At 33.9% G+C, this 57,080-nt stretch overlaps 2 protein-coding genes across 2 annotated transcripts; one reads left to right on the forward strand and one right to left on the reverse strand.

The window, feature by feature from the left end:
* The first annotated feature begins 9,332 nt into the window (after positions 1-9,332).
* On the forward strand, positions 9,333-16,466 carry LOC129001186 (uncharacterized). Its single transcript, XM_054428401.1, has 7 exons — positions 9,333-9,438; positions 10,572-10,751; positions 11,796-11,975; positions 12,886-13,074; positions 13,294-13,352; positions 13,840-13,948; positions 16,177-16,466. The coding sequence occupies exons 1-7, from the start codon at positions 9,360-9,362 to the stop codon at positions 16,413-16,415; spliced, it is 1,035 nt and encodes a 344-aa protein (XP_054284376.1). The 5' UTR covers positions 9,333-9,359; the 3' UTR covers positions 16,416-16,466.
* Positions 16,467-23,213: 6,747 nt separating this feature from the next.
* LOC129001227 (transmembrane 9 superfamily member 2-like) lies at positions 23,214-50,110 on the reverse strand. The gene is made up of 15 exons (XM_054428452.1): positions 49,735-50,110; positions 48,818-48,885; positions 48,388-48,481; positions 42,623-42,758; positions 41,722-41,843; positions 39,597-39,720; positions 39,230-39,381; positions 38,177-38,353; positions 33,952-34,096; positions 33,350-33,527; positions 32,250-32,409; positions 27,485-27,636; positions 26,748-26,859; positions 25,841-26,012; positions 23,214-24,345 (listed from the first exon to the last, which is right to left on the reverse strand). The coding sequence occupies exons 1-15, from the start codon at positions 49,864-49,866 to the stop codon at positions 24,278-24,280; spliced, it is 1,992 nt and encodes a 663-aa protein (XP_054284427.1). The 5' UTR covers positions 49,867-50,110; the 3' UTR covers positions 23,214-24,277.
* Positions 50,111-57,080: the final 6,970 nt, after the last annotated feature.

The following is a 57,080-nucleotide window of genomic DNA, read 5'->3' on the forward strand; positions in this document are numbered from 1 at the left end:
CAACACCCCGACACCTCCAAGAGGTGGCGGAGGCAGCCCCCCGAATACTTTCCTCACTACCCAGCCTACAGCAATCCCTAAACCCACACCTACCACCACCTTACGAATGCGACTCATGGTTAACTAATTGACAAAAAAAGGAGACGTACTAAGATAATTGTTGGTGCTGTTGATTGTTTGAGATTTTTCAACAAAGTGATTTAATGTTTCTATGGAAACATTTATAAAAAAAAAAAAACATACAAATATATTGCATTTAAAGCCACTTTAAAATTTTTACTCAAGTTTTAGTGATGTTAAGCATTATTTTAATTTTTTCTCTGGTGAGGATAAATAACCCCACCGCAGTAAACCTGCAGACAAAGCGAATTTAAATTTGCCTGATTAGATTTACTCGAAAATGTCTCCTTAATAATTTATTTTTGTAAAAAAATACAACCGACTTCAAACGCTCTAAAAAGAATGAAATAATTTCAATAAAGTAAACTTTTGTATTAGGCAAGCTCACGTATTTTAAGTCGGCGCGGCTCTATGATGATTTTTGATACAAAATTGATATTGCAGGTGACTATCTATAACTAAAGGTGTTAACCTGCATGTCTTTTTCATAGTTATGCGTTAAGTGTTATTTTATTACCGTAATCAGAGATCGGCATTATAGTGGTATTAACGAGTATCTTTAAAAAGATTATAACGCATTTAAATGTTTCTAACTTGGAAAAGTAACGTTTTAATACTAAACTAGCTTCTTTTCCCTATCATAATATCAAACTAAATTATTTTCCTATTCATATAGAACATTTGTGTGTGTTATTTTCATAATGCATTTACTCTGAATTAAACATAAAATACAAGAAAATATTTCCTTTAATATTTAAACAAAACAGTTCAGTATGTTTTTTATATATTTATGTTATCCAGCTACTATTTATTGATTTTCAAAATACACACACAATATTTAATTTCAATCATATTTACAGTTTGAGCCGCGCCGACTTGAAATACGTGAGCTTGCCTAATACAAAAGTTTACTTTAATGAAATTATTTCATTCTTTTTAGAGCGTTTGAAGTCGGTTGTATTTTTTTACAAAAATAAATTATTTAACGATTTTTAGTGACTGTATAATTTTTATGTATTAATTACTTGAGGTTTTTTGATAAGCAAAACTGTTCGAAACAATCAAACGTTCCACAGGACAATCATTATTTTAAAACTGCTTGAGTCACCTGTTCAGGTTACATAATCAATGGGTATGAAAATAAACATTTTTAGAAATTCCTTAAGAAAGAAAGAGTTGTCCATTACATTAGGCCTAATGAAAAACTAATTGTCTTTTCTAGATACATTGAAATGTCAGACATCATCGTTTCCTGCAATCGGTGTACTTCTACATTATAAAAAGAAATACAGTAACGTCTCAAGCCTTTTTGAACAATATGAAAGTTATTCCTCAGCCACCAGCACTAAAAAATCTCCCAAAAGTGGAAAATTGGTCGTTAACACGTATAGTACCTTTGGAAAATATTATATGAAAGATTGGTTCAGCTAAAAGTGGTGTAAGTCATGTAGGGGGTTTTGTTTGCTCAAGATATAGCCTAGTCGAAATTGCAAATCATCTTCCTCTAGGACTTTCCGAAGCAGGCATAATAGTATTGATATGTTATAGTAACTGGGTACAGAATATTAATAAACATTCCACATCTGCAAATGAAATATGTATATGAAAGATTGGTTCAGCTAAAAGTGGTGCAAGCCATGTAGGTGGTTTTGTTTGATCAAGATATAGCCTAGTCGAAATTGCAAATCATCTTCCTCTAGGATTTTCCGAAGCAGGCATAATAGTATTGATATGATTTAGTAACTGGGTAGAGAATATCAATAAACATTCCACATCTGCAAATGGATGTTTAGTAATTAAAATATTTAACACTTTTAAGGCAATTGACGATTATACACTGTCACACTTCTTAGGTCGTGTAAGGAATAATTGCATTTAATTTATATTTAGACCTGTTTTACGAATGCTTTGGTTTCCACAATACACCTTTATTTGTCAATATCATACAGCTATTCACTGAAACATATATGTTTTTGTAAGTCAGAATATTCAATACTAAAAACAGAATTACTGTATACACAAATCAGGTCAAACGTTAAAATACATTTTTTATAGTAACCAAAACAAAATGCATTTTTCTCAATGTAATTCATTTAGGCTCCATGGCAAGAAATATTTTATTGATCAATATGAAGCAACTGTTTCATGAAGAATTGTCTGTAGCTCCATTTAAATGGTTTCAACTAACAGCTGTAGGAATGTTATTATTATTTATTGCCTTCTCTGTACAAATGTAAACAATCTGCACAAATGTAAACAAAATAAATGTTGAATATTTAAGGTTTTCAGAATTTTTCACCGAAACAAATATTATACTTAAACATAATATATAAGGTACCAAATAGAAACTCTCCTGGTTATTTTGGCGGTGGAACCACACTGATCGGTAAAAGAATCACAGAGAAATTGGTGAACATACATAGAAAAAAAAAACATCGCCACAAACAAATTGAGAACCTCCTCCTTTTGTTGGTAGTGGGGAAGTCGGTTAAAAATGTCACATTTATTCCCTATTTAAATAGCATTAGTTTAAAGGATAAGGTGTTACCCACGCGCTTCAACCCGTTTATAAAACTTCTAGCTGAGTACCCGTCCTTCGTACGGGGTTGGTATACAATGCTTATTGTAGTTAAATACTCGTGCTTTGCATTTGCAATGAGAGAGGACACGTTTTGAGAAAATTTGGTTTACTATAATCTACGGTACTATAGTATATAGAATATCTACCATAGCCATAATGTTCTACCACTTCACCTAAATAATGGAAAGAAGTAAAGTTCTCACACTCAGGTTTTTGTTGCTGCTTGGTTCAAATTAGCTGTTGTCATAAATGTATAAAGAACTAATGGTGCTGCACCCTGTTGGTAAACCGTATAACCTTTTAATGCTATTGAATATCATAGAAACAAATTGAGTAGTTGAAACAGCTGGCAAAATTATTTAATTCCTTTTAAATATGAATACTCATAAGGTTAACATGGGAAACTCTAGAGCCGCTGGGGCGGAGCCCGAAAGGATTTTTGAGGTAAGAATATGTCTATATGTTAATCGGGAATGTGAGCTATCATCATACCAAATTTCAACACAATCCGACCAGTAGTTAATGCGTGATTGAACTTCAAACAAACAAACAAACACACAAACTTTCACATTTATAATATTAGTATGATTTATTGTTAAAGTTAAGCTGAAATTAACAAAACAGATTACAGTAATACAAACAAAAATAATAACGCCTGCTTTTAATAAGATAATAAATAATTTAAATAATAACAAACAAATAAGTACAGCTCAGGTATTTTTAACATTAGGTACATGGAGAGTTCCCTTTAGAAAGGAATTACGACCTTAAAGGGCAGTTTATGAAATAATGGAAAGTTTTGCACAAGATTTCTCGTCAAGACGAACATTTTAAGCATATAGATTATGGGGGTGTGCCTTTTAGTTTTTTTTTTTTCAAAAGCTCTTGGACACTTTGGGATTTATATATGGATACTAAACTAATTGAAAGTAAAAATATAATTACATCAACACATCTAACAGATCCAACAACTCAGATGAAGTGTTTGGTGGCTTTAACAATTAATGAAGTAAATTCCAATACTCCACTTCCAGTAAGGAACTGTCGATTGATATCAAGTCAATGTGCTCAATGCGATTTTGAATATACACACAGAACTATTTTTGTATCACCAATGTTATACAATACGAGGTAACTGTCATAATATAAAAGCCCATGGGTCAGATATCCATGGCCATGGGGTAGATGAATCATATTTGAATTGTTTATTCAATTAAATTGTGTAAGTGAATTTCCATAACACCTAAATAGCTAATAGAGTAAAACGTAAAATAGAGAAGAACATCACAGTTATTTCAGTTGTTTCTGAAATTTTGTGCTGAGTGTATGACAACATAAAACATAGCCTATGTGGTACCTTTGACTAAAAATAGGCAATGGTGGTACGTAAGGTACCATTAAAGACCAGATGTGTTTTTTTACAATAAATACATGAAACAAATAACTGAGTCTTTAAATAGTCGCCACTTTAGAGAATGGCCTTAAAAATTACAATCCTAAAATTGTTTTGTAACATCCAGCTAGCAGAATTAACAACACAACCAATTCTTGGTTTGCAATTGATTGTTTGTCAGTTTATATAATTTACGTTATTATTGTCAACATTTTCCACCACGGTAAAAAAACTTTGGGTAAAAACTTAGTTTTTCACATGATGGAAGAAGTCCTAAATAATACCTTAAATAAGTAAATAACTACCATTTCCATGGCAAGTATTTAAAGTAACTTATATTTCGGTCAAGGAAGATACAACTTTTCCCCGCAATGTAACACGATTCACCGTTCTTGACTTTTTGAGTGACGAGACATCTCAGGTATCAAGTAACGCCATTGGCCTAGAAACCGACCTCCGACCTTGACATAGGCTTTTCCAACCCCCTCCCCTCCAGCCCGTTAGCCCTCAGTCAAAGTATATTGTAAAAACTGTTATTGTAGATTGCATATAGTAAATACCTTTAACAGTAGTTGAATAACTTGATAGCTATTTTCTCAGATTTGCTACAACAATGTATGAAGTAAGCTCTCATCGTAAAATTACTTTGAGTCATTAAATTCATTAAATACCCCCGTTTCAGTAAACCTGCACACTAATCGAATTCCAATTTGCTTGATTGGATTCAAACAAGCAAGATTTATTCTCTATTCAAATAACACAGTAGATTTAACAAGTACATAGGTTTGCTGCTAGAGGGAAGGAAAAAGTGTTTGGCCAAATGTGAATAGCATAGTGTAAAATAAAAATTGCCAAATGTTATTGAAATATCATAAACAAGCATACTACATATGCCTACGTTTTCCTTTTCTCCACACAAATAATGTGATAATTTTAAATTACAGTTTTTTTTCTTTCTTATATTCTCCTTAGAAATCAATTATAATCGTACAAAAACGCATCAATATATTATAAAAACTTTTTTTGAGCTCCACTCTATAGCTGTAATACAAATTTAACATTTTAAAAAATTTAAAAAATAGTATATTTCATTACTAGGACCGAAAGTGGCATTTTCCGTCGCGCGCTCAAGTTTTTGTGTGAGGCGAAGCCGAACACAGGGAACATCAATTTCACGTGCGAGGCGAAGCCGAGTATGTGAGAGCTATTTTCACGTACGAGGCGAAGCCGAGGACGGGAATAATGGAGCAAGTGCCGGATAATAACTTTCGGTACGAGTTATGAACGATATTTTTCATCACGACGCAAAAATACAGAAACACAGAATAGCAGACCTCAGTAATATTACAACTATTTTATTTCTCAATTAATTTGATTGAACATCAAAATCAAATAAAATAAAATTTTCTAAAAGGAAACCTACGTATATTTCTCAATACATTTTGTTTAAATGTCAAAATAAAAGAATAAAACAACTTTTAACAATACATACAGCTGATTCAAATCATTAAATTAAACCATGACAAAACACTAGCGCGCGTAGTGAATAAATGGAGAACTAATTGAGAGCGAGGGAAAGTAAATTTAGAGCGAGGGAAAATCAGCTGATCGATTTTCCCTCGCCCTAAATTAGAGCTTGGGAAACGACTACTTTCATTGATGTCAGCTGTTATCGAAAATAGTTACTTTCGTTACGGAGTGATGAAAACCTAATTTTGTAAAAACTTTAAGCCCTACCCTGTTCCCATCACCCGATATTTTTGGTTCGCGATCTCGATCAGGTGTATGCATTCCCTTACACATTCATACCAAATTCTATTTAATTCTGACCTAAATTACTAGAGTTATTATAAAAAAGATATTTAAAAATATTTAAAACTCGTAATACTTTAATTCTCCTATTAAGTATGGTACAATTTTCAAATTAAAATGTTCAATCAATAAATGAAAAAAATATTTGGACCTTTATAAGGTCGTAGACAGTCTCAAATGTTTTTAATATTTAAAGAGCCACAAATGCCCCTACTAACCCTCTCAATTATAAGTACGTGCAGTAAGGGTACTTAATTTCATTTCAAATTAGTAAGTGCTACTTTTTAACAAAACTCCCTTTTTTCTTGAAAATTTGTATAATGCTTGCAATATCATACAAACTCTGTTAAACACGTCTTTCTGTTTTAAATGAAAAATTATTTCTGGGAGATTTGTGTTGTCACAATTTTTCAAAATTACTTTCTTCCTAGACTGTCAAAAGATATCTCTGTCACATAAATAAGAAATTTAAATGTATAATAGTTTCAACCAATTGGACTTTTCATGTGTATTAAGTTGGACTTTTAACAAAATGATTGTCATTTTCCATTTGAAAAACTGTAGTAATAAAGTTAATGGAAGAGCAAAAGCTGCTGGTTTCACTTAAACAGTTACTTAGAAGCAATTCTAAAAATGTGGGTCACCCTTAAAGGCTGCCCCAGAAAACAAGAGATCCCGAGTGTATTGGCTACCTCACGATAGGGAATATGTTGGCTATATACAGCTACTTTATACATGTACTATATACAGCTACTTTATACATGTACTATATACGGCTTATGTAATACACTGTACCAAAACCTGGGGTGTTTTAGGGGTTATTGTACTAGAATAAGAGTATGCTGTATGATTTTAGCAGCTGTTTTGAACTTTAATAGGATTAAAAATATGACTAATTCATATAGAGTAGAAAACATCCCAGTACAATTAAAACGGTATAAATTTCCATTAAACAAATACCCTCCCAAATCAAAATATCCTATATCTTTCGATTGATTTCTTTAATTTTGATTTTGTAAGATTAAGTCTTAATTATTTTTGGGAAATTGTTTGGGTAAGTAAGTAAATTATCGTAGTCATAAAAAAATATTGGAATTTATTGGTTATGAAAAGTCTCAAATGGTGACTGTAAAATTTACAAGTATACGAAAAATATTTTTTGGAAAATTTAACTCAAAAACCAATACGTCAAATCTTTAGGAAAACATAGAATGATCTTGTACTTTTTTATTTTTAAACCGTAGGAACAATACAATATTGCACTATCATTCAATACATGGGGTTTTGTATTAGTTTTCCGCAGTTAACGTTTTAACGTTTACCTAGTTTTATATTTTTTTTATTGTGCCAGCCCAATCAATTCTTGACTACTGCGTTCAAACTCAAATATTGCTCAAAAATGTCATCATAATACAAGTAATACTGTTTGTCAAGATTTTCTTATTTTTAATTGCTAAGAAATCCATAATTTTTACTACACATCTTAATAAATGTATAACTATTTTCTCTTAATAGATTAGGTAACCTATTTTCTGTCACTGTTTCACAAGCTATCACCTTATTACAACTGTGTATTAGTTTTTCGTATCTACATAAAATCTGTTTACATAAAGTGAAGGATTTGTTTTGTAGACCTACATAAGATAAACAGTAACAGTTTTTCATCCTACAGAATGTATCTTGTGGTCAATTAAATTGACGAATGTGAACAATGGCACACATTGTGGATGTATCTGTCCTTGACACAATAGAATTTTGTACATTTATTTTTATTGTCACTTGGAAACTTATTGCTATAAAACCTAAAAGAATGCTTATTATAATTTGTACACAGCATTGTGTTTTAAACAGCAATAATTTGTGTGTTGGGTTTTTGTATTGGAACTCACTCTAAATTACGATTTTATTATTAATGAGATATTTTTTATCTGCAATAGTTATTTTCTAATTGTATTGTTTAATTTTTTTTATACAGCTGTCCTGGATCAAGGGGGTTTAATGAAATGGTCCTGGATAAATTAAACAGCTGATATTAACTCATTTTACCATATACTAAAAGAATATGATTATACACTCGGTATTTACTCATATTTGGGTTAAAATACCTGGCGTCCCCATCAAAATTGGTACTGATACTGTCACAATCAGCTGTCTTTGCTACAATGCAAATTACAAATACACATTTACGATTTTCTACAATTACAAAAACTAGTTCATCTTTGCCTATAACCATTGACTATTGGATACAGAAGCAAAACTATAACGTTGTATCCTTATTGTTAATACTAAACTTCTCTATACAGCTAGCTCTGTACAGTTTAATAAACTTATAAATTTACTAAAATTCCTACATAAAAATCATATTATTTGTCAGTGCAGTTTTGAAAGGGTTTTTTGTTATATACCTATCTTTGTCTCTAAAAATCATTCTCTTAAAACCAATATTTTATTTTCAAGTTAAAATCTAAGATATCAGTTAATGGGTATTCATACCCTGGAATTTCCTCAAATAAACATTATAAAAATACATAAAATTCATTTTAAATTTATTTGTAAAAGTAGATTGTTCCGTGTATTTTTAAACATTGTTATCATGAAGCAGCGACCTTTAATACGTTATATCTGGATAAAGATAGTGAGAATGCAGTATTTTGTGAATTGAGTAAACAATTCAGAACCAGCCTTTGTAAACAGACTTGGGAACACAGCGTGATGTTGAGGTAGGTTAGGGTTTTTGTCGGGTTATATTTGAAATGTAATCACAAAAGGACAGTAGCCTGATTCTCGAGTCGATGTACCCTCAATTTCACCAACTGTAAATGTTTTCAGAGATTTGTTAAAGAATTGTTAAACTTTTTCAATACTGCCAAAATAAGTTTCTTACTCATCGTAAAAATTATTATCACAATAGAGAAACAGCATTTGCTCAAACATAATTTTTTTTATTTGTACGTTTTAAGGTCACTATTATTTACGTTTTCTGAAAGGAAAAGGCCCGGCTTTGAGAGAATAAAAATTGCAAAACAATTTTTTTACGATACCTATTATATATTTTCCTTGTGATATGTGTTTCGGATAGCAAAATTATTGCTGTTGGACCAACAAACAACTAAATTGGTTTTTATGAATACAAAAAACTGATAACATTAAAAACCCCTTATGTTCTTGTCAAATATGGAGCATCGGCTAGAAAATTATCAGTGATTACCAAATCATTTCTCGCAATGCAAATCCACTTAGCAATGAATTAAACGACTTTTTCTTGAGATTGCACACACTTTTAAGGTAGGTACTTATACTTGTCTTGGTTTGACGAAGCGAATTAGTTAAGTGATTATTTGATTGACATTTTACTTATATTGATTATCAAATATAAATTTCAAGGAAGTGAAACAATATAAATAAAAGCTTATAAACTCTCTCAACTTACCTTAACATCCATTAACCTCTACGATGGAGCAGGCGTACATCTGGTTATGTGTGTTGTTATGCATAGGCAGTGCAACGGCTCACCCTTTGAACAACAGTACAGGTAATTGATTATGATGACTAAGAAATTATTAATGTTGAAAATATGTTTTAAGGCTATATATTTATTATATTGACTAGCGTAAGTTATTTGTTTTAGCATACGTTCAAGTTTTCTTAATCAAAAAACACGGGTTTTTAATCAAATACTCGACAAGCCTCGTGCGTCAAAAATTGCTCTCTTCGTTTAAGGAAATGTACCTAATTGCTTACTAGTTGCACAAATAACAATATTCCATGAACAATTATGATTTTGTTTGTAAAAGATTTTACCTCTTTTTCATCTTCTAGTGTTGTATTATAGTGTTATATTCCATATTATTAAGTGGAGCAAAGCGAAGCTCTTTGGGATCAACTCCAATGCAATCTTTATAACAATTAATCTCAATAACAGCTGAACATATTTTAGCAAAACTTACCAAGGGTTTTTGTCAAATGTTTGGATGGTTTGGACGTAACCAATTTCAATATTTGATAATGCCTATATAATTTAAAATAACTCAAAGTCTTTAAATTTTAACATTAGTCTTATGAGTTGCCATGATTGTTTCAAAATAACCACGTAAATGTAAACAAAACAAAGAATCATTGCATATGTTAAAATCAAGCCACGACCTAAATACAGTACGAAGGAAGAAAATTCGGATGATGACAACTAAACAAATGCCACAGAGAAAGTCTTAAGTTTACATTTAAGTCCCAATTTGGAAACAACCACTGATCGAATAGACTAAAAAAATACACAAAAGTCATAGATAAAACCACAGATAAATAAAACATACTTTCTTAGGTACAGTATTTAACAGATTTTATTTACGTAGCTAAACAAGGTTATAACAAATAACATTTTATCTTAAACGATTCGTCAGTGAATCACATTCATGGATCCATCTCATAAATTGCAAAATTAAACAGGTCTACGTAGGAAATGGTGAAGGAAGTAGTAAAGGTGAGCAGTCTGGAGTGTGGGAACCGTCTGTAGTATAGGATTAAACAATTTGCCAAATTTTATCAAAACTATATCCATAAACAAGCAAACTACAACAGGTTACTAATTCTTAGTAGAGTACAGTAATACTAACTCAACTTATTAGCTGAGTGTATGAATGAATGTTCTGAAGCCATTTTTGTCCACAGGCAACTGCACCTACGACAACGACTGTTCCTCAGGCCTGATATGTGTGGGCTCTCAGTGTGTGGACCCTTGCAACGGCGTGTGTGGCCTTAACACTGAGTGTGTGGTGGATGAAGACGACACTCCGCTGTGCTACTGCAAGCCAGGTCATCAGGGAGATCCTTTCACGGAGTGTACAGCAGGTATCGTCTCACCGTCAGGAAACTGATAGAGTAATACTTAATATAAGTTTAAAACACCAGTCACCTTCAAGTGGTTCCATTTTTCATCGCAAAAGGCTCCTTTACTTACAGAGGATTTCAAGTGTTTAAGTAAAGTGTTAAGTACACTTCAACATATCAACGTCAATCACTCAATCAGTTAACTTTCAATTACTATTTGAGATAAATTGCAATCAGCACATTAATTTAGTTTATCAATATAAGCTACCTATTTATTTAAGGAAGAAATTCCCACGTCCTATTGAAGCTAAACAGACTTGTTGTTTGACTTGGCGGTTATTTAACTCTCAAATATTTTTTTTTTCATTAATTAACCACACAAAATTATGTATGGGAAAATTATCAACAGCACCAGTAATACCAGAATCTTCAGTTGTGTATAAATGACATGATTATGTTATACACTTATAGGATATACGTTGAATGTCCGGTAAAACTAAAAGGACTTAATCACGGTTAAGGGTACAGCTCAATAGATTAATCTTCAGCCATAATAGACGTGTTCTTCATAAAGTTTCTTAAAAAGTCTCATTTAATTAAAGCTGGGTGTTTGTGTTTGGAAATAAAATGTCTTCTGGGAAATTTAATTTTAACTTAACAATATTATTTGTTTACCTCTAAACAAAACAACCAGATGCAGTGAATTCTTCACTATGTCCAAGAGTATATTAAATTCCCGGACTCTCTAGAACGTAAGAAAAACTTCACCGTCTATTGTTGTGGTGTTTACATAGAAAATAAGTACATAATCTCAAGGTTAAATATTTAGTTTTCCAGAAGACATACGTTGTATAGTTCGGCCGCTTAGAAAGCGACCTACTCCACCATTGGTTTAGCATTAGCGCGCAGGTCGTTTTCTAAGCGGCCGAACTATAGTATAAGAAAACCTCTATTAAATAGAATAACATAATATCACACGTGGTATATTCAGTGGGAAAAGTAACTTCTTTACAACAAAAACGCACTTAATTTTTTGAGATTCATTTTTTTTCATGTTCAATGCAGGAGAGTGTACGAAGAACTCTGACTGCAGCTCTGACCGGATGTGTTTGAGCAACAGATGTGAAGACCCTTGCCAAGATGGCTGCGGCCTCAACACAGCATGCAGGGTGGTCAACCATCGTCCCCTGTGTGCTTGCCTTCCGGGGTTTGTCTTCACCATGGATGAAGGCTGCACAACGTCTTGTGAGTGAAACTGTCAGTGCTGTTGATATTTTTAACCATAGATTAACTATTTAGTTTATACAAGTTTCTACGACCAGCCGTTCTCTCAAATTAGTGGGGACAAAGTTTCCAATTAAATATTTAAATTCCTCCATGTTAATCTTATGGGAGAAAACCCAACTTTGATGGCCTGTGGGGCAAAGCCCGAGGATTTTTATTACACGAATTGGTGAAAGGGGGCGTCTACACAAAAAATACTTTATTTTGACACGTCGTTTGTAAAAATCCGTCCATTATTAACGGAGGAGTAGTGTTTCGTAGATCGCCTTCACGTATTATATATAAGGATAATTTACGTCTATGCCTGTTGCATATGGATTTTGGAAGCAAATAGAAGATACTGCACAAACGATTTAAGGGAAAGTGGTGCAAACGCATTTAATGTTTGGTTGATTTGCTGGGAATTGAACCCGTCCTGACACCGAAGTCTGAAACGCTATTTCAACAGAGAGTTTGCTAAATTAAAATTATAATCTGAGTTTAACTTAACACGTTCGAAGAAATACGAACACTCAAAGTGATATCATAATACCACATGATCAATGTTTTCTAAAAGATGGACACTCTTCACATTGAGAAATCAACTGAACACTGGAAGGTTTGGTAGTAACGTTCTCATGCAAAAGATTCAAGTAGGTAAATATGATATAATCATTTGACCCAATGAGAAGCTGTTGAAATATGCAGTTTACTTTAATGAAATGAACATTGGAGTAATCTAAGTAAACTGCCTCACACACTGTGGTTTAAAGCACTATAACCACTTGGCTACCCAGAAAATCTAGGGTCTCAAAGACCAAATTGTCGAATGAACAAGAAAATTAAGGTGGTTTTCTGTGTGGTTTTCATGTAATGTTTTCTCATACCACAGCCATGCCGGAGTGCCAGTCTAACTCCCACTGCCCCGACGATCGTTCATGTCGTCTGCAGAAGTGTGTTGATCCTTGTGAAGACAGAGTTTGCGGCAACAACACTGACTGCTATGTCAAGAATCACTACCCCGTCTGCTCTTGCCAGGTCGGGTTCATCGGGGACGCCTACAACGGGTGTGTGCCTTACTGTAAGTGCTAATCCAGTGGTGAGTAGATATTTCTAGGACAATATGCTCTAGCCGGGAATCATGCTGCGCATTGCTTACGTCATGGTATAGTATCAGTATGTATGATAATTTTGTCTATGGTAAAAACCAAACAAATTAAAAGAACAATTTTTTCTTAAAAGAAAAGTTCCAAATAATGGTAAAATATTTTGTTCTTACAAGAAGAATGATTGTTCACAGGTCCCTCTGGTGGTTCATCTAAAACGGGCAACAAGACTTACCACTTTAGCAATACAACGGTTGGTATAAGTATATATTCTAAATTTAATAATTCATTGCATAATTCACTAGCAACATATTTGTTCTTTGCAGGGATATGGGATATAATTAACTATTTTATAAAAATGATAGGTTTAATATCCACCCTCAACTTGAAGTATGTTTTTTAAGTGTCAAAATATTTGTTTTAACAGTTTTAAGATATTTCAAAAGACAAAAATTATTTGAAAACACCTTTTGGTGAGGTTGATAAACAATATGTTTATAAGGTCCATAAACAATATTTTTAACAATATATAAACGGCAACGATAAAAAAGAATCTAATTTCAAAATAATATAGCATTGCAAAACTATTAAACACTCAATCACATAAAGTAACTCTAAATAAAAATTTAGAGTGGAATTTTATTTTATATTGTGGAAAATGTGGGTAAGATTTTTGTTCACTGGTAGAAGAGTGGGTATTATGGGGAAGTTGAGAAGTACTAACGTACATTTTTTTATAGAAATCTTGGTTCGATGCTCTCGACGACTGCTATAGCCAGGGAATGAAATTGGCAACAGTCAACAATGAAGATGAATGGACCAGCCTGACTGCGGCTTACAATTCCACCAGTGAGTTTTTTTTTTCTTTACAAGGCATTTTTTCATATACAGCTCTAGGCAATAGTTGTTATTTGTGTTGTGGGCGAAGTGGTACTTTGCTTCAGCAAAGGCATTTTGCAATCGCGTTACACATTATATTTTTCCTACAGTTACTATCAATCATATAATTAATAAGTCTTTCAAACACTGTACAACACGTTTTTGGGTTAGGTTGAATACAAACATTGGACGAAATGGGAAACGCTGCACCAGCTGTAGTCGTAATCAACAATATACAACACTCCAAGAAGGAGTGTTTTATATCGTTGGTCGTAATATCTTTAAGTGTTGCCAACTTATTTTCAAGCGTACATGTATTACGTGCCTTAAAACACGCTGTTTTGTGTTTGGAATACTGGTGTATGGCAAAAAAACCTGAGTGCAACAGTAAAAAGTGTGAGTCAAAAGCAACTTTCTGTGCTATAATCAGACAAAGAAAGCCACATTGTCAGGTGACTGTAGGAAATTACATTTTTTTTACAAATTTCACATAAATATAGTATTGATTATCAGTATGAGACTTAAGTACAAACCAATGTACAATTTTGCAGGATCTATGGCTTTTTAGGGAGTTTTACGATTATTAAACTTCCCTCTTCGAACCCTGTTCGGTTTATTATTATTACTCAAACAGTTCCATTCACAATACTCGGCAATGGAATGTTCTAATTGCAATCAGCTTAATAAATATTACAAATCAATTATATGTATTTTATTTACGGTTTATATATAGAGTGAAAAACTTAACTGTGCCCCCATTGGTATCTCAGACACTGTTAGGCTTGCAAAAAACTAAGCTCTTAAGTGTAAGTTTAGGAGAGGAAGAGCAAGAATAAATATAAATCTTAAAATGGATTTTAAATAGATAACAAAATATAATGGATTTTGTTAAACAATATATAATATTATAAATCTATCTATACTATTATAAAAAAGAGGTGGTTGCTGTATGTGTGTATGTGTGTATGGGAAAAGTAAACTCGAAAAATACTGGTCGGATTGGGCTGAAATTTGGCATGATAATAGCTCACATTCCCGATTAACATATAGGCATATTCTTATTTCAAAAATCCTTTCGGGCTCCGCCCCAGTGGCTCTGGAGTTTCCCATGTTAACCTTATGAGAAATGGAATTATTGAATCTTAACAGCTGTTTCAATTAAACAAGTTGGTTCTGTTCTATGATGTTCAATAGCATTAAAGTTACAAGGATTACCAACAGGGTGCAGCACTATTATTTCTTTTACATTTATGACAACAGCTAATTTGCAACCAAAAGGTGAGTGAGCGTAGCGAACGAACTTCAACCTGGAGGCGAGTTAGCGTAGCGAACGAGCTAACCTGAAGGCAAGTGAGCGCAGCGAACGAGCTCCAACCTAAAGGTGAGTGAGCGTAGCGAACGAGCTCCAACCTAAAGGTGAGTGAGCGTAGCGAACAAACTTCAACCAGGACGTGATTGAGCCATGCGAACGAGATAATCTTGAAAATTAAGAAGTTAAACGGGGCAAAGCCCGCGGGTTACAGCTAGTATTATCTATATATATAAAAGGCAAAGCCCTCACTGACTGACTGACTCACTCACTCATCACTAATTCTCCCACTTCCGATTTACCTAGGAGGCTGAAATTTGGTACACTGATTCTTTAGGCATTAAATAGGAAAACTAAGTTGTTTTTATTCTGATCGGACTCTCGGGCTCCGCCCCAGTGGCTCTGGAGTTTCCCATGTTAACATTATGAGTACTCATATTTAAATGGAATTTATGAATCTTAACAGCTGTTTCAATTAAACAAGTTGGTTCTGTTCTATGATGTTCAATACCATTAAAGTTACAAGGATTACCAACAGGGTGCAGCACTATTATTTTATTAAATTTATGACAACAGCTAATTTGCAATCGAAAGGTGAGTGAGCGTAGCGAACGAACTTCAACCTGGTGGCGAGTTAGCGTAGCGAACGAGCTAACAGGCAAGTGAGCGCAGCGAACGAGCTCCAACCTAAAGGTGAGTGAGCGTAGCGAACGAACTTCAACCAGGACGTAATTGAGCCATGCGAACGAGCTCACTAATGAAGTAAAACGGGGCAAAGCCCGCGGGTACAGCTAGTATATATATATATATATAATATTAATATAATTATAATACATATAATATTATTGTGGATTTTGTTATAATATATATAACAAACTTTTTCTTTCAGTTACAGGTAATAGTTTTTGGCTTGGAGGCAATGACTTAGAGAGATATCAAGAATTCCGCTGGGTGACGGATGGAAATTTCCTTAATTTCACTAACTGGAGAAATGGAGAGCCGAATGGAACTCCGTACCATTGTCTGCAAGTTTTGACTGATTTAACATGGCAGTCCATAACATGTACTAATACATATTACTACGTCTGCCAGTCAACTGAAACCCCAACTTCAACCCACACCATTTAAGCTGTTGTTTTTGTTAATTTTTGTTTTCGACTATTATAGTATTGAGATATATGTTGGTGTTTATTACTTCAATGATCAATCATCCTAAAAATGCCATTGTATTTCCTGATGGGTGTGTGGATGTGCTGACAAAGTGTTAATTTTATTATTTACCAAATAATAACACGTGGCTAGAGTTGAGATTAAAAACCTAATGAGAGTCTAAATTAACAATAATAAATCTAAAAATTGCTTGTGTTTTGGCGAATTTTTAGTAATTTTTGTCCGATTGTAATAAAGTTTGGTTTGAAGATGTAAGGCCGGGATAAACTTGGATGAGTTCGCGAACCAGCATGATAGGACCATGGGAACGGGGTTTTACGGGGAATTTTTGTGGGGTAAAAATTGGTTTTCTAGTTTTTGACCATAAAAACACAAAATTACCCAATTTCTCCCTAAACCTTTTAAAAGAGCTTAAAAAAACAAATAATTTAATATATATATAAGTGTTTTTGTGCGGTTATTAGTTAGAGAGAAAAAAATTTTATTGTAAAATTGCCATGTCATTCTTATGACGAATATTGTAAAATGTTGTAGTTAGCTTTTTTATGTATATATTTTTATCAAACTTGGCAAATTAATTTATTTTATACTAAGCTATTAATGTTTTACTAAAAACCACAAGTAATTAGTTTCCCTGTTGCAGCAAACCTAGGTACTCGTAAAACCTAATGTTATTTAAATAGATTTAATTGAAAATCAATTCAGAAAAATGGAAATTTGCTTGGACGGCAGGTTTGCTGCGGCGGGGGCATTTATACATTTAACATGAGTTTTCCTTTTCCCACAAACACTATATCTAGGTAATATTCTTCTATCTTTATTCTGTAATATATTATTGTAATAAAGAAAAAAAGCTATTAAAATAACTTAGGAAATGACAAAACTTTAATATTGACTAATATATAAATATAGGTTTGATTACCTTAAGAAGTAAATGCTTGAGAATAAATTATTTTTAGCGTATTAGATAATCTTACTAGTATTATATTTTTTTAAGTTTACGAGATGTTTGTGAGAATGAGATAAGGACTGTTATAGAATTCCCCAATTTACTTCACTTGCTTTTGTTTTACCATTTCCACTTATTTACTATCAGTTTCCTGCTTCTTAAGATGAAAGCAAATTTGGAGATAAACTGTTACACCACAGTTTTCTTATGTATAAGAATTTCACCGTCAGTTCAATCAAATGTTTAAGTTACTAATTTTAAATAATAACTTCGCCAATATTTCTGAATTTTTTTAATTTTTATGAGGCCTTTCGCCAGCTATGCTGGCATCATCAGACACATCACAAAACTGAAGGTTATGTTTATGTTTACAATTATAAATTTTAAAGAATGTAACATATGGGTAGTTAAAAATAAAAACTATTCTGTTAAGTACATTTAGCTAAAGTTACAAAAATAAATCATCTATATAAATAAAATTAGAGTTTTGTCTGTACATTGCTTAGAATAATGAACTTTTTGGTTATTTTTACATTTCATAGGTCAGAGAAACCGAATCAAACCTTATCTCAATTTCTGTCTGTCTGTCTGTCTGTCTGTCTGTCTGTCTGTCTGTCTATCTGTCATTCTCTTGGTAACGCTAAAATACGCACTTTATTACAACTACTCCTCAATAACTATAGCACTGTCCCGCCTGAAACTTATTTTCCAAATACTATACATATATGAGATGGTTTTAGACGTATTTCATCGAATATGAGACAGTTAGATATTTAACAGTAAACCCTTGAAAATCAAGTTTTTGTCGATTTTTGACGTGGAATTTCTGGAAGCCCATGTTAACCTTATGAGAAATGAAATTATTGAATCTTAACAGCTGTTTCAATTAAACAAGTTGGTTCTGTTCTGTGATGTTCAATAGCATTAAAGTTACAAGGATTACCAACAGGGTGCAGCACTAGCACTATTATTTCTTTTACATTTATGACAACAGCTAATTTGCAACCTGGAGGCGAGTGAGCGTAGCGAACGAGCTAACCTGAAGGCAAGTGAGCGTAGCGAACGAGCTAACCTGAAGGAAAGGGAGCGCAGCGAACGAGCTCCAACATACAGGTGAGTGAGCGTAGCGAACGAACTTCAACCAGGACGTGATTGAGCCATGCAAACGAGATCAGATAGTAAAAATAAAAGTAAGCCTACCGTTATAGGATCGACCGGCAGACACAGAGGTAATTTAACCTTTTATTGATTGTCATACCGATCCGGAACAACAAAAAACAACATAAAATGAAGCTATGTATAATAGTTTGGCCAGCATATCTTAAAATATGCAAACCAACTGCTGTTCGTTATATAAGAAGGTTTCAACTGAATATTATAAGATCCCCGTGCGTAGAACGGGTACACAGCTAGTATATGTATAAAAATGAAATATCAAGTAGAATTAACTTATAACTTTGTAAATTTAGAATTTAGTAATGTAACATTTTGAATTGGACCGTTATCATTATTTACCAAATTGTCCATTTTATTTATAAATAATGATTCCCATGCATGTTCATTGGATTTTGTTATATTTTTTAGTAATTTAGTATTATTGATTGAAATTGTGTGGTCCGTTTCTAAGCAATGTTTTGCTATTGCTGATTTTTCAGGTCTGTTGTGTGTTATGTGAGAAGTGTGTTCTTTGAATCTAGTTTTAATATTTCTTTTTGTTTGTCCAATATACTTCATCTCACAACTGTCACACTGAATTTGATAAATGCCAGATTTTGATGTATTTTCTAATTTACTTTTCGGATTTCCAAGAATGTTTTTAATTTTGTTTTTCGCTTTAAATGAAACCATTAATTCAGCATTCTTCTGAAGCGTTTTCTTGACGTCTTTATATTGCTTAGTATAGGTAGCGCTTACCCATTTCTTCTTTACTTTGATTGGTTCCAGTTTAGTTCTTTTCTTTTTCTCATTTCTTTTTAAAGCTTTTGTCAACATATTGTCTACAATTTTGGTTTCGTATCCATTAAACATTTTAATGTTTAAGTGTTTTGAAAAAAGCTGATTAAACTTAAGACAAATAACAAAATTATTTCAGAAGGCCTAGTCAAAGAAATATGGAATTAAAGACTTAATGTAAATACAAACTATGCTTATCAAAGTTAAGCATTATTATTTATGTATTTGATACAATCTCAGTACAAAAGTAAATAAAAATAACACAATTATTCTCTTATAAACCAACACAATCTAAAACTATAAACATTTTGAACAGGTAAAATTCACTATATTGATTTAGCAAAAGGACGATACACAGTAACTTTCAAAAATAGTTTGACATATTCAAATGATATATTGTAAAGTGATAAAAACAGTCCATTTATTAAGAAAGTAGGCTACTCTCTAACAGAAGTCGTGCACCATTAGGGTAACAAGACATTTGATAAGGGATCGAGTGTGACCCATATTCTTGTGCCCTTTCAGTAAAGGATTTTTACTTTGTACTGAAAATATCACTATCTAGGGCTTTGACACATTTAAACATTAGCTTACCTTTGTAAGCTCAACTTCGCATCACCGTTTTTTGCACTTGTTAGGGAAAATATTTTATTTTGAAATTCTTTTACTAATAACAACGATGACTTTCATAACTTGTGATGGTTGGAATGCCATTTTTTATAGAGTATAAATTAAATGTCTCAATAACATTGTTTGGTTAACAATCAATGGTATTATGTTTTTTGCGCTGCTGTCAAATTTCTCTTTGCAGTACATGAATTTAAGTGCTAAAGAGCAAAAGTTCTTTTTTGCTCCAAGTAATAAAAGTGAACAGCTGATGTCATTGACATTACTGATCAGCTGTTTAGCCATGCCATCGATTTTTGTAAATAAATGTGGTAGAATTATAAATCTATATACAGTATTTAATACAGCAAAAGTTTTCTCTACAGTCACAGTCTACAACAACCCTTTTTCTCACTTAACCGATTTTTAAGATTTAGGTGTCATTTAAAATCTTATGAAGTAGGGGAGGGGGGAGTGGTAACAGGATAATTTATTTCAGTGATCCTAACATTCTCAACAACAGGTTTAAATGCGAGTGAGTTTAAATGTAACGAATATTTCATTCTTTCTGTGTATTCTTAAAATAAGCTTTGTGGGAGAAATAATACAACCAAAATTAATTGTGAGTAGGTGTTACCGAGTCAGCTGCTTGTGAGGGCCAATGTGTGATACACGTGAGGCTGTGGGCTCATCTACAATGTATGTAACTTACACAGTGTTTAAATGTTTAAAATAAATGTCGATGAATTCTAATATGATTTAAAGCTGTGATTTCTCAAACCTAATCTACTCCAATAAATGTAAAAAAATCCTACAGTCACCTGACAAAGTGGCCTTCCTTTCACTGATTAAAGCACAGAAAGTTGCTAATTGCTGAATCTACTTACTTTTGCTGGACAGTTTTTTTTAGCGGCACACCAGTATTCCAACCAAATAACACAAAACAGCATGACTTTATTAGGCACGTAATACATATACGCTTTAAATAAGTTAGCAACACTTAAAGATATTACGATTATTGGATTTAACCTAACCTAAAAACACGTTTTTCAGTGTTTGAAAGACTAATAAGCAGTTTTTATATGCTTTATATAGTAATACTCGCCTACGGCTCGTGAGTAAACATTTCTCTCCCTGCAGCAAAATGCCACTTCACCCACTAGTTACACAAATAACTTTTAAAGACATTGGGACAAAAATTATGTTTTTTAACATTGAAATGTTAAGCATTTTAAAAATTATCATTATCGATTGTGATGGGGACGCTACCTAGGTGCATATTTTTACCCTAATATGAGAGAAGAATGGGGTGAGAAGCCTTGTCTAGCTTTGTTACAAAGACCAGCTGTTTCATTACTCGTACTCAATTAAAATAAAAACAACACATACGGGTACGACAGAACAACCCTTTAAAACAGTATACTCTGACAAAATAAAATATCCCCACCACAGCAAACCTGCAGACTAAGCGAATTACCTGATTGGATTTTCAGTTAAATCTATTTAAATAACATTAGGTTTAACGAGTACCAAGGTTTGATCACTACATTATGGAGGGTAATTAAGTGTTTTTTGGTAAAATATTAATAGCTTAGTATAAAATAGATTTGCCAAGCTTGATCAAAATATATCCATAAACAAGCAAACGACAACATTTTACTTATTCTCAATAAGAATAACACAGGAATTTTAAATTTACAATTTTTTTAATTTCTCTGTAGGCCTAACCAAAAAACCGGTACAAGAACACTTCAAAAGTACTAAATAATTTGATTTTTAAGCTCTAAAAAATGGTTTGAAGAGAAATTGGGTTATTTAATGTTATGTTTTGAGTGTCAAAAATGTAAAAACCAATTTTATCTTATAAAACCCTGTCCTTAGTTTAATCATACTGGTTTGCAAAATCCTTGGAATAAACTTTGCAGCAGATTTCATAAAAATCCAATGATTTTTTTTACTTAAGTTATAGGGCTAATGGACAAATATTAAAAATGAATTTGAATGGGTATTGTATTCATTTTGGCATCCAGGGACATCAAAACAAAAACGTAATTGCTTTCTGGTCCAGGTATTACCATGGGACCTACAATAAAATTCCCTATATGGGAAATTTGCTAAAATACAAGACTGACTGAAAACATTTTGAAATTCTAAACTAGTAATAACTGTTCACATCGCATACCACATCAGTATTCAAGCACTGATTGTTAACACTAAAACTGTTATTTGCATTTTCTAGTCTGAGATTGTGTCTCTTACAACATACTTGGCAGCACAGCTGTACACATTGTAGTTTGTTTGCATTCATGCACGGGTTCTGAGCTTGGGTTCATACTTGTGTTTACATTTAGCATCAGGTCCTCACCACGTCGTAAATCCAACGAGACAGAACTCTGATTTACGATCTACAAGTCCCAGTTTCTCACAACAAATATGCAACTCAATTATTTTAGGGAGTCGGGAATATCGTGAAGGAGGTAAAAACTGATTTAGTTCCTTAAACTTGTAAAAAAGTGGTTTTGTGATAATCCAAGAAGACAATTTTATAAGATAATATGCTAATTTGTGAATCAAGGGAGGAAAATAACTAGCTTTTTTGCTGAAGGGATTTTTAACTGAGGGAACTTTTGGGCTGAAATGATTAGGTATTGCTTCCAAACAGAATTTGCCTCTGTGTATGGACTACAGTCAAAGTAACATGAAAAAAAATTTTTGTTAAAGGTAGGCAATGTGAAAAATAATTCGTTTTTAGTTGATTTTTGTTGTTAAAATCATAAATGTAGTGGATATTTTCCTGTTACAAACCAGATTGGTGTTCCTTCATGAAATTTTAAGGGTAGTTTTTAAGAATTGACAGGACGATAAATTTATTTTACTTTGTTACTGATATTTTATATTTTTTGATATTTTATAAATTTTTTTTATCATAATAAAACTAATTAAAAACCAAATTCTAAAATATCAGTATTAAAGTAAAATAAATTTATCGTCCTGTAAATTCTTAAAAACTACCCTTAAAATTTCATGAAGGAACACCAATCTGGTAACTCATCTTGACGAATCTCCTTTACATCTAGATGTTACTTCGATGTAATCAAGAATCTTTTAGCTAATCAAGAATTTGAGTTTGAATTAAACTAACTAAAATGTTAGCCACTTTAGGAGATTTAACAAACTGTTCGTCGTGAGAATGAGGCTTAATCAACTTATGATCAGCTCACAGATTGGGGTAAAATAAAATGTGTTGGTACTGTAAAATGTATATTGTTTAGTTTTTACAAAATCAACCACGGCTACATGATAATTATCACACATATGCTTGATACATCTCAAAACATAACTATAATGATTAGATTGTAAGAAATTGCATTTACAACTGTAGAATAATGGTTAGAAAACCATGATCAAAATGGCCTAGCTTTAAAAGGAATGATGGATGAATAAACCTAAAAAGATAAATAAGACATTCTACTTTAGCAAAAATTAATACGTTATTTTATAACTTAAAAAGATAAATTATATTAGAGACCAGTTACTGACGCTTATGACATGAAATAAAATAGAGAAATTTTGTGCTAAAACCCAAGCTTTGTCCTGTTTGGGTTAAAAATTAAACACAACAATTAATTTTAATCAATCAATCACTCTTTTAAATGGAATAATTTTTTTTATAATCATTTTGTTACGATCATTATTTTCTATGCTTTATTTCACTTATGTTGTTAAACTTTACATTCACAAGTATTTATAAACAATTGAAACCAATCATCTCAACCAATCAACATCTTTATAATCAAACACATAATGAACATAATATTGTTACATTAGATAACTATGGCAAATGTAGCATTGAAAAGTGAAATGCAAAGTACTTGATTTGATTAGTTTGAAAAAATCAATAATTTGATATAACTTATATATTCCAATAGTGCAGAAATATAATTAGAACTCTAAAATTTACACTAACTCAACAATACTGCATTGTAAATTCATGACTATAAAATCTATATTTTACAATTCTACTTTACTTCGAGGATGAACTTTACTAGTATTCAATATGATTCCCCACAAAGTGTAATTCAAAACCTTTGTAACTTATCATGTACAAATTTGATCTGTCTTTAAATATAAAAAGCTGATCTACTCGATGAAGATAATTGCTTATCACTAGCAGGAATGGCTATTTGCCATTAAGATGATCTTTCGGGGCATCACTGATGAAACATATTTACAGCCATACCTGATGATCCACTTCACACAACTATGTACACAAGTTTATAGAGGGGTGGTAAAATAGTCTTTGTTAGGCACTTCAATCCACCTTGACAACACTGTAAATCTTGCGGACGAACCAAAAACAAGCGAAGAAACCGATGGAACCTGCAAGTAAACCAGTTGTTAGCAGTCAGAAATCAAGAGACACAATGATGAAGTAATGGTCAAATAAAAAACTAAGATAGAACTAAATTCTAGTTGCCCTTTATAGAAGAAGAATATTTTGTTGGAGTACGTAATTTTATGGCTACCCACTATCTAGGTGAGTATTGGTTTACTCACATACCTTTACCCACTAGCGCCTCACTATACTTGCAAGTTGTAATATTTTACGGTGATAGAAGTTATTCAGGGTGACCACAGAGCTCTTGGAAAAAATTCAGACTTTTTCCCACATTTTCCCAGCAGCAAAATCGTTTCCAAGTGAAGGCCTACCTTTTTACTAGGGGTCTACAAGTTTCGATATTTTTGGGTTGGGTCGGGCCAACGGTTGGCCCGTGGGATCGGTTTGGGTCGAGGATACATTATCTGGCCAAACTCTAATAGGAGTAGAGCAGGGCCGAGCGTATAATTCTGCAATAGCGGAAAGCACTTGTGAAGATGCCTGATTAAATTGACAATTTTTTCACGATCCTGGGTGATGTGTACGGTTTGCCGTGATCCCGGGAGTCGATGATGTCACCGAGACCAAGGAAGATGTTTTTAATTTTGTAGTGACAAAAGAAAATGTTCTCAATTTCGTCATCACCACAGAAGAAGTGCTACATTTTTTAACGATCCTGGAAGATGTTCACAATTTTTGACAACACCGTATACAATATTTGTGATGTTTAAACAGTGCACTCGTACTATTGACTATATAAACTTTGCACTAGTGGAGTTTCATGAGCTTTGCTCAAGAAAATACAGTACATATCGCTGGGTGTTAAACCCTTCTAAATTCATCTTGAATCCGTTTAAAAAAATAATGACATAGAAATCAGGTTTTCCTAGTCAAATTTTCAAATTCACACATCATTCTGGGATTCCCAAAATTCTTGATCTGTGGCCACCATGTTATTCAAATCCTCAGTTTTTGTTTCAGTTTCTTCAGTAAGTATAGGTACTAACAATGTGCTTATAATGATTTACACCCTTGGCACAGAATTTCCAGTTCAGAATCGTTTAAGCTTTGGTGTTAAAAACGGCTTTGTTCTCACCATCAAATCTGAAGATTGCTGGTTAGTTCCTGAGTGTGATCGATTCTGCACCCAAATGTTCGTTCAGTGGTTTGGATCTAAGTTTTTCAGCGCGGGAATGCCACTATTGTCGCGAAAAAATACGGTTCGCTTACCAACATATAGGTTCTCTGGAAAAAAGTGGGAACAGTGTTTCTGCCCCACTGCACTACTGGGCACCGATTAATGATGCTATCCTACACTTATCTCCAATCATACTTGGCTAAAAATACCTACATTTGTATGGTCCCCATTTCATAAGAAAGTATTAAAGTAAGTAAAGTAACAAGTGGGTACTATTGGACAGTAACAGGACCAGAATTCGGAGTTTTGCCTAAAAGGGAAAAAATGCCATGACGTAGAAAAATACAAAAACATCTCACCTGTCAAGAGGAAGAAGAGAAAAACCATGATGAAAGTGTATCCGAAGTAGAGGAAAGTAGACGCTGCATCTTCTATGTTCAGTTTGGTGACGAAGTAGTGGACGCAGTAGAGAAAGAGGTAGACGGCCGTGAAACCACTGGTCAGGAAACTTCTCCACCACCAATGATAGTCCTGACAACCACAAAAACAAGTTGTGAATCAATAAACACAATAAAAATCATTGGTTCAATCAATTCTGCTATTCTGCCAATAGCAATCGTGACAAAAAAGGTCACCTAAAACTAACTCGTCTACAGTTGTTACTGGTTGACTTAAGAAGTCACGATTTAGGTGCAAACGTTACTTTAACTTTAGGCACATTTCAAACTAGATCATTATATTTATTCAATAGCATGTTTGTATATCAGGGAGTTTGACATCTGATCTTGTTATCTAGCTTATGTTTTACATGCTACGTGCTGTGTCCTTAGAATTAAGATTTTAAATTAGGTACAAGAACTAAAAAATATTTGGGCCAGAAAACACTTGTATGTAAGGAATAATGTCACGTAAAAACCTATTTGCATAGCATTTATTTTTGTAGAACTTTGTTAATGTTAGTTGTTGTTGTTAATATTAGACGTTTCAGATCATTGTATTAACATCCATACTACCAAATATAGTGGGAATTAGATAAAGCATCCAGCGATAGTTTCGGATATAAAAAGATAATAAACTTATTCTTAAAACGGGGTTGGATTGTATTTCCAACAACTATTTTTTTCTCGCAACCTGCTTTTGTTACGGTCAAAGATTTGCAACTTTAAACCCTAACTTAATTCTTAATAATTGTATAATGTATGTATAATTAGTCTAAACATCTCTGTCTAAGCATTTTTATTTTAATGCTTGTTATTAAACACTCACCTCAGCACACAAATGGAAGTAGCAAAGCAGTATTGTAGTTTCAGAACATGTTATCACCAAGATAACAAACACCAGAAACAAGAAGCCGAACATGTAGTACATCTGATTTGACCTGGAACATTCAAAATGAAATGTAAAGGGTTTAAAATATCAACTTGCTGATAATAGTACCCTAATGAGATTAATTTCTACAGCAGCCTCTCCTGTATTTGACGCCCAAACAAATTTGCTAGAAAAATGAAATGAAAAAGTCCTACTGTAAAACTTAGTTATTTGTTTATCCTGTAATCTACAATTATTTCTTCTCACAATCAAGACTAATTTACTACCAATTTATAGCAGTTCATGGTAATATTTGTATGCTCCATGTGGAAAAGTCGTTCAAAAAGAGTGCTGAACAGCTGATAAGTCAATCTCTTGTTTTGACAAGCATAATCAACGTATTTGTTTACAAATAGGGAGACATTACAATTGATTAGGATTGGTACAGAATATTGCAATAATGTTGACCAGAGTATTACTAATCTTGTTTGCCATGTACCTTGTTTACCTTGCGTGGGAAGTTCATCAAAATAATGTAGTGTGGCGTAAAAAGATTTACTTTTCTCAAATAAAATAATCATCAGTGTTTGTAAGTATTCCAATAAATCTGCTATTCAAAAGTCCCTTCACCTGAAACGTTTGCCCCTTATTCACTATCCCAACTTTAGCAAGCATTGTTTCTTTGAGCCACCTACCAGATGGAGTTCAAGATGAAGAAGAGTTGTATGAAGATACACCCAAAGGGCAACACACCACCCATGATGATACCAGGGATGGGTTGTGTGTAGACACTCTGGTCCGGGATTTGACGGGGAATCTGGTTAGTCCTAACAGGATGTTCAATAGCCTGCAAACAAAGTCCATTGAGTCTTCGTCAGCTATAAAACTCTTAGATGTTTACAGAAATAACAGTTAACACAGACTTTGGTTGTGCACAAATTAGGTATATCCACTTAATTTTGAGGCACGTCAATAACTTTCCTAGGGCTACAGTTATGAAAGTAATACCCCCGCCGCAGCAAACCTGCAGACTAAGCGAATTTCCATATGTCTGATTGGATTTACACTAAAATGTCTACTTAAAAATGTAACATTTATTTCCTATTTAAATAGTAATTAGTTTAACAGGTACTTAGGTTTGCTGCATCAGGGAGGGTAAAACTGTTTTTTTTTTTGTAAAATGTTTATAATTAGTAAGAAATTAAAACATTTTCCAAATATGATCAAAATATGTTCATAAACAAGCAAACTACAACAGTTTACTTATTCTCCATAAGAATAACATGGGAATTAAAAAATTTCATTTTTTTGGAATTTTCTCCGTAACCATTAGGCGCATAGTAACACTTCAATATACTAAATTATTTGTTTTTTTAAGCTCTACAAAATGGTTTGAAAAGATTTTGCAAAATTTTATGTTTTTTGGGTCAAAAATGGGAAAAACCTATTTTTACCCCATAAAACCCCCCGTAAACCCCCGTTCCCATAGTCCGATCATGCTGGTTCGCGAACTCGTTCAAGTTTATCCCGCCTTACACCTACAAACCAAATTTTATCAATGTCGGACAAAAATTACTCAAGTTATCGTGCGGATGGACACATATATATATATATATATATTACTAAGCAAATCAAAATACCACAGTACAGTGTGTGGAACAAGTGTAAAAATCTTTCACTTCCGGAGACCAGCACCATACTTTGGGAATCGACTTAATACATGTAAAAGAGTGAAAAACAGCCGGGAGGCAAGCTTTAAAACAATTACGTCACGGGCAGTGACGTCATCAAAATGGCCGCTCAGCCAATAATAATAATGCCGCATATCTCGGAAACCGCGTAACCGATTTTGACGCATGACATCTTATTTGAAAGGTCTAATTATTATCTATGAAAAAGGTTATTACACCTTTAGCGGTTAAACCAACGGTTTCTTTGTATTTTAGAAAATATTAAATTTTTACGCCCCACAAAATGGGTTTTTTGGATTTATCATTTGGAAAAATTAAAATAATCAAAATTTACCTCCCGCCGTTGAATTCAGCTTTAAAAGATGAACAATTTAGTATTTTGAATCATCGCTCTATGTATACTGGTTACCGAGATATTGAAAGTAGTAAACACAGAACACTCTGTTCCCCATGTTATCCTTATGGGAAAAATAACATTCTATATCTCAGTTATTTTTTAACGTATCTTAATACAACTTGGTATGTGGTTTCACCTAGTTGAGCTACGATAATGACTATAAAATATTTATATTTTACATTTACATGGCAGCAAACCTACATACTCATTTCCCATGTTATTCATATGGCGAATTTATGCATGATTATTTATGAACATAGTATTGTGCTTTCTCAGCTTTTCCTTACTTTACAGCTTTAGACCTTTTCGGGAGTTTTCAGGACACAGATTGACTGAACACTTGTAGGAATTATGATACATTTATTATTCTCAGAACTGTTTACAAAAACTATTGACAAATGACTTCTACTTCGAAACCCCATAGACCAGGGCAATCTATTAGGCGGTCCCTTGACGTCATGGTCGATCGGCTTGAGACCCCTCTGTCCCGTTTTGCTGTCCTGGGTTCCTCACGTCGGTTCTCCTTCCTGACGCTGTCCCGTCGTAGCGACTCACAGAGGTCCTATCGACACGGCTCCTGAAGTCCTCCAACTAGCTCCGTCTCGGAAAATGCTGAGTGGGTTACTATCTTAAATGCAGCTGCTACCGTCGGTGTTACGCGTTCCGTTGGCAGATGCAGACTGCCGTCTCTCCCAGACAACTCTTTCTCTTCTTAAATAGTGGAGGTGGGCCTCTTCATCCTCCTCCAGACGGATCCATGGTCCCGGGAGGCAGCTTTTTTGGCTACCGGGGACTTAAACTGAAATAAAACAGATGCCGGGGCTCAACACGCCAAACAGCTGCACCGGGCTCAAGACGCCTCTAGTGCAGTGTGTACCGGGCTCAACACGCCTCTAGTACAGGGACTGAGCACCATTCCTCGGTGCTTTGGTGTTTTAGCCCATATTACATTACCCAACCTTGGGCTTCCTCAACACTTCATTACAACATATGCTGTCAAAACTTGACGTTAAGCGTAATTTTAATTAATTATCGAAGAATTTTAAATTCCCTGATTATGCAAGTTTTTAGTATTTTGCAGGTGGATTTTATATCAAATGGAGTGCAACTTAATCTTGTCTTGAAATAGTTCCTGCCTCCGTCTGAATTATTTCGGAATTTGTCTGGGGGAGATTCTCATCCAAGCATATAATATCAAGGCGTGGTTTTTTTCTTAGAAATTGAGACGAATCTTTTGACACCTCAAACGTTTAAATTGGCCTACAAATAAGGGAGGAGTAGTGTTAACAAAAACGGCTTCGCGTATTATATACAATAAATATATAATACATTTTTTTTATTTGTTAAAGGGAAATAACAGAGACGCCAAGCCCTATTTCATACTATTCTTCAGTTAAATACAAAGATTAAATAAACAGTCTAATGCTATGTAATAATATGTTTAAGTGAGGAATCCACAGTCCAAAGCCTGAAATGCATACTACTCCTCAGGTAGGGTAGCCACAAAAACAATCCATAACTATGTTTTGAAAAGCCCACAAGGTTTTTACAAAAAAAAAAATACTATGAATATTAGTATATATATTTTTCTGTATATTCTTTAGGTAACCACTTTAATTCTAGACGATCAATAACTATGTTTTAAGAAGCACAAAAGACGTCAAACCCTATATGAAAATTACTAGAAAAATGTAAACTCAAAAGAAACAAAAACAACACGTAAGGATTTTATCACGTTTCTTGTTCAACAATTGCGACAAATTGCCATCAGATCTCTTAGTCTGACCAATCCAGGAAAAAAATATTTCCCAAAATAAAATTACTAATATTTATAAAACCCCCGTTGCAGTTGACCTGCATACTCAGTGAATTTCAAATTGCTTAGATAATTTATTAAAATTAAGCTCAACGTCAAGTTTTGTCAACATAACCTGAGAAAGTACAGTAGGCCTACAATGTTCATAAATAATCATGCATAAAAATTCGCGATACGAATAACATGGGAAATGAGTATGTAGGTTTGCTGCCATGTAAATGTAAAATATAAATATTTTATAGTCATTATCAAGTAGCTCAACTAGGTGAAACCACATACCAAGTTGTATTAAGATACGTTAAAAAATAACTGAGATATAGAATGTTATTTTTCCCGTAAGGATAACATGGGGGACAGAGTGTTCTGTGTTTACTACTTTCAATATCTCGGTAACCAGTATACATAGTATGATTCAAAATACTAAATTGTTCATCTTTTAAAGCTGGATTCAACGGTGGGAAGTAAATTTTGATTATTTTAATTTTTTCAAATGATAAATCCAAAAAACCCATTTTGTGGGGCGTAAAAATTTAATATTTTCTAAAATACAAAGAAACCGTTGGTTTAACCGCTAAAGGTGTAATAACCTTTTTCATAGATAATAATTAGACCTTTCAAATAAGATGTCATGCGTCAAAATCGGTTACGCGGTTTCCGAGATATGCGGAATTATTATTATTGGCTGAGCGGCCATTTTGATGACGTCACTGCCCGTGACCTAATTATTTTAAAGCTTGCCTCCCGGCTGATTTTCACTCTTTTACATGTATTTAGTCGATTCCCAAAGTATGGTGCTGGTCTCCGGAAGTGAAAGATTACTAGGTAATATGTTGCTTGTTCCACGCACTTATAAAAATTATCACCTGTTCTTTAATAAGAAATATCTAATAATGTTTGTAAATAAAAGAAACTAATAGGTTATATACTATACTGTGATCATGGCATTAATGTCCGAAACATGTAAGTAATATAAAATAAAATGTTTTTAGGGTACTGTGGTATTTTGATTTGCTTAGTAACATTTAAAGTAGCCCTCATTGATGTATACAATAACAAAATATATATATATATATATCTCTATATATAGATATATAAAAATTTGAACGAATGGGGTTTTTGGCCTCTGGGGACATCAAAATGAAAAAGTAAATCGGTCCCGGGCCTAGGTCTTACCATGAGACCTACGGTAATAGCTACTTCCCTATAGGGAAATTCGCTAAAATTCCCACTGAATTTACACATGAATTACAATTTTCAACAAAACATTGGTCCATCATTATTGACAACAAACAAGCTGGAAATTATTATTTTTCATAGTTAAAAAAAAAAAAAAAACTTTTGATACTCTTATGTTTTTCTATAGTGGGAGGATTGTGTTTACCTTTTAGTGTGATTACTTGATGACAATTTTATATCATAAACTTGCCTGGAACCGTTTCTCGTGTTATTCTGGCAAAGCCAAATACGATGTGACATTGTCACTTAATAAAAGAACATTTTTAAGTAATATGAACTTAACCAGTATTATTTTTTAACCAATATTCTAGATAACTCACCCTCTTTCTGAATCCGAAGAAAGATCCGATGAATGTGAGGGGAACAGATACACAGAACCAAAGTGACAGCAGAGCTACGAGCGTGGAGAACGGTACAGCAGCAGAACTGTCCTTGCTCCACAGGACCAGGTTCATGATGAAGAACAACATGAACACGATCCTGCAATCAATTGAACATAATAGTCTTAGTCAAACTTAGACAAAATTTAAACCGCATAGTTTAGGTGTCACTTGATTGAATGCTTAATGTTTTATGAGATTAAAACTTCACAACAATCCAAAAAACGATAGTTTTTTTCAAATGTTTTAACAGTTTTTCATTGCTTATATTAGAAATTTGGTTTTCCAAAGGAAGTGGTAAACTTGTTGTATAACACATTTATAACAGAGTTTATGACAAAAAGTTTCAAAATTTGTAAACAGGTCTTTGACCTCTAACTTGGCATACGGTTGATGTTGATAACTTCTGTTTAGTAATCTGTTTATGTTTAAAATTGTAGTCGTCATACTACCAGACTACCACCAAGTCGTTTTGGCGGCAAACAAGGTAATCTAAACCTATATTAGTTTAAAATTGTGTAAAGAAAACCAATTAGATGAATTTGAATTAAAATATAAAACGCAGAATTTTACGACTTGACAAAGACTTGTATTGTTTTGAAACATTAGTGATACAATGATGAGATAAGGAGCAGTTGCAAACATTTAGTGAAAACTTTAATTAAGAACAATCTTATGCATACAGGTATAGAAACATGCAGTGGTTCTATATCTAGTCTACCTTTGACGAATAAAAAAAAACAAAACAAAAACAAGGGAAAGTTGAAAAATACACATAGTCCAAGTAGGCCATAGTACAAACAAACTTTAAGACAAGGGTTTTGGAACATTCCCTAAGAAAACACTTTCATATTCAACTGGTGTTAAAAAAACATAAACTAAAATAAAGAATGAAGACAGAAAACACATGAAACACACAAAGAGAACAAAATGTTCTTTCTTTTAGGCTCTACCCGGGATTTTTCCGAGTTAAGCTAGCTGCTCATTTTCATCCAAAAACCAAAATCCTATCCTGGAGCCCTTAAACAAAACAGACCTACCCTGGTGTAAGCATAGAGGTCAGCAAAACGTTAGACTTCCACTTCTCTCCGCCGAAACTCTTGTAGACCCTGGCAGACACGTAGCCTGCCGGAGTACCCAGACAGACGTAGAGGACCATTGCACAAGTCATCAGAGCTCCTCGGTTGGCTGGCGACAGGAATCCCAGGCAGGCAAACACTGTGGAACAATAATTGAGCTTGTAACTTACATATGTTAGTGTAAGTCCATCTGTTTCCCAGTTAAAATGTATGTTTGTTTAGACAGATACCATTCACACTTAAATAGACCTGTCTACTTTAGTTTCGGCGACGGCTGTTCGGAGAGTAATAGTTCAGTTTAGTTTGGCAGTTGCAGGATTATACTCCGTTCCTCGTTCAACATGCAGTTTGGAGTGTGCATAATCCATGTATTTCAAATGGCAGTTTCTGACCCGCAAAACACTCCTTCACATTTTACTTTTTCCTCAAGTCAGTGAATTGAGGTACTTCATGATTTTTATCATTTAAATTGAATTAATGCGTCTGCAAGAGAAAAAACAAACCTTGTAAACATGTATGAACTTAACAAAATCAAGCAGAGGAACACAATAAGTAACAAATACCTAGAGTGACAAGAGTCATGAAGAACACCTGGATGCCAGAGCCCAGGAACACAGAGAGCAACATTCCCTTCCTGGGGGGACGGAACACATCTCCGTGGACCAGCTTCCAGCCAAACTCCTCCTGCACGTCTTCCCCAGAATCAATCTGAAACAAAGTAAACATTACATTGGATCAGGACAAAATGCTTAAGTTGAGCAAACTTAAGAATTCCATAAGTCTTGTCTTGACAGATATAATAGCAAGGATACAATTATTGTTTAAAGCAAGTTTTATGCAGATAACTTAAGTTAAACAAATTTTAAAGAGCAATGTATATTACTAGCCTATTTCCCAGATAGGGAATAAGCTAAAGCTATTATGTCTCATGATAACAAACCTGGGACCAATTTACTTTTTTGTTTTTATGCCGCCAGAGGCCAAAAACACAATCTGTTTGAATTTTTAAAATATGTTTTAACTGTTTTAAGACTTTTAAGCTCATATGCTTTGGAAACTTTGTTTTTGCCAGTTCCATTTGTTATCCAATGAAGCCCAACAAACAGTGAATTTTAAAAGTAATTTTTGTCTATAACAACTACATTTACTAAGTTAAGAATATAGACACAATTCAATTACCGGTATTGAAAAATATATAATACAATTATTGAAAAAAAAAGATATTTGAAATTAAATTAAAAGTGCAAATTGCATGCCCGAAAGACTCCTTCAGCCAAGTTTATAAATTATCATTTCATTTCATATAACTTTATTCATTAAAGTACAATACATAGATACAGGAATGGCGTCAAGAGTAATTTAACAAATCATAACACAATCAGGAATCAGATTTTTTGTTTCTAAAACCCACAGAGCATTGAGTCTGATGGACTGATGGAGTCGGTATGTGCTTAAAAGGAGGGTTAAAAGTACCTCTATTTAATAGTGTTTTTTGACATAACTCATGACGTAGGATCTTATATTATTGTATTCAGTTTTGGGAGGTCTACAATGTATGTATGGGTTAAGGGAAGACAAAAACGCAAAAATTAACCAGTCTTTAAAGTCCTTAAACCAAGTCACCCTGAAATTTTTATATGACATTTACTTTTGGCTCCATTAATAGAAAAACCCTAGTAAATATTAGAATTTAGAGGTAAACTAGCTGTTACCCACGGGCTTCAACCTGTTTGACTTCATAAGTTTTAATAAAACTATTGATTAGTTAAGTTAAGCTGAAATAAACAAAACAGAATACAGTAATACAAACAAATAAGTACAGCTGAGGTATTTTTAACATTTGGTATATGGAATGTTCCCTTTAAAAAGGAATTATACCTTAAAGGGCAATATATGAAATAATGGATAGTTTTGCGCAAGGTTTCTCGCCATGATAATCATTTTGAGTATATGGTTGATGGGGGTGTGACTTGTAGTTTTCTCAAAATTTCATGGGTACTTTGGGATTTACATATGGATGATCGTAAGTAAATCTAAGAAAAGTGTGTTGAAAAAATCCAACAAAATAATCTAACAAAGCAGTGTGTACATCTAAAAACCGATTCTTACCAGGCACACTCACTAGACTTCTTCAAATAACCATCAACCTTAGAAGCCCTAAACAAACTTTTTACAGAAGGACAAAACTTTCACCTTCCAAGCTTGAGAAAACCAAAACAAAACACAACCACAGAGAACTCTTTAGAAGACTTGTACTAACCAAAGGCAACATAGGGTAGAAAGAATAATTTGCTTCACACCCCAAGAATGAAACATACTGAAAATAACAACAATGAAATGAAGGTGATTTTAATCTTCCAGAGCACAATCTTTATAGAAAACACTTAAGTTACATAATCAACAACTTGTGTATGGATATTGTCGAGGTCCTAGCAGACATATAGTGTTCTCAAGTTAAATGGATTTACAATTGAATTCCCCTTGAAGAAACCGTGTTGTAATATATTTGCATATTCTCTCTTTACAAACAAGACAATTTGATAACGACTCGAAAGGAAACTATTTTAAAATCATCTGATTTTGGTATCAATGGCACTGTTGACAGTTTTACAATCTATTGACTTAATAGCAAAAACCAGCCAAAAGAATTATTTTATCTAGATGTCAAAACTTTAATTAAGAGTCTAAATGTAACCTCTCTACTATCGAGCAGCATCGAAGAAGACTTCAACTCATTTAGAAGATATTTGTGACGGTTCAATCTTACTGATAGAACCAGTTCCATAATGTTCATTTGAATTTCATTTATTGGAATTTACTGTTACTTATTGTCTAGTTTACATTCTCATTAATTTTTTAATTTTTCATTAGCGATGATGGTAAGTTTATTGAGCGGAGCGAGCGAAGCTCTTTGGGATCAACTTCAATGCAACAAATAGAGAAACATCACTCAATAACGGCTGAACTCATTTCAGCCAAACTTAACAAAATTACTTAGACTAATAGTGAGATGGTTTTTAAACATACAAATTTCAATTAGATAATGCTTATGCAATTTAAAACGAACTTAAAATTTCCAATATTTAACATTAGGTTTATGGGGCTAAAGTAGCCATGACAGTTTTTTTGTTTACAATAAAAATGTAAACAAGAGAATCATAAGGTATTTCTGAACTTTCTAGACTTTTCTTTTAAACGTTTTTAAACCATTCCTATGACTGTAATAAACAAGAGAATGCCGTTAAAACTTTTTTTAAGGCGCGGAATTCACTGAAAGTTGAGAAAATATACGGAACTAATTTCTCAATGCGCGGAGCATAAACAAGGAGCGGAGGGATACGGACCGGTGACTACTTTCTTGGGAACCTATTTCTGTTGCCACTGTTGCCAGCTGATTAGAAACAGCCAATGTTAGAAATCAGGATTTAATAAGCGATATATCGAACCGCATCGAAATCGATATTTAATCCGATAATACCTCACAGGTTATATTATGTTGAATTACATCGACGGTGCAGTAAGTTAGTTATTACACTTATTAATAAAACGCAGATTGAACACTGATCTAATTTAGGCATGTGGGGAAGGTAGGTCGGGGTTTATGAGTATTCGTGACTACATTAAGTGTTTTGAAGTAAGGTTAGATTAGGAAGGTAAAGTGTAGGTTATAGATAGGTGATCGGGTTGTTTATTTGTGTTGCACCATATCATTTTTATCTTTTGGAATAGTTGGTTAAACAGTGAAACGATTTCAAAAATGATTGCATTATGGTCATCTACAGTATTCTAGCATTGACTTTATATAAAGTCAATGATTCTAGCAAATTACTACATAAAAACCAAATGAAAAGAACATTTGGATTTGGACCTTTGACCATAGCAAAACTATACAAATATCAAATCACGTTTGCTCCGCCTAACTGGCTTTCACCTCTCTGAAAGCAACCCTAGTATTTGTTTGAAATAATTGAGTTGTCCATTTGATATCCTTGCTCTAGCTAGGCTTAAGCTAACTGTAGAGTGAGTGTGTAGGTCAGTTTGTAGGTAAAATAGGAGGCAACATCAATGAAGAGCTGAAATGCAGAGTTTGAGCTGAGCTTAAATCCTACAAGGTTTCATATAAATGTAGTAGAAGCACTGGAGGTTTTAGCCATCAAGAATCGACAACCAATAACGATTGATTATTGGTTAATCTCACAGCATTTACTATAAGGATTGAACTATTTCTACCAATCAGTAGTAGCAATTACTGAAGAGATATAATGAAAATAAATTAAATACAAAATCTGTCTCTTAAAGTATTGTAATTTTAGATGTGATGATGTCGTGCACCCTAATATTTGTCTTAAAGGTGTGGGAAACTAAGGTTTTAGGAAAAAAAACTCAAGCCTCAAGCTTATTTGAGTCTAGTTTTTCTATTAGTGAATGGATGTCATATTGTAAGTTGATTTGTCATAATTCTTATCAAAATCCATTTTCAAAATGCTATTATGTCGATATGAATATAGTTAATAAGTCCCTATGAATACATTAAAAAGTTATTGTCTTCAACTTTTTTCCTTCAAAAGGCAAATTTTTATGAGATTAGTTTGGTTACAGACTAAAAGTACAAATAAATATACCTGTAAAGAGTAATTTAACTTAGCTAACTGAAATCATTTAAAGTCTCAGGGCTGATGCAGGATTGCTTTTCCAAACACCGCCAACATCTTTTATGACTGACCCTTAGCTTTTAAATCCTAGGACTGATTAACCTATCCTGAGCATCCTAAAGCCTGTTTACCTTACCTGGTTGTACCTGGCGATGTCCTTGTGTAGCGTCCGCAGGATGATCATAGCCACCATACCAGACAGGAACAGCACGATCATGAGGGAGTTGAGGATGCTGAACCAGTGGATGTTGGTCTGCGGCATCGACTCCAAGATATAGTCCCAGCGAGACGACCACTTCACTGTGTTGTTCTTCTACAGAGAGCCATAACAGAATCAGTGTGAAAAACAAGTTTAAAAAATATTTACTTCCTCATATGAGAACAACTTGATACTATTTCTAATCTATTCAGACAGGGTGGTTCAAACAGGGTGTATGTTTAGAATGTAATGAATAGTGAAATGATGTAAAAACTCCCAATAGTAATTTGTGTAACTAGTGGACAAAGTGGCACTTTGCTGCACACGAGAGAAATGTTGCAGCAAAGGCAGTTTGCAATCATGTTACACATGATATTTTTCTTCAGTAACTATAAATCATATAAATAATTAGTCTTTCAAACAATGAACACCTCGTTTTTAGGTTATGTTAAATTAGTGCAGCAAAGGCAGTTTGCAATCATGTTACACATGATATTTTTCTTCAGCAACTATAAATCATATAAATAATTAGTCTTTCAAACAATGAACACCTCGTTTTTAGGTTAGGTTAAATTAAAACATTGAAGGAAATGGGAAACGCTGCACCAGCTGATCGTAGTTGTAATATCTTTATGTGTTGCTAACCTTTTCAAGCGGGTTACGAGCATAATAAAAGCAAGCTGTTTTGTGTTGTTTGGTTGGTATACTGGTGTGCGACAAAGTAAAAACTGTGCGCCAAACTAAGTAAATGCAGCAATTAGTAGTTTTCTGTATTAAAATCTGTGCAAGGAAGCCCACTTTGTCGGGTGACTGTAGGAAAAATAATGTTACAAATTACCGGTCAATCACTGATTTACTGCCACAAAAGGGATATTTTGTGAATCGTTGTAGTGTAAAAATTTTTGAGCAGTGTTCCTAACCTGAAAAACACTCCCTTTCCAGAAACAACGCTGAGCTGTATGTAAGTTGCCGTTAGTGAGTGATGTTTACCTCGAACGTGATGCTGTACGAGTAGACAATGTCGATCGGCTCACCATCCTTGAGTTTGTGGTCAGGTATTGCCATCGGAGCTGCATCTCTCGTGTTGCAATTGAGTCTGTCAGAGCTCTCGTGTTTTATACTGCGAGGAGTTACCTTCACAGCTGACAAGAAAGGGTACAAAATTACAATCTGCTCGCTGATAGTCAACGTAACACCCAACAAACCTAAAAATTACTATACTAGGATTAACTGATGAGAAAGTTTTACTATGTTCTTTAATTAAACAACACATTTTTTTTAATTTGCATTTTCCATGTTAATGAATAATTCCACCTTGGAGTATTCTTTTGAAAAATCCGTAACCGTGTCTACTTACAAACAATCCGTCCTCCATTGCTCCTGAAGGTGCTGCCCCACTCCTCCCCCTCCCCACTATGATAGGTTATCACCAGGTCAACGTGGTTGAAGATGTAATATGTGTTGGGTTGGTTGTACAGTTTCTGCAATAAATAAAATAAAAATTAGTCTAATTCTGCCTAATTAACTATAACAGTAGTAACTAACACCAGTGATTAACATTTCAATTTAAGGTGTCTTTTAACACTGTGATCTGAACACCTCATAAGAAGATTTAGCAGAAAAAATAAAGTTAAGTTTCACCTTAATAAGTCTTTTCAGATTCTATCGGTTTTGTTTGAACTACTGCTAACTTTCATACAGTACAGTACGGTAGCTCGAAAGATAATACAAGAAGGACAACAAGATGCCGAATAAAATTTAATGTGTTTTTTTTTTATCTGTAGCCAGAACTCTGTAACGAGGTCTTCTTTCTCAAGGATTAATCACGGGCATCGTATGTTTCCTAAATGAATTAGCTCTTGAACTTTTTTTGAAGAGCTTTCTATAAATTAATTCAAATTTTAAATTATTTATTTAGTTTGATTGTATTGTGTTATTTGTTTTGAATTTTTGTTGGAAATTATTATTTGAATTATGTGTTATAGCCTACATGATTTTTTTACATTGAATATTATGAACATCAAAAACCTGGAAATCACACGATAATAGACAAGTTATTACTATTATTCACTGTATTGTAATCATTATTAAACCTCTTCTAAATTCAACTATATCCGCATCAATTTAGTCAAGAATAAATCATTTTAAGGCTGATCTTTGGTTTCACAACAGTTGTTTCATAAGATACAAATTTAATTTCTAACCAAGATTTTCTGATCATCAACAGTATCTATAGATAGGTAGTACAAAATGTGTCTTGGGCATTCTGGTTCTACCTACAACTCTTGGCTTAAATACTCCAGAGCGAGTTTTAAAAATACATAATAATTATTGTAAACCTATTGCAGTATATTGTAAACCAAAGTAGTATTTTTGTAAAAAATAATACGTGATTAGCCAATCCCAAAAAACAAGTCTTCTAGTATCAATTTGGGCAGAGGCTAATCTAAAACTGAGTACACTCTTGAGACCATCCATTGTGTAAACTATACAATGTTGCAATAATAACTCAGGACAAACCCAACCACTTGTTACAAGATAAAATCAATTCCAATCAAACAAAACAATTATAGACCCAAAAGTGTGTAACTATGATTTTATGTTAATGTGTTAGTGTTTGACAAAATGCATCTTGATCACAAATTGTTCACAAAAAAAATTATATTAATCCATATGCTAATGAATTTAAAAATCTGATGTGACTACGAATCTTCATGTTTGACTTTAAACATCATTCACGGCAGTCAATCACTTATTTTCACATACAGTAGAGCCGTAGACATATCACTAAAGATTAAATATTTTTGAAGTACCCGTTAGTGTTGAGCAGATTTTAACTTCCTCTTAGAAATTTTTAATAGTTCCTATTAATTTATGCCGGTTTGATATTTTTCCCGTAAATTTGTTTGTTTCAAGTGAGGTAAATCTTAGAGTCTTTGTACAAGTAAGTTCGCTGAGACCACAGAAGATGTACTAGATTCTTCTATGTCCTGGAAAAAAGATCAATATTTTTCCATAACCGCAGAAGTTGTTTAAGATTTTATGGTGGCCGCAGATCTTCTTGATTTGGCCGTGACTACAGAAAATGTTCACGACACAGCTTTACCACAATATAGGGGAGATTATGCAAAATATTAATTCTATCGTAATATTACAATTAATATTTATTAAATCAGTACTTTCCAAAGCAGTGTTATTTGGATCGAGACCCTTAGTCAAACATTTTTCACCCTATCGGAGATTAAAATTCTGACCCATAGGCTGAAATGTCGGTGAATGAAAGTGTTTCATAAATTTTGACATGGTAAAAGACCACGAATCTATAATCAGTAGCCTAACCCTTCCAGCCTACCCAAGGAAAAAAATAGAGCCCTTTTGATCAAGAATAACACAACCACTATAGTTTTAGGTTGACAAACAATAAAAGAGAAAAATAAGGAAGAGATTGCTTGCCTTTTAAAAGGTATTAAACTTAAACTTACACTAATCATACAGATGTCTTCAGGGTGACGATGGTCCCTGACGTAGCAGCCCATCGGAAACCCTGTACTGCAGTATTGGCGGCCATCGTCGAGATGATAACACCAAGTCACCGGCATATTGTCTGTGGGCAGTCACAAGTTATGGCTCTAACACATAACGTAACGTAATTGAAAAACAAATGTTGTCACTTAGGAAAAAGCAATTATTTAGCATTCAAAAAATTAAATACAAAAGTAGGTCTACTCTTTTTAAAATTATAGAATGGGTCAAATAAACTAATGGTCTTGCAGTTCATTTATTTGGTTGAGAATCAAAGAGATTTAAGCTATGAGAACTACTAGTCACTATAACACTTTCTGTTTAATTTATCAAAAAATAATTTAAATGATTGCAGTAGAACATCGATAATTGATTGGATGTCAAAAATCTGGACCGTCAATAATCTGAATTTGTCCCTAGCAAGAAATATAAAATGTTGTGTCTATTTATAAAATCTACAAATTCCGAAGGGGTAAGAATATAAGTTCTTGATTTGCTGCTTAGGGTAGATTAAGATTACATTCATAAAATCACAGAAAAGTACTGTAAGACACAGAGGATACATTCAATATTACACTTAAGTGGTGTCTAGCACAAGTCGCTGGTGTCTAGAGCAAATTCCATTCGTCGTCCCTTCCGCTCTCCTTTCACCCTACACCATCACGTACTACAGCGCTCACACAGAAGGAAGACCCTGTGCGCTACAATTGCTGTACAAATATTCTATAAGTGGCCTTCGCCTCTTCCTTGCTTGATCTAGTACATTTCCGCCCAAACATACCAGAGGTAAAGTGCACGGTTGTCCCAAAAGCTTGTATCCTACTGAATTTTGCATCTCTGTGATAAAAACACAATACTGACCCACAATCCAATGGTGCTGGTAGTTCAGAAGCATTCCTTTCTTCAACAAGTTCAGTTTTGACTCCGCATCTTTGTCACCGAATTTGTAACTCTTGGTGCACAAATGTTTGCAGGATTCGTTTTTCAAAAAAGTCAACTGGAACAACAAAGGTTCTTTGAAACCAATCCAACAATGTTGCTGTTATTCTCTGCGCAGCTTAAATTTACAAAATAAAAAAAATGCCTAATTAAAATTAAGTCAAAGGTTGAAGCCATAGTAAGCAATAGGCCTATTCCTAATTAATTTCAATAAGTATTGAAGTATGTTCGCTTTTTTTTTCTAGAGCTTATTTTTTAAATAAAATATATCAATAGGCCTATGTTAAAATATTCTATCTTGAAGAGACAAATAGAATAAATATAGACTGTCAAAGAAAGGTTCCAAGATGTGCCATTAGGAGTGCCGTGTAGTTACGGAGCACACCGCTGCAGGCAAGGATCCGTATGCAACCAGCAGACGCTGCAGCGGTGTGCTCCATAACTACACGGCACTCCTAGGGGTGGACGCCAGAACATAGGTATGCTAACCACAGCACTGCTGTTGGTCTATATTTTTTTCTCTTTGTTTATGATATAAAACTAAAAAATTGCTAATCTGTTCTAATTCTGGATACAATAATTGACAGAAAAGTAAGTACTAAGTAAGAAGTAAGTAAGTGCGAAGTCTATTGGATACAGTTGTGAATAATACAATGCTGTTTCATCATTATTGCAAATGTGTGACTAATTCACAATGTTTCCCTTTGCGTTGACCAATGTAACAAACAGAACTGCCAAATGCTTAGGCTATTTCACAATTTCAGACTGCTGATCCAAACAAATTAGGCTTTTCACAACTATGGGGTAGGTTTAATTTATTCTAAAACTTTGTCATAGATTATTTATTCAAAAACGTAGTCATTGATTATCAAAATAAAAAATATTCCATAACTGTTGCTGTATCAACCCAGGCTCTGCTTTTGATTAAATTAAAGTGTAGGCCTATAAGTTATGAAAATAATGTTATTGATGTAAAACAGTAAGGTAAATCACCCAAATTCCGAACGGTTAAGGGTGGTTGAGCTATTTAAACATATTTTTCTCTGACTTAATTAAGAGTAAAGGTAAATTACTTTGTTCATATGTATTTGCAAAGTTATATTCTACAATTTAATATAATGAACGATACACTAAATAAAATAAAAACAGATAAAAACGGCAATATCTAAGTCGAACAGATTGGATGAGTAATGCCCAAGACCGAACGGCGCATGTCCCAACACCGAACGATCGACTCCCAATACCGAACGACCTTAAAATCAGTCTAAAATGGTTGAACATTGACGAAAATGATGATGTTGTAAGATAAAATGAAGTTACTGACCTTCTGTTGCATTACCACATTGATGACGACTCGTTAACTAGATCGGAACTGAACTGAACTGTCAGAACAGAACTGAAAGTCACTGCCATCTAAATATAGTACGAAGGAAAAATAATTACAGAAATAGTTATGAACAAGAATGTATGTTTTTATTTTGACAATACAAAATAATGTTTAGATAAGTTTCAAAGATTAACTTCAAAGGCCTAATACAAAGAATTACAAATTCGGACAAAAAATAAATTGGAGACAAATATAAAATCCATATTTAAGTACATACATCATATTTACAATGGGTGGCTTCAGCAAATCAAGAGGTGTGTGCTCAAGCGGCTACAAAAGGAATGTGGACATAACTTAGTTGTGTTGTTTTAAATGTGAACATGGACTTGAAAAATTACTGTCACATGGAAGAAATATACTTGAGAATAAAATCAAATCAACCTATAACTACTTTGAAAACACGTCTTGAGACAATTATTGCACTTAAAAAGTCATATTTGAACAAGTAGATTATAAACATTACAGGTAACAAGAAAGACACGTTAATGTACATACAATGAAAATTGAACTTACAACTAAAAATATTTACAATATTTACAGTCCTATACAATATTTACAATGTGCTGAAGTCACTAACTTATTTTGACATGATTTTATCTTTGAACGAAAAAACCCCTCTTCTTTCCACTACAGGGGCACTCAGAATTTGGACAATTTCAGTCAGAAGGACGTCACCTATATCATCTTCCTCGGGCCAAACAAATTTGTTACCTTTTCTTGTTAGGAATTTGATGTTAGCAGATCCGTCTTTAAGCGCCTTAACTTGTCCTGGGAAAAAGTCTGTTTCGCCTTTAACAAGATAAGGGACAACGACCCAACTGTTGATGCTCAGGTTTGCCAGATCTTCGGGCTCAATAGGTGAAGGGTCGTCTTCACTTTCGGATGAATTCAGTTCTTCTTCGAAGCAAATCTTTTTAGCAGTGCGTTTCTTGCTGGAGACATTCTCTTTTTTTATAGCTTTCTTTGTTTCTCTAATTAGTCGCCTTTGCTCTTTCTCTTCGTCTAGTTTTCTTTTCTTCTCTTCTTTTTCTTTGATGTACAACTTGTAGCTGTCCCCAGTTATTGCTGCAGGAGTGGGATCTCGGGATTTCTTTTTCTTGTTTAGGGATGTAGGAGATGGGTAAGGAAGGCATCGCTTAAATGGAGAGGGCATAGTTTTGGTAGGTGTTGATGGATTGGTTTGTTGTGGTGGTGGTACATTTACTGGGGTGTTGATGGGTTTATGGGATGAGGAAGGTGTGGGTGAGAAAGTTGCAGGTTCGGGGGAATTGTGAGGAGTTGGGGTAGATGGTAATTTTGCAGTTGGGGAGGCATAGAGGTGGTCATAGTGTGCCGTGGAAGTAGATGGCTGGTGAAATATGTCTGTTGGGGTATTGTCAGATACGATTGTTGGACTTGTCACTACTTCTTCTCCAATCTCGACTTCTTCTACTCCAATCTCGATAACCATGCCGGTTTCGAGATTGGCAAATCCTAGGTCATCAACGAGGAGTTGCAATCCTATGTCGTCCAACGACTCGTCCCCATCTGCAATTACACGACCCTCTTCAATGCAGACAGCTTCATCATCCACTTCAAACAAAGGCTGGTCAAGGTTTTCTATCTGTTGGTGGTCGGGGCTGGCTAGAAGAGAATCTTCAAACTCGGGAAGAGGTACTGATAACTCGGGGTCATCGGGATCGATGGGGGAATGGGGAGGAGAGGGAGGAGGACCGTTTCTCTGGGCTTGCTGTTTTTTCTGTAGGATGGACTCTTCTATACTCTCCAATTCCCTTCTGATTTCGGTCCATACCTGGAAAAGGGATTCATCCCTGGTTTGGATGTCATCTTCAGTGACGAACTTCCTTACCTTTTCAAGGCCAATCTTGGTTTCGAGGAAGTTTAAGTGAGCCCTAATCTCACTTTGTTTTCTCTCGAGAGATGTAGTAGTGTGGTTCAAATCCGGCTTCTTCAATATGAGGTCATAGTGGACCGAGTCAGGATTTAGTTTGTCAAGTCCAGTCGCCTTGAAACCATTGATGATGATTTTTTTATCCAATTTGGAGATCACGTCATGTAGCATAGGGGCAAACTCGTCCCTCCTCATCCTTCTCCCGTCATTAGAAAAACGCCACTGGTTTACAGTTTTTTTCCATATGGCCTTTAGGGGTTTGAATACAGCCACATCCAAAGGCTGTAATAGATGTGTTGAGTTAGGATAAAGTGCCACAACCTCAATTTGATTTTCCGAGCAATAGTCTGAAAGATATTTGCTCATATGTGATGTGTGGCCGTCAATAAACATCAGCACAGGAAACTTTACCTTCTCAGAGATGAGCCAAGGATGGAACACATTAGTGACGTATTCGAAGAAAGTCTCCCTCGTCATCCATCCTGACTCAGATTTCCCCAGACCCCATTCTCCTGGGAAACTTTTTATAATCGTAGTTGGTACCCTCTCATATGGGTAGACAACCATTGGTGGTGCCATTTGCCCAGCGGCGTTTGCATTGACCAAGACGGTTAGGCATTATTTTTCGTCGTTGCCGGTTTTTGTGTACACGGCCTTCTCCCCTTTTTTGGCCAACACTTTTTTACCCTTGGGGCACAGGTAAAATGCTGATTCGTCAGCATTAAATACTCGTTGTGGCTCTTCAAAGATATCCAACAAATCTTTGCTTTGAAGATAGTCACGGACCTCCTCAAACCAACCACGGACTTGGTCTTCTGTGACGTTGGCCCGGCTAGATGTTAGTGCCTGCGTCACTCTCTTGGCCACTTCAGGGTGGCGACCAAGGAACAGCTGGTACCACTTTTCCCCTGGTACGCTGTCCGTGAAGGGGTTTGGCCTCTTCAGTTCCTTAATAAGCTTGGATACGCTGTCGATGAGCTGCTCCTTCACGACGGGGAAGCCTGCCTTGGCGACGTCGAACACCCATTTCACAATGAGGTCCTCTTCGTCCCTGGTGAGAACAGATGGGCGTCCCACAGGAGCTTCTTCTTTATACTTCCCCGTCAGCTTATTATGGAGTGTGGTTTTTGGAACATGAAAATCTCTGGATGCTGCAGAGATTGAGTATCCATTGTTCTTGATCGCATCCAGCGCCTTCCTTACGTCCTCCTGTGTGTACCGCTGCCGCGATGTAGGGCGGTTTGGTGCAGGCATCTTTCTGTTGAACCGACAACAATAATCAATTCACTTCAAAACTAGAATAATTAGTTAAGGAACCATTAAATGGTTCGTTAACTAATTATTTTACTTTTGATAAATAATTAATGATAATTATAATTATTAATTAATTTTATTGATGCAATGTGTGAGGAAGTCTTTGGGTAGGTTTGTAGGTTGCAAATGCGTTTACAGTTTAAGATGCATAAATACGAATATTTTGTGTTACAGTGAGTGAAAGTTTTGGAAAATAAATGCCAAATTTGTAAATCACAATAAATTTACAAGTTTTAAAGTAAATTGCATTCATAAATCCACGTTATTTGCTAAATATTAGGTCGTTCGGAATTAGGATGCCTATCAAGCCTTATTCCCGAACGCTCGTTCCGAATTTGGAACAGCGCTGTTTTGGCATGCCTAATTCCGAACGGCTTCGAATCATTATTAAATTGTACTCAAACATCTTGAAAACTATTTATTATACTAGGAAATATGTATTACAACATACTAGAAGTGGTTAACGCTTGATTGGATACATTTTAATCAATATATACGTTGTTTGGCTTACCTTCCTTACTCCTTGACAGAACAAGTAGATCGCCGCCGAACTGTCTTCTGCCGCCTACCAGCTGACCACGGCCTTCGTAATTAACAATTCCAACGTTCCAAAACTTACTTTTTTTTGTGTATGGAGTAAAATAATCGCCGGAAACAGTGACATACGTCTTTTTACACGGCTTTAACCACAAAGCTTATTATTTCAGTTTAAAAATAGGTCGTTCGGTAATTGGTAATCGTTCGGCGTTTGGGTGGGTGACCTTACCCACAATTACAATGGTAGTTCAAATACTTTTTTGTATAAATTTGGTAGGTAGCTTTTTGTTTATGAATTCGAACTAGGGTACTTAACAAGTGTTTGGATTAGGCCTAGGCGGGTATTTAACTTAGTACATCTTGCCGTTGCGAAGCACGGGTAACAGCAGCCAGGGCATACCTATTAAAACTAGGCTAATTTCCGCAAATAAAAATGAACATAGCCTATAAAATCTAATAAAAAATAATTCTCAAATGCAAACATGCCTTAGGCCTTCTACCAAGTACCTATATACTATTATCAATATTTTTATGGAACTATATTTAAGGAGACTTTACCTTATAAGGAGATGGTCTTATTCTCTCTCCAAACACTACTTGACCAAGATTTTCAGCCGGAGAATGACTTTCATCTGTCACACAGAAGTCGAAGCTGAAAAAATGGTATATTTAGTGTACCGACTTTAAAACTTGTTGGCTACACATACTTGGTCAAAGATAGTGTCGATAGGCTATTAATATGTTTCAATGGTAAAAAATAGTAAGTAGGCCTATATAATATAGGTAGGCCTACTCATATTCAACTTGAATAGCCCACCCAGGAAGGGACAACTACTTGAGCATTCATAACAATAACTAATTTTTGAATGTTATGTAACTTAGGCCCTATGTCATGTAAGGTAACTAAACTTTTCCAAGCCATAGTCAAAACGTAAACCATCTACCTATTAACTTAATTTAAAAAATAAGTTCAAGGATAGGTACTTACTGGTGATACTCATAAGGTATAACAGAGTCTTCAGTATTTAGTCGGTTGACGTACAGCACAACATCAGACTGCAAGAAAACAAACACAGAGTCTCTATAACTTATTTTTAAAACAAAATACAGTACAGAAGCAAATGTAACTTAAAACCAAGGATAACTTACTAGAATATGAATTAAGTTACGTACCTATGTGATTATTTACGCCACACTTAAAGTTCTGAAACTATATTCTCAAGGAGCAGGTACCGGTAACCATTCTGTAGGGGCACGTCTTTAATAGTATTTGCATTGATAAATACTTCCACTGAATAAGTGGCAGGGAAGTAACTTACTTAGCAAATTAAGTTAAACGAAATAACTTATTGTACTGTAGCCTAGTCCTATGCTTTCTGAAGTGTAGAAGTGTGGCAAGTTACTTTACTATAGCAATCAGACCTATTTAACTTATATAATGCAACTGCTGCATCACTGACTGAACATCTTAGCGTTTGACTATTATTAGACTAGGCCTAGGCCTCATAAGTTTTCAATAGCACACCTTAAGTTAGCTAAATTTGATAAATTAGCAAAATGCCTGATTTGAGTAAAAATTTCAAAAGAAGCAGTAAGGAGAACTCCTGAGTTGCACACCATAATAGACCGTATTAGAACCCTATTTCTACGTTGCAGTATCTTGGCCAGGAAGACAACACTGGAGACTGTTCGGCCATGTATCAGACCTGTCTAGCCTAAGGTAGGCCTATTAACTTATACAATCCCATTCCTGTTTAGATTAAATAGGCTGAAAATTGGGCCTAGAGGCCTGTGCCTGTGACAATCTCTACCTAGGAAGTTACCAGCATTTACCTGTAGGGCTTTATTTATATACCGTAGGCCTATAACTTATTCAAGTAGGGCTAGGCTTATGCTAAAACTTACTTTGCAAGTAGGTGATGATTCCCCAACTTTACAGTAATTAACAGGAGCCAGACCGGGAAGATAAAATGCTTGAGACAAATGGGGATATAATAACAATATTATAAAATAAACAGAGGATCCTTTACTATCCATAATTACGTCTCTTCTTTTAGTCTATAACAAAACGACGAGGGAGATAATACAGCACCAAAGAACAATATTCAGTGGGTTGGCTCTCAAAAGTTTAGTTTTCCAAACGGTGTTTAGATTAATTCTTTTATTACAAATTAAAATGTTGCCTAAAAAGGCATTTTAAACCCGAAAATTAACACAAAACTAACATCGCACTGCCGACTGCCAACACACTTTCTTTCACTGTTTGGTTATCTTTTTCATGAATGACGATCACTGATCACTCACTAGTCACTGACGACAACGACAACAACTACCAAAGAGTAAGGAGACACCCGACGTAATAAAGTAAGGATATAATTCAATATACACAGTATCACCTTTGATCACTGAATATAAATCTCTCAAGGAATAAAATTATAGAATTTTCTCTGGAGATATAGGTATGACCGATGGGAACATTTCTTCAATAATATTTTATCTATTTTTATATGAAAGAATGGCCAGGTTCAATCACCCTAGCCCTAGGTAGAATACAAATACGATGGCAAATAACACAAAAATATTAATTTTGGACTCTTAAAATTACGTTAATGTAAATCTCGTAAAAAAATGCTACAGTAAAAACACACTTTTAAACACGTCAAAATTGTCTAGTATACAATTGCAAATTTGTAAAAATTATTTTTTATTTTTAACATTGATCTGTTTGGGTTTGTTTTTAAACTGTTGATTTTTATTGATAACATTACTTTAAAACAAATTTTTTGTCTTCAGGAAAAATGTCTTAACTTATCCCACACTTGTTTAAGAAAATCTCTGACAGTGCACAGCCACTACTCCAGGTCGCAGCCTGGCAAAGTTGCAAGTAGTGTTGTTTAGCGCCAGACGTCCTATATATTGTTATCCCGCTCTATCAGGCGGTATCAGGCACCCAGGGGCGTCTTTTTGACGTGCCCTGCCCCCTGCCTCGCCCGGTCCTGTGTGTGGCGCTCCATAAAGAGCCCGTGCAACTCCTGTCGCTCAAGACGCCCCGGGGCAAAATGCCCTGTAGTGCCCTGCCCCAGCCGGTTCTGTGTTTTGGCCAGCCTAGGGTTAAATATGGAAAAAATTTCATAAAGCCATTTTGAAACTAATATGATTTCGTTAATTTTACATGTTTCATCTGCTGTCATTGGTAAGCGTGGAAAATTATTAAAATGAACAACGCAGGGTTCGATGACTAGAGGGAAGAAAATTGCTGTACGAGTAATCCTTTGGGATCATATATATTTATTATTGCATACTTTTACATTTAAGAATATTGTCAATAAATATTTGCACTATGTATCATACTATCGAATCGATTTAATGCACTGTACATAATACAGTGTGTAAATTAAGTATGGAAACAAATCTGTATTTTTAAAACCGAAATAGATAGAAATATTCTATTTGTGGCAATAATAGTTAACAAAGATTCCGCAATTTTTCACATGAAAAATATTTTTTTACCCCCCTAACAGGGTAGGTGGTAGGGGGTGACTTATTTTTTTCAAATAGCAACCCCTATTGAGTGACCCCTCATTTTGAAGAGTTTGTCAAAAGAAACACAATGACGCAAATCCGAGGTGAATATCTCACTCCTAGCCCAAATGGCGGATATTCCAAAATTTGATTTATTGTACGTGAAAAGCACCAATTTCACAAATAATGGAAAGAAATCTGTATTTTTAAAACCGAAATAGATAGAAATATTCTGTTTGTGGAATTGATTGTTGACATAGGTTCCGCAATTTTTTTAATCAACAATATTTTTTCAACCCCTTTAACAGGGTAGGGGGTGGGAGTGACTTATTTTTTTCAACAACAACCCCTATTGAGTGACCCCTCATTTTGAAGGGTTTGTTAAAAGAAAAAGAATGACGCAAACCCGAGGTAGATATTTCACCCCTAGCCTAAATGGTGGGTAATGAAAAATTTAATTTTTGTAAAAAAAAGCCCATTTTGGAATATCCGCCATGTTAGCTAGGAGTGAGATATTCACCTCGGATTTGCGTCATTGTGTTTCTTTTGACAAACCCTTCAAAATGAGGGGTCACTCAATAGGGGTTGCTATTTGAAAAAAATAAGTCACCCCCTACCACCTACCCTGTTAGGGGGGTAAAAAAATATTTTTCATGTGAAAAATTGCTGAATCTTTGTTAACTATTATTGCCACAAATAGAATATTTCTATCTATTTCGGTTTTAAAAATACAGATTTGTTTCCATACTTAATTTACACACTGTATTCTATTAAGCACTTTTCTATTTTATTCTATTCGTGACCAATTCTACTTCTAGAACATTCTGTAAATCTATTTTTAAGGAACTCAAAACTTCAACACTACCATTCACGTACATTAGGAAATATCTGCGTTTTATTTCAAATCTAACTTTAATATGTTAATGGAATAAGATCAACAATATATGTATTCACAATTAGGTACCAGACTATATGAACAGAAGTCATTTTCAGTTTCCTATTCATAGATAGGACTTCCTTTGAAAAGTTGCCTCAGTTTTGTTGGGAAAAAATATATAAGCTGCCATAAACATTGAAACATGATAAAGAATATTGGTAAGGATCATAAGTTCAAGAATAAAGTTCAGTTCCTCCTGCTAAACAAAGTATATTAATGTATAAAATTATTTCTTGTGACACTTTGATGTAAATATGAATATAAAATTAAGGCATTCAAGATTAAAGTTATTTGCCAAAAGAATTGTATCATGAATATTATTTTGCTTTTAGTTTTAAGATGTTCATTTGATATGCCACCGGTTTTACCTTGCTGGGGAGGAAAATGTATTGTGATGAATAAAGAATCTGAATGTGAATTGTTTTTATTTCAGCAATTAAATGGTTTGTAATAAAACATTGTTTGTAAATTCTAAAAAAATATGTCTGTTTATTTATGATAAACTATCAAATCCAATCAACGTCCAACCATTTGTCTATGGTTCAACCACGCCAACCTGTCCCCCGGTAGGCCTACTCAATTTTATTTTTAGCGAATTTCCCATATAGGGAATAAGCTATTACCGTAGTACTCATGGTAAGACCTGGACGCGGGACCGATTTTTTTTCGTTTTGAGGTCCTTAGAGGCCAAAAACACCATCCGTTCAAATTCATATATATATATATATATATATATATATGTGTGTCCGTCAGCACGATAACTCGAGCAAAAATGATCCGATTTTGATGAAATTTGGTACAAACGTGTAAACCTACGTCTATTCGAACGAGTTCGCGATCCAGCATGATCGGACCATGGGAACGGGTGTTTACGGGGGGTTTTATGGGGTAAAAATAGGTTTTTCCCAATTTTGACCCAAAAAACATAAAATTTAGCAATTAATTTCCAAACCATTTTGTAGAGCTTCAAAAAACAAATAATTTAGTATATTGAAGCGTTATTATGCGCCTAATGGTTACGGAGAAAATTCAAAAAAATTGTAAATTTAAAATTCCCATGTTATTCTTATGGAGAATGAGTAAACTGTTGTAGTTTGCTTGTTTATGAACATATTTTGATCAAATTTGGAAAATTTTTTTATTTCTTACTAACTATTAACATTTTACAAAAAAAAAACAGTTTTACCCTCCCTGATGCAGCAAACCTAAGTACTTGTTAAACTAATTCTATTTAAATCGGGAATAAATGTTATATTTTTAAGTAGACATTTCAGTGTAAATCCAATCATTCAAATGGAAATTCGCTTAGTCTGCAGGTTTGCTGCGGCGGGGGTATTTAACAGATGATATGGAGCAAAAATGTTTTTTCCTACAGTTACCTAACAATGTACATGTTCTCTCACTCATTTGAGAAAGCAAAGTGGCCAATTCGCTCGCAGTGGGACAATGTTAACATTGTCTCACTCTAATTACTTTGTCTCACTCCAGATTTGCAACGTGAAGGCACGAAATAGTGAGCGCGTAACATGCAGATAAGGTCGTATGCGCGCGAAATACGTTATGGCAGCACTGGCTGTAAATCAGCTGGTCAGCTGTTGTACTGTTGTGTCATTAAATGTCAAGTTCACTTCTGTGTAAAAATATGTCACGTTTCTTTACCAATTTATTTGTTTTATGGTAACTGTAGGAAAAATATAATGTGCAACTTGAGTGCAAAGTGCAATTGCCTCACTCGAGAAACCATTCCTTCTAATAAGTTTAAGTCGCCTACGGCTCGTGAGTAAGTATTTCTCTCGAGTGAGTCAATTGCTCTTTTTGCTCACTAGTTGCACAAATAACTATTTAAACTAGTTTCCATACGATCAAACTCCTATTAAATTATTGCAATTCAATCAATATGAAACAACAGAGCAATAATTGACAAACGAATTCCTCACCTAAAATTACATTTGCAAAACCAAACCAACCACACGAAAATATTTGATTTTCATAATACAGTATATTCTCACTCTAACTAGTTTTCGGGGTTCACTTATCAGTTGAGTTTTTTCCAAAAAGGTCAGGGCGGTAATGACCAATGGTTATCAAATGATATGGACAACTAGACAACAGTGCTTTGAGCAGACATAGAAGAACATTGTGGATAGTTATCTATTGATTACGGTACTACTCAGTGCTTAGCAGCCTTCAGTGTAGTGATAACGGTGGAACTGAACAGTATAAGATGCCGCCTTCTGGGGACACACCGATTATTAGGTCAACATAATTTATTTACTTATTCATTAGTTATGTAATAAAATCATAATTTAAGTAATATAGATATGGTTGAAAATTGCTTAAGATAAATAATGAAAAGTGATAGCTAACTATGAGCTAGATGGAGCTAGATAGTATTTTTTACTAAGCCAACAATAATAAATAAAAATACAATGCATACATTTATAAAAAACTATACCAAACATACTAAAAGATTTTAGTATGTATGTTTATTTGTTTAGTAGTATATGTCACTTGAATCAGAGAAACTTTTTGAGTTACGTTTTGTAAGGAAAGTTTAAAGGATTAGTATATTAAAAGGGTGACAAAGTCAAATGTAACATAATTGACAAACAATCCTGTTTATTTTATATTTCATTCTATATGTTTCATAACATATGTGAGATATGATTTCTCTGTGTATGAGGGGGAGAACAATAAGAAGCCTTACAAGATTAATCCTGTTTAAGACACTGTAAATAATAATTTGCATCCAATGTCAGTGTTAAAATGTACATCAAAATACCACAGTAAGTTATTGTGTATTCTCTTGTATTTTTGTAATATGTCTGAATGATAAACTGAATTATTTGTAGCCAAATGTTATAATGAAACATTTTAATTTTGAATCCAGCTCAATACAAGTTAAGAAATCATTGTATTCCCCTGCAATTCTTATGAACAATTAAGAGAAAACATAGCTGTTTTGTTGGACATGGCTCATAGAAGATATACATTTTAAGAAAGGATCCCTCATCAACAATTTATTTCACTTAAGTTATTCTAGTAAAACATAAAAAAATAAATACTGTCCATGACAAAATGTCTTCTGGTCATAAGTCCCCTAGCTTAATTATGCCACAATAATAAATGTAATCGTGAATTACAAGAAAAAATATATTTGAAAATATGTTTAAAATAATACAAAATGTACCAAATTATATTGGACTAATAAATGAAATAACACATTAACTCAAATCAGATAGATTGCTAGAAGAATATGACTGACCTAGAGCAGTTTTGAAAGGAGCTCTTTACAATTCAAATAAATACAGTTTCAGATTCATGGGAATAAAGAACAAAGAAAATTTAAGTCAATGCATATTGTGTACCAACAGTTAATAGGTTACCATAGGTTAACAAATATAGTACAGTTATTTGTTTGTTGTGTTTTTTAGTTGTGTTATTTGAGTTGAATGCATTACTAATAACTAAAGAACAAAGAAAGTCAATGGGAACCATAAAATAAATTAAGTTTAATTTGTTTTGCATCATGACAAAATAATATACTGTAAATTTATGTACATCTTTTCCGGTGTTTTTATCTTAATAAACAATAAACCAAAGGATAAGCGACTCTATAGTGTTACCTGAAGTGGATAAATAGCAATTTTATAAATATAAATGATAACATAGATAAGGAAATATATCACTCATAGTAGCTAAATAGAATACTTGAAATGATCAATCAAAACCATTCTTAACCAGCAATAAAATTAAAATATGCAGTGTATAATTTAGTTGTACTTAATTCTGGTTAATTTTTAAACAGCTAAACAAATCAAACACAATAAAACGTTTTTTTTAGGTTCAGTGGGCGGAGCAAATGATAACATGGTGACAAAGTACAAATACTTGACGAACTTGATAGGACAGTAAACTTGACAATCGTATCCACAACACCAAAATTATGTTGAAATATTTGCAAACTGAACTGTGTTATAAACTTATTCAGTCATAAATTGTGTTGGATGGCATTTTTATTACCGTAAAATGGGGTGAATAGAAACACTTTTTGACTTTTAAGCTTCTGTAAAAACGATATTTTTAATTTTTGAATTTTCAACACTAGCTCATATTTTCGGTCTTGGATTCCTCTACTCAAACCAGTTATCAATTTTTTTTTCTTTTTAATCATTAAGCAGAAAAAAAATAAAATATGGCTGTTTCTATTCACCCCGCACTTTGGGGTGAATAGAAACACTGTGTTAAATTGATGATTGTTGCTTTTCCCCACTTACCAGGGGCAATAGAAACATGAAATTTATGCTTGTTAGCTTAGTTTGTTGTAAATAAAAATATTTAAAGTTAATTAACACATTTTTTTATAAGTACGAAGTATAAAAACATCGTTTTCATAAACCCTTATCCAAACAAATCGGAGAACATAAATGACAATGGGTGAAATCAGAGTTACAAAATCTTACATAGAAACCAACTAAATGATGAGTAAAATCAGACAAATCTTCCTCAAAATACAACACTCCCTTAAATTTACAAGTTGTACACGGCTTGGGAGTTGGAAGCTGACGTACTACGTCATCGACTTTGAAGAGGGCCTCTTAATCTGTCTCTCAGAACTTGTTGGTTTGCGCAATTTTCTTGATGAATCTTCCTATTTATCCTTCCTCGTCAAATTCAATAACCTTTGCAACATATAAACGATAGCAAGTTTTGTTTTTCCCCATTACTTTGACAATTCCATGATCATGAAGGGAAAACTTTGAAGACTCACTGATGTCTTGAGCTAGGTATT

The sequence above is a fragment of the Macrosteles quadrilineatus genome, unplaced genomic scaffold (genome assembly GCF_028750875.1).
Source record: "Macrosteles quadrilineatus isolate MER2022 unplaced genomic scaffold, UCM_ALF_1.0 Scaffold_8__2_contigs__length_117827958, whole genome shotgun sequence".
Lineage (NCBI taxonomy): Eukaryota > Metazoa > Arthropoda > Insecta > Hemiptera > Cicadellidae > Macrosteles > Macrosteles quadrilineatus.

What these genes read in the sequence shown, in the direction of transcription:
- LOC129001186 (XM_054428401.1), top strand. Translation starts at nt 9,360, where the DNA reads ATGGAGCAGGCGTACATCTGGTTATGTGTGTTGTTATGCATAGGCAGT. An exon ending in CCCTTTGAACAACAGTACAG is followed by an intron (nt 9,439 to 10,571) that starts GTAATTGATTAT and finishes TTTTGTCCACAG; the next exon opens with GCAACTGCACCTACGACAAC. An exon ending in TGAAGGCTGCACAACGTCTT is followed by an intron (nt 11,976 to 12,885) that starts GTGAGTGAAACT and finishes CTCATACCACAG; the next exon opens with CCATGCCGGAGTGCCAGTCT.
- LOC129001227 (XM_054428452.1), bottom strand. Translation starts at nt 49,866, where the DNA reads ATGGATAGTAAAGGATCCTCTGTTTATTTTATAATATTGTTATTATAT. An exon ending in TAAGACCATCTCCTTATAAG is followed by an intron (nt 42,759 to 48,387) that starts GTAAAGTCTCCT and finishes TTGTTGTTCCAG; the next exon opens with TTGACTTTTTTGAAAAACGA. An exon ending in TCTCTTCTTCCTCTTGACAG is followed by an intron (nt 24,346 to 25,840) that starts GTGAGATGTTTT and finishes GTTTACTTGCAG; the next exon opens with GTTCCATCGGTTTCTTCGCT.